General features: G+C 49.4%; 3 protein-coding genes across 5 annotated transcripts; 1 reads left to right on the top strand and 2 right to left on the bottom strand.

The window, feature by feature from the left end:
* Window positions 1-7,361: 7,361 nt before the first annotated feature.
* Window positions 7,362-16,698, bottom strand: MANBAL (mannosidase beta like). Of its 2 annotated transcripts, none has more exons than XM_075438957.1 (4): window positions 16,645-16,698; window positions 14,391-14,439; window positions 12,440-12,634; window positions 7,362-9,858 (listed from the first exon to the last, which is right to left on the bottom strand). In XM_075438957.1, the coding sequence occupies exons 3-4, from the start codon at window positions 12,587-12,589 to the stop codon at window positions 9,751-9,753; spliced, it is 258 nt and encodes an 85-aa protein (XP_075295072.1). In that variant the 5' UTR covers window positions 12,590-12,634; window positions 14,391-14,439; window positions 16,645-16,698; the 3' UTR covers window positions 7,362-9,750. The 2 variants fall into 2 exon arrangements, with proteins under 2 accessions (XP_075295072.1, XP_075295071.1); XM_075438956.1 differs by having other exon boundaries at window positions 16,587-16,679.
* A 6,818-nt stretch (window positions 16,699-23,516) lies between these two features.
* Window positions 23,517-31,529, top strand: GHRH (growth hormone releasing hormone). Its single transcript, XM_075438847.1, has 7 exons — window positions 23,517-23,656; window positions 26,959-27,058; window positions 27,882-28,013; window positions 28,951-29,055; window positions 29,637-29,774; window positions 30,114-30,210; window positions 31,083-31,529. The coding sequence occupies exons 2-6, from the start codon at window positions 26,979-26,981 to the stop codon at window positions 30,175-30,177; spliced, it is 519 nt and encodes a 172-aa protein (XP_075294962.1). The 5' UTR covers window positions 23,517-23,656; window positions 26,959-26,978; the 3' UTR covers window positions 30,178-30,210; window positions 31,083-31,529.
* A 2,866-nt stretch (window positions 31,530-34,395) lies between these two features.
* Window positions 34,396-54,033, bottom strand: RPN2 (ribophorin II). 2 transcript variants are annotated; one of them, XM_075438780.1, is made up of 18 exons: window positions 53,992-54,033; window positions 53,710-53,912; window positions 51,810-51,905; window positions 50,921-51,096; window positions 50,422-50,497; window positions 49,901-50,035; window positions 47,662-47,838; window positions 47,175-47,293; window positions 46,649-46,754; window positions 44,150-44,241; window positions 43,160-43,274; window positions 42,312-42,506; window positions 41,702-41,788; window positions 41,029-41,124; window positions 39,808-39,883; window positions 38,771-38,900; window positions 36,834-36,919; window positions 34,396-34,767 (listed from the first exon to the last, which is right to left on the bottom strand). In XM_075438780.1, exons 1-17 carry the CDS (start codon window positions 54,002-54,004, stop codon window positions 36,868-36,870), a joined length of 1,944 nt encoding a protein of 647 aa, XP_075294895.1. In that variant the 5' UTR covers window positions 54,005-54,033; the 3' UTR covers window positions 34,396-34,767; window positions 36,834-36,867. The 2 variants fall into 2 exon arrangements, with proteins under 2 accessions (XP_075294895.1, XP_075294897.1); XM_075438782.1 differs by lacking the exon at window positions 36,834-36,919.
* Window positions 54,034-62,902: the final 8,869 nt, after the last annotated feature.

Below are 62,902 nucleotides of genomic sequence, written 5' to 3'. Positions count from 1 at the left end.
AGGGGAAGATGAGCCACGTCCCGGGGCTCCCTGGAGACCACCGGGCCCCGTGGGGGCCATCTGCCCCATCCTCGGGTTAGCAGACACCCCCAGCAGCCGGTGCCGACCTCCAAACCAAGGCAGAACAGAGCTGTGGGTGCTCCCGGTGTGCCCGGTCCCGGCTGGCAGCATCACCCCACGCAGGGCCGGATGAGGTGTGGGTCCCCCCGAGTCCCGCCCGGGCGGGTGGGCACATGGGGACAGTTCCAGCCATCCCTCCCCTCGCCCCTCAGCACCTTCCCCTTCCAGCGCAGAAGGGGGTGGAAAGCGCCCGGCTTTCCCCGGCACAGAGCAGTGCCGGGGTGCACGCGTGGGCTCGGGGCTCGGCCGGGCGCCCCGACGCCTGCTCCAAGCCCGTCCGGGCTGCCCGACCAGCTCAGCGGCGCTGGCAGCCCTCCCGCCTCCCCCATTAGCCATCCACTGACGTGTTCCCTGTCACTTTATCCTCCAGGAAGAAACGGGGTGAAGCAGTCTGCTCCTTAACCCCCCGTTTAGCTGGTTTATGAGGCGCGCTCGGCTGCTGGCCGGCTGCGGCGACCCGTGGGCTGTGTTTCCACAGCCAGCACCACCTCCGTCACCCCCTGCCCACCCCTCCGGCCAACCCTCGCAGCCACTCAGCAGGGGCCTCTGAAAACCCCATCAGTCTGAGCAAGACCTGACGCTTCAGAAACAATTCAGGAAGTTAACAAGTGTCAGAGAACTATGTGGCGGAGTTTTTTCTTTCTGTTTCCCACCCCGCTTTGCCTTGTTCTTTTGAGTTATTATAAAAATATTTCCCATGACACTGGCGAAGGCCAGCAAATCCATGAGTCACCAGGAACAAGGAGTCACGCACACACGGATCCATCACCCCCGGCCAGCGCACGGCAGAGGGGCCCTTCCCTGGGAGGAGCTGCCTGCTGATAAGGTCCCTGCAGCCGGGCTCAGCCGGGCAGGGCCGACGCTCTCCCTGCTCCGTCCCAGGGCTGGGAGAGGGTGGCCGGGCTCCCCAGACCCCCGCGGGTCAGCTGATGCTGGGTTGGGGGGTAGCAGCCCTGCTTGCTCCTTGTTGGAGCATCAACCCGCAGCCTGGTTCGTGCCGAGGCTTTCTGGGCTGTTGATTCACAGCCACCCCGTCTGCCCCCCGCCCGGCGCGGGGATGCGCAGGGAGCGATGCCTCGACCCATCGTCCTGCGTGGGATGAGGGAATTCGCCACGCGGTGCGGGGCAGCCCCGGCGTACCGCTCCGCTCGCTCATCCGGTAACACCTGGGACATACCGGAGGGCAGGGAGGGGGGCACGGCGATGCCTGGGGTCCCCCACGCCTTCCCCCCCGCCGTGCCTGCACAGGGGCGCGGGGACGCTCCCGTCTCCCTCCCGATCCCAGGCGCAGCCGCTCCGCAGTCCCGGAGCCGGCGTGGGGAGCTGCTGCCCGAGGGGGAGCGCCCGGGGGAGCGGGGACCCGGCCCCAGCCCGGGGTGAGCTGGTTTGGATGACTCAGCCACCACTGGATCCAGACCCAAACCTAAGATGCAATTATGACTTATAAATATTTGAATTTTGTTTTCCTCTTTAGCAATCACCTCCTCTCCTACCGGCTGTCCCACGAGCGTGGTTCTCCTCTCCGGTGGCGCTGGCCTGTTGCTGGAGCGCGGACAGCAAAGCCATTGCGCCTGCCAACGCCGGACCAAGTCCACGACATCACCTCATCTTCGCAGAAGATGCCAACGTGCAAATTTAAAACGGCAAATAGATACTCTCTAAACCCAGCCTCTTATCTTTTGGGCTCGGATTCAGGAATGTGCCCTCGCAGGGCTCTGACATTAAACATGCAGCGCTGGCGATAACGCGACGGAAGACCAGCCCAGTGCACCTCCGTGCCCGGCCGCGAGGCCCTGAGCCTGACGGCCACCCTCCGGCCGCCCGCCTTCCTCTCCCTCCTGCCCCACTCCAAGCACCCACCTTTAAACAGTCTAATCCATGATTTTTTTGTTACCCAACCAGGGACTTCAGTCTCTCCCCTGAAACTTTTTTCCCCAGGTGGTTCTTTCTCTTCACTTTTAAATAGCACCGACAAAACCCACCCCGGGGAGAGGAAGGGGGTTACAGACACTGAAATCCAGGTACTTTCAAATTAAAAAAAGTGGCACTGAATATTTCTGGTGGCTCAGTCTCGCCATGATATTCTAACAAGAAATCAAGATGTGCTCAGGTATTTCTGTGCTCTCTCACCGACCATTATGCAAGTTTCATCAGGAAAAAGGAGAGTTACTAGAGGCAGAACGCTGTCACGCTCCTGAGTAAGTGAGTACGTGGCTCCTTCCCCACAGGAGTGCCGATCAAGCTGCTCCGCAGGGCTCCCGAAGCCTTCCTGCCAAGTAGGACGGTGCTTTTGGGGTCCAGTAATCGATCTGAGTCCTGACCTCTCCAGTGTAGCTGTGGATTTACAACAAAACAGCTATTCATCTCCAGCCAGATTTATTTTTAAGCATCCCCTTGGCAAGCATGAATAAGTTTTGTCTAATGGATTCGGCTCCTGGGGCTAGCTGCGTTTTTTTTTTCACTGCAAATTCCAAATATATTTGCACAAATTATTACTATTAATAATGTAATGGTTGTGTCTGAGATGCTGGACAGACGCAGAAGCAGCCTCGGCTCTTGCCCTGAGATTTTATGACCACTGAGCTTTACAGCCCTGCAAATAGCGAGTGCGTGATGGAAACGATCGGCACCACCAGCCCCGTCAGGGAAGCTGCAGTTACGAGCTCAGGAGCCGATTTACTAAGGGGGATTGACCAGAAGAACTCCTGCACTACGACCCATTTGGCAATATTTCATGGTAGAAACGCTAATTCTGGCCGTTCTCTCCCGCACCAAGCATCAGGGCTGCAGGAGCCGAGCAGCTGACGCTGGCGTGCCGCAGGTTGTAGGACAAAAAGGGGCAGCTGAGAAGAAGTCACCAGGAGGGCTCAGGACAGGTCAGGACCCATCGTGTCCCTCAGCGGGGTGACAATCTGCCATGCCGAAGGGGCCCTTAACCCCCGCCAGGAAGTGTCGCTGCAAAATTCCCCGGGGAAAGGACGGGGGGAAACCACTGACTCGGTGACGTGCAAATGTTTGATAAGGAGGCACCGAGTTCAGCAGCTGTGGGGGGAAATTATCGGCATGTTCAACAGAGGCACGACATTTCCCGTCCGGTCTCGGACTGATAATATACGACGTTTCGATACAATCTGAATTAGGCATCTTGGAATAGCTCATTCGGGCAAAAATCCGACACTTTCTGCTTCTTGCCTCAGCTCAGCAGAGAAGCCGCATGCAGAATGCTAGCCTTTCCCAGCGGTATCAATTCGGCTTTTTGGCCAGTCTTAGTATCAACAGGAACGAGCGGTTCAGCAAAGCCCACGGAAACTCGTCCAGACGAGGTTTTCAGCCCTCGCTCCGTCCCGCTTTGCCGAGAGGGGAGCAGAGCGATGGCCCGCTAGCGCAGAGCTCCGGTGCCCACGTCCAGGCCGCCCTGCCCTGGGGCTGCGGCGTTCCCGGGCGGAGGAGACGCAGGCAGCAGCCTCCCTGCCTCCCTGCAGCCTGCGCCCAGCCCAGCTGGGGCAGACACAAGGGTGTTTCCCCTTCATCATCCAGCCATGGTCCTTTGAGCGAGGGATGGGCTAAGGAGGCCAAAGTCTGAATCTGAGAAATTTAAACCATATGACGTTTGGATCCGTGCTCAGTCTGAAGTAAGCTAAGTAAGGGGGGAGGTAGGGAGCAGAAAGGGCTGAGGCTTTGCCCCTTCTCTCAAAAGCTGCTCCCGCTGCGATTCCCTTCACCGCGGAGCCCTGACGCTCAGGGACATCAGCTTCAGCTGCCCAGCACCAGGAGCAGCTGTTCCATGGAGACCACAGCCGCCAGGACCCTCTCCTGCGCAGACCCCAGCCAGCACGCGCCGATGTCCCAGAGCTGCCCTCGGCGAGCGGAGGGACGCGGCCCCGCGAGCCCCACGCCAGCAGCCCGGCTCCTGCCCGCGCTGCCGGAGCGGAGGCACAGAGCACAGCAGGAAGCGTCTGGAGCCGGCTCCCTGAGCGGGGGGAGAGGCTTTGCCCCGTGAGCGCTCGCCGGTGCCTGTCGTAGTCCGGACTTTGGCTTTTGGCGAGGTGAATTTGCAAGCTTGGGATGGCGTTTGCAGAAGCAGCAGCCAAAGGGAAGGCTGTAGGAACTAGCTTTGGAGCCAGGGACGCCTCAGCTTGGGCAACATGAGACGTCTCAGGCCAGCGCTGATGCCTCCCATGGCCCCAGTCCATGAACTGGGGCTGGCTGAACTTGACCCTTGCAGGGGTGGCACACCAGAGGCTCAGCCAGCCTCCTGGAAAGAAACAAGGGGACGGCCCAGAGCGCAAGTCTCACAAAGAAGGAATGCTGCATTCAGCGTGTAGGGCGGGCTGCATGGTTCTAGGGACACAGCTCCTTGCCTGGAACTGAGGATAGGAAGCAGTTCGAGTCCTCCAACCCCCTCCACCCACAGCGGCCCACTTTGGGGGCCGAGCTCTTCAAGCGCGACAAGCGACATCAGCCAGGCAACAGACACTTATAGAAAGCCAAGATGTGACCCAAGGCAGGTTTACCTTGTACCTACCAGCCAAAAAGGCTGGACTCGAGCCACAGAGGAGCCCGTCAGCCTCTCTGCTCCAGCCACCCGCTCTGCGTCGCTGCAGTCCGCGGCAGGACCGTGGTTTCCCGGTGCGTGGCTGCTCGCGCCTGCAGCAAAGCAGGGTGCGAGGAGCATCGAAGCCACACCGGGGCCTCCGGGCACTAAAAGCAGCCAGGGAAGCTGGGAGGAGGGAGGTGAGCACTGCGAGAGGCCTGGGATTGCACAAGACAAATCTGCGTGTGCTGGCGAGGAGCAGGATCTGAACGGGTGTGCGAAGCACGCCCAGCACCGTAGCGCTCACTTAGCACAAGAGCTCGGAAGCGTAATATTTGCTCGATTTAACTCCTCGTGGCTCAGGGGTAGGCTGATGTGCATGGCACCCCTTCTCCAGTATACCTGGGGCTCCCAAGGCAGAGAGCTGTCCTTCCCTAGCAGTTACATTTGCTGGTTGAAAAAATCATCAGGGAAAAGAAACTGCTGAAGGGGCTGATTACAAGGGGACACCTTTCTCCATCCTGGATGCCTCTCCACATATTCTTTCCATGTATCAGACCTCGTAACAGCAGGAGATACCCACAGTCTGTCACTGGCAGGTAAAACCTGGCTGCAAGGACAGAAGAACTGCAATGGACGTGAGTCTACCAGAAGCAACAACAGGGGGCGTGGGGATGAAATACGGTGGCAGAAAAGCCACAAAGTGGGGAGAATCAACATGACACAGGAAAACCAGCCATATTTCAAGGGAGAGGCAGGAAGCCGAGTTCATCACCCCGCAATTGCCAGCCCCGAGCAAGAGACATTTAGAGCAGCTACTGCACGCTGGCCTGGGCACGAAAAGCCAGAAAACACCCCCACAAATAACCGCTCAGCAGCCACAAAATGTCAGAGGAGAAGAGCAGGACCTTGGACCTGCAGTAACCGCCAGTGTAAGAAGAAATACAAACACTGATTACCACCCATATCTCTGGCCAGAGAGAAAGGGAATGCTCGCCAGCCGAATCACCCCTTCTGGCTGGACGAGGAAGAGGAGGGTCAGATCCCTTCCCAGGGCCAGAGTTGGCAATCAGCTTAATCACCAAACAAGCAGCCATGCTCTGTACTCCAGCACTCCCCAGTCATCATCCCATTTTCTCACTGCAATCAGTCTTTGATGCCTCACGAGACTCATAAACAAACAACTAAATCAATACAGTCATCTCGATCCCTGCGGGCCACGGGCTGCGACCAACGTAGCTTCTCCCTGGCAGAAGTATCAGTGTGTAAGAGAGGCTCCCGAGAGAGCAGTCCAGCACCCCAGCTCTCAGCTCTCCAAAAATTAACACACACACAGAGAACAGTTCAGCAGTGCCCTGGGAAACCGAGATACGGAGCAGGTCCTCCCCTCCTACAGCTTCCATATTTTCTCCTCGAGCATCATCACATCCAGCCTTCGCCCTCCCAGAAATTCAGGCACCGAAGGAGTATTTTCACATTCTTTGTGACAGGCTGGGAAATGATCTTAGCTTATTGATTTGACAAGGGGGCTGCTCTGCACACATCAGTCCTCTCCAAAGACGGCCTCAGGCTCTTCAGCTCCCATCAGCAGGGAACCTCACCAGAACATCTCTGAAGCAAAGAAAAGTGTGTGTATGAGAATGAAAGTAAATTAGGTCTGAACAAGATTAACAGGGATTTAATTGAACTATGTGAACCGGAACTCCAGTCACAAGCTACTTATTAGCCTGTCTCAAGGGACTGTGCTGCTTGCACTGGAGGAGCACAAGGATGCATTGTGAGCGTGGGACAGCTCAAGGGGCCGGCAACAGCCACAGCTCTCGAGCGTGGCCAGGAGCCAGAGCTGCTCCAGCACTATCAAAAAAGCAGCAAGGAGTTCTCAACTCCCAGCCACGCTTCTCCAGAGATGAGGCTTGGGCTGCTGAGGGAAGGGAACTTCATAACACACCTCAGCAGAGGACACCCAGCTCAGCCCAGCTCCTGGGCGTTGGGCGGCAGAGCAAGGCGCTGTTTGCCGAGGTGGTGCCCACTGGCTGGTATCCTGAGGCAGACCTTTGAAAACCTCCCCTTCAATAAAATTGACTTAATGAGGTCTTCAGCTCCCTTTGGAATGTTAATTACAAAAACCGCCTGGAGAAAAGTGCTTGGGAATTAAAGGAGTCACCCCACTAGCACTGCTCTCCTTTTGGCTTCCTGGTGAGGGAACCAACAGACGCTTGCCAGAGCTTGGCTACCACCCCGGGCTGACCGCAGCCAGGAAGAGCCACCAGACAGCTCTGCGCTCCAGCCACGTAAACCTGAGCCACAATCACGCACCGAGGGGCTACTGAAAATCCCTAGTACCAGTCTACCGAATCCCCGTCTAATCCCGTTTGTATTATTAACAAATGATGTCTTTATTAAAGCTACCTTCATGGGGGCTCTTGAAGCCAAAATCTCTCATGAGAGGCAAATCAATTTAGTGATCGCACCATTTCCTCCTTCCTTCCAGGAAGGTGAAGCTGTACTGGGAGATAGTTTGCTACTTCCAAGTCAAATGCAGATACAGATGCACACATGCCTGACAGCATTAACTAACCAATTTCTCACAGATTAAAGGATCTGAAAGGCTTTCCCTTAATGGGTCATTTTTATGAACAGGTTATTTGTGTCCCTGTGTTCCTATAGTTAGAGTTCAGGCAGCTTTCACAATAAATGCATGGAAAGATACAACACAACTTGTATTTATTACACATTTCAAGAGAAACTAAAATACATAGGATGCTGGTAATCTCTAAAAACATACTATAAGTTCAGCTAACGAGCATTCAAATAGATATAAAGCTGTTTGGAACAGACTGGGAAATTGATCTTAATCCCTCTTCCCCCCAACAAAAACCAACCCCCATATCCATAATTTCTACTTAGCAATGAGTAAGCCAGCCTGCAAATAGCTAGTTGCAGATGTTGATGTAGTAGCCTGCCATTCCAGGTAGCAACCACACAGTGCTCATTGCTAACTGGTTCTTAGCTGTAGAAGCGCTTCTGTATTTCGGGTAACGTGTGTGCTACTCTTTCAATAGTTACAATTCCGTTAAAGCATTAAACCCCGCTTTAGGTAACTTGCGGAAAGCCAGAGCTCTTGGGTAAAGCAACCACCGTCCTCATTTATTAAGATGGAAGAAGTGATCTGCAGTACCTACCCAAGGCACTGGCAACGCAACCTGCAGACCATAGACAGGAACACAGCTCGGTAATGGAAACTCGTAGCACAGTATTGTTCTTTGCTATTTGTCTGGGAAATTTTTGTAATGTTTCTTTGTATTGAGAACTCAACGCAACTTTAGAGCGCTTGTGTCTCCAATGCTTTGTTCTGTCCTCCTAGTATTGCCTTTATGCAGCTCAAAAAAAAAAAAAAAAGAAAAAGAAAAAGCTGAAATGAAAGCAGAGCTCTAAGCTGGATTGTAAGCACTGCAACTCAGCGTCAGCATGCTGGTTAAGAGAAGCAGAGAGCCTGGAGCAGGGAAGCAGCGAGAGGTTCAAATCAGACTGGTACTGGGATCCATCTGTCTCACCCACCAAAAACAACAGTGAGCAGAGAACGTGGCCATTCCCAACACCGACTGTTCCTGTAACCGTGGTGTTCAACTCCTCTTAGAGAACACACAGTACAACACAGCAATGATATCCAGGCTGACAAGGACTGGGAATTGAGGACGGGAGTCTCTGAATGCAAAAAGGATCGCAGACTTGCAGCCCTGCCAGAGAGAACCCTTTCCTTCAAAGCCACTCTGAACCCTGGGTGCGCCTAAAAGAGCCAGTTCTCCTCCCATTGACTCATTCGTGATCAAACAAACCAAGATGTGAGCTGGCAGCAGGAAGCTCGAGCTGCCCTACAGAGACTCTGTGGCTACATCACCACCTATCTCTTTCCAGTCCTGTCTAGCCATATTTAAATCTAATACTAGATTGTCCCTGGGCCTGGAGAGCCAGAGCCTGAAGGAACATAGTGTATGTGTCTCTTGCCATACAGTCATGATACACAGCCAGCCTGCCACCCCTTGGATCTTAAAATACCACATGTCCTCGGGCCGAGATCATATATAACTTCAGGAAGAATTCAACAAGAGGAGATGCAGCAGGCTGTAGCAGGTAGGGCCGGGAGGGAGTCTGCAAACGCGACGCACCCCAGCTGTGCTGAAGTGGAGCACACAGTTAGGACTCAGCTAGCTGACAGCAGGGTTTATCAACAACACCACACAGTGATGTTTGCGACGCGACCAATGCGGCACTCCGAGATTCCTGCCTCAGAGCCACTTTTCTCGAGCACGCAGTACCTGGTCTTCCCAAGTTCCCGTGAACACTCCATTGGCACAGGCATTAAATTCCACACCTTCCAGAATCAAATTGTTCCCCAATGCTTGTAGTCATCGCAGTCCCCACCGCGGCCTCAATTCCCCGAAATGTACCTGCTTGCAACGGTGGGAATAGAAAGGAGAGGTGCATGGGTGGGGAACAAGAAAGAGGCAGCGACGCTGGGGAAATGAAACCTTTCATCTACAGCAGTCTGGAATCTGATGAGTTATTACCTAAAGAATTAAAGAATATGACAAAGACATTATTATTAAGCCATAAAATGCAGCTATGTATTTCAGACTAGATGACAACAGAGATGAATACAAAGCTGTGTAGTGTGGTATCCTTGATCCATTTGATCCCTCTGCCTTCAAAAAATACAACACAAACCGGTATCCAAAGTAGCAAACCCATGCTCCACCCTCCGGAGGGACTTTACTAGTAATCCCAACCAGCATGGAGGAGCTAGGACAACAGGCCTCTCTACCCATCAGAAATGACAGAAATCACTTTAACGGTGACCGACACACTAATCATGTCAAATGCAGTTCTAGACATGTGAAGTCCTCTTTGCTTGTAAGAAATCTACAGCAGAACCCCACGCCTTCCACTCTTACAAGTTCCTTCTCCCTTGTCCCTGAAAGGTAAAGCATGGCAATGCCAGAAAACCATTTAATGTAGTTAGTTGCCTTCAATGTTGTCTCTGAGGAAGCGTGATTACAGGTGATTATATTGTCTTTTGAGGCTCATTGGTCATGCCTTTATCGTTTCTTTTTGGTTTCCTTCTTGGGTTTCTTGCTTATCTGTGGAGCAGTTGCCTTTGGCTTCTTCACTGTCTCTGAACTCTTAGGCTCAAAACTGTCCGAGTCCTACAAGAATCAATTAAGAAACGGTCAGTAACTTTTGTTTATCCTTCACAATTTGCTGACAGCTCACTCTGAGAATCTGAGTATAAGCAAAAGGAAACAAGTGCTGGGTATCTCTGTTGGAACACAGCTATGTCAAACTGAGTTCACATTTAATGAGACTCGAGCAGCACCATCTCTGCTTCTTCCGCATGTGCTTTATGATGAGTGTGAGTTTATGCACAGAAACAGCTTGTTACCAGAGAAGCTGTTAAAAGCTTAAGTGTCTAAAACAGGCTTTGGAGAAGAAAAACAAAATGAGCTTTAAAGGCAAGGAGAAAATCAACACTTAATGAAAACTATTCATATTAGGAAAAGGAGAAGATACCATATAATCACTAGTGTGCATGGAAACATTCAGTAGGTATTTTTGTCAAATGTTAATCATTATCATGTGCGAGACAAAAAATATTCCCCTAAACAGTAGTAAGAATCTAAAGTTCAGAGCCTCTAAAGCAAGCCCAGAATCCAGGGAGGGAATTGCAGGCAAAGCTTTCTTCACCTGGACTAACAAGCAATGCTTAGATACACTGCTTGGTTCCTTCAGGGGAGATGACAGATAAGATTTCAGCCATGGGAAATAAAGTCTAGTTATCTTGTAAAAACACAAGGGAACAGCGCCAGTCTCATCTGAGAAAGCGCACACATGCAGATTGCCTCCTTTCATTAAATGCATTTGGGTATAAATATTGCTTTAGCGTCTTGGTTTCTATCAGTCAGAGCGTGCCAACTGGAAAAGGACACACAAAAACGGCTGAGCAAGACGTGCTAGTTTCAAGCTTCCAAGACAGCGCTCCAGATAATGGAGGGGGAGGCGAGCATCTGACAGTATCCTTTTCATCAAAGAGCTTGGTTCAACCGTCTCTCCAGTTACTGGGCTATTACACAGTTACATTTGTGTGGCTTTCCAAGGAAGGAGGCCTGGCTGGCGCTCCAAAGGCTGCAATCGGCGCATGGGGAGCTGGCAGGCTCTGGAGAAATGGAGCAACAGGCAGTTATTGCTCAGGGATGCAGCGTGCTGCCGCCGTAAAGTGAACACTGCTGCCTTCTAATGTTCAAACCAAGGTAGACTTCAAAGCCTGAAACCTCCAAGACAGAGAAGCTCCTCAGTATCCTACCCAGACTCAAACATCATTCCCAAGATCTGGAGGGGTAGCCTCTAGCGTTTACAGTCTTGTAAATTAGTCATATGGACAGTAAATCAAGAGGACAGTACACATATGGAGAAAATAAAAAGTAGAGCATGCAAACACCAAAGCATGCTTGCAAGCTTAAACAGTAACAGGTCCTTGAGCTTTATTGTTTTAATTGGGTGCCTGGTCTTCAGTTTCCCACTTCAAACTAAAGCTCTCACTCTTTTCAGCTTTCAAGAATCAGGCTACTCAGTATTTCTCAAAAATTTATCAGGGGAAACCATGGACTGTGGCAGATGGGCGCTGGTGGCTGCAGAATAACGGTGCAAGACTTGCAGTGCCACTGCATCGTGACCAGCAGCCGCCTGCTTCATCTCCCTGCTGGAAGCTGCAGCTCCTGCGGCAGGACGAGCAGGAGGGAGCACCCATGCCGGGGCAGCGCCGCTAATCCAGTACATCAGCGCAACCTCACATCACGCTGACAGTTAAAGGTGAAAGAGCTGGGTCATGAACCGTATCCTTCACACTGTACCCCACCCTCAGGCATTCCCTTCCCCAGGCAGGCTGAAAATTTCCATGCTTCCTCTGCACAAGAGGGAGCAAACGTGGCAATAAAGATAGCCTGAAAACAAAGCTTCCCACGCCGAGTTGTTACTGAAAATAACCATAGACAAAATCTGTATCAAACCACCAGACCCACAGCCTGATCACCAACACTGAAATATCTGTCCTCAGCATCACTGGCATGACCAAGCAGGTGGAGCTCTTTTATCAGAAAAGCCAGGCAGACCCGGGTCATCCCACTGTGGCCCAGCCTAGAGGAATCCAAGTCCTGTAGCTCACCTCTGCCTTTCACTTCAACCTGCTCCTGTACTAATGCATCAAAGGACCCTCCACTTGCTGGCACAGGACTAGGTGTCAGTACTGAAAACTGCCTTCCTCCTGTTAGAATATACTACAATTTCACCTGTACCTTGTTTCCAAAAAATCGCACACAAACCAGAGCCAAGGCTAGTTTCCTGAAAGGCAGGTCCTGCAAAGGGGACGCCTTGCCTGGCAGTCAACACAGCAAATCAGCAGCAGGATGGCAACACGGGGTTGGGACTAAAGCCTTCTCGTGTGCAGTCAGGAACAGCACGTACATTTAGCACACCTTGCCAGTGATGCTGGTCACTTTTTTGACAGATATTCAGAGAGACCCTGGCTCAGGTATTCATTCCTGACTTTCTAATCTGGAGGTAAATCACAAAACAAAAGCTGGAAAGTCAGAAGGAAGGAAAGAGAATGAACAATGAAACTGTCATCAATCCCAGGGGCAGACCACTGTGTCTCCATTAGCTACTCAAAGCTCCCTCCCATCCTATTTTCTCTGACTCTGCCCGTCTATATCGATATTAAAGAGCACTACTTACTGTCTTATGGGACTTTGAAACTGGCAGGATTATGGCTAGCACACAGATTAGCTGGAAAATGGCTCCAAAGAAGAGTCCGTAGCGTAGCACATTCTCCAGGAATGTGGGCTCAGGGATCTCAGGTGGGGAGAAATCCAACTCGGCAGCCATCGTGAGTGCACCCTTCTCCTCTAACGCTCTCAAGAAGACTGGTTACTACAAGCAGGGGGAAAAAGAGCAATTATTTGCATCATGCTTTCTGGTATCCACTGCCCATTATCAAAAAATGACAGCCTACCGCATGCAGGTTTTTTGAACACGCCCTTGACCTACATATCCAATAACAAAGAGAATGAAAGCTGCATTTTATTTGGATGCTTGTCTTCTGCCACCTGCCCACAAAAACACTCCTCAAATGCTAGCACTAGTCCATTTGCAGGTGAGGGGAAGACAAGGGAAATATGAACAGTATTCATGAAACAATAAGGGAAAAGCTTAATAAGCAAGAATATACTTCTCCCTGAAGTCGATCATGCATGCAAGATGACTCTTATTCATTTTCACTTACATTGTACATGTGGTCACAGCCTCATTGCTTTAGGTAGTGTACAAAACCAACTACTACTTAAATAAACCACACAGCAGGCAGATCTGCTGAAGACAGAGGAATGAGTTACATGTTTAAAGTTAAGCACGGCTTTAGTGGCCGGTTACACCAAGCCCTATATACCTTGCGACAGTCACACAGGTAGTTTGTGGCACAGTTAAAAATTGATCTCCTGGGTCCCAAGCCAGTTTCTCAGCCACAAGGCTATGCTTTCTTCCTTCCTTTATCTTTTGCTAATGGAGCTGTCACTTCATTCTATGAATGACTAATGGCTTTCTACAATAACGGAGAACTCTCCTCCCACAATTGCCGGAGTATGCCACAGAAAATCCCAAAAGGGAAATGCAATTAGTCTGGGATGCCACCAGAACTCAGTTGTGATTACCATCTTACTCAGTTTTCCTGACCTGTACGATCCTGGTGTGTACTTATTGAATAAGCACTACTTACTGATACTTACAATTCTCTGTACTACTAAAGCCTGATTCACTGTGCTGCATGCATGTTTCAGTTGAATGGTATTAATGTGCCTCCTAGAAATTATCTCCAAAGCAGGCTGTGTATTTCTCAGCCTAGGAGGAGATTTCTGCAATCTGCAGATGTGACCCAGTTCAGCAAGATGGTAAACTTAAGAGTATAATTTGAGTAAAGTTATAGCTGATAAATCTGAGAATCAATCAGCAACTCAATGCCGTTGCACAAGAGGCAAATGTCAGTTGGGGACATACTAAAAGGAGTGGTATATAAATTACAAGAAATAATTACTTCAATTCAGCTGAAGTACAGGATATTATTTTGAATTTTAAAAGACAGGAAAAAATTCCCAGCTGCACGGACTGCCAGCCACTGGAATACAGAGACTGCAGAATCCCTGTTACTGGTGATTCGGAATAGCAGATCAGATAAGCACTCGCCTGGGATGGGGTGCCTTTCAATCAGGAGATAAGAACAGGTGACCTCTCATGGTCCCTTCCACGTCTGTATTTCGGTGAAAGAAAATTTTTCAATTTCTGATTCACATTCAATAAGCGAGGGCTGCACGGGAGCTGTACGTGAAACTGGAATATGCACGGGGCCACTGAGGCTCAGCAAGTCCCAGTGGAGACCCAAAGGCTGCACCAGACACACAACGGTGTCAACAAAGCATGCACAGATGTGGCTCACCCCTAACTGCTTTTAACTCTTAAAATGCCCTCTCCCCCACTCCACTAAGGCAGCAGTTCCCAAGCAAGAAACAGAATCACGGGAAACTTCACCCCCGTGTTGCATTTTATCTCAACTTTGTTTATTGGGATCGCTTTTGAAAATGTTATTCTCGCCCACCCCCTTCCTCAGAGCAGGAAGGGAAGTTGCTTCATTCCTCACCTGGAGTTTCCTCAGGATAAGCTCCCACTGGTAATCCTGATTCATACACCTGAAACACAACACACAAGAATGAATCAGAAAAGGGAACTGATACAATGAAAACAAAAAAAATCCCCACCCTCATCTTCCACAAGTCTCTGCTCCTTTGCCCTTTTCTATTTCACCTCCCTTGAGGGTATTAGTAATTTTCTAACAAATCCCAGGTGACATGAGCAGCATCAAGAGCTCTCACACAGGCTGCTAGCAGCTGCCACCACCATTTTAAGCACTACCCCATGAAATATGCTCAGAGAAAACCTGACATCATGCTCCAGCTACTCATGGCAGAGCGTCCTTGCTTGCACAGTAGCCACAGCAGGCAACCCCCATTCGCACCATCAGTTTTCCTCCTGTCAGTGGAGCTGAACCGATATTAGCAAAATCCTTCCCTGTTTAAAAAAAAACTCCTATGATTAACAAAAAGCTGAAACCTGCACAGAGACTAAACCTGACACAAATGAACAGGCCAAAGTTGAACGTGGAGGAGCCAGGGCACGGTGCCTTCTGCACTGAAGGCAAGACTTGCAAAGTGAGTTTTCTCCCCCAGAGCACTACCTCCTCACACTCTGCCTCGCAGCTAATCCAGCAGGGCCCTGGATGATAATGGAGTCTTCCTCCCTGTTCCTGAGCAGCTAACAGTTTCACCACCTCTTCCTTGGCTACATCTCTTCTTCTCCACACGTATCAACCACCTTTTTCCTCAGACTGCCTCACCTATTAACACAGCTACACTTACAGTAATTGTTCTTAAATTGCATTTAAAGATCAGTACTGCTCTTTCAGATCCTGAGAGGAAGCTTCGCCCCCCACACCTCCAGCTCACTCATTTGGTCTAACAGCAGCTATCACCTCTCCCCACAAGCCTGGCTGTCTCACTGGAATGTAAGAGCAGAAACAGGTCACAAACAGTTGCGCTGCGCTACAGGAATTGACTTTGACTATCCATCTGTTTAAAAACATTCAGTCTTGCCTCTGTCAGGGTTTTACAGCTAGCTATCCTGCCACACAAGGTCTTGGTCCTGCAGCAAAGCCAGCGCCGTGCCACAGCAGCAGTGAGGGGCCGCACAGAGCTGCAGGCTCCAGCGTTTGCTCAGCGACACCTCTGGAAGCCGACGCAGGGGTCTCCCTGGCGCAGGATCAGGCCCTACACTAAACAGCCGTGTGCTTGCAGGGCCAGGGCCAGACAGCAGCCAGCTGACAGAACTACGACAGGCTCACACCCGTCTTTGTGCTGTCCTGCGTTTCCCAGCTGGCATCTTCAAGACCTAGCACTATGTAAATAATGAGCACAGGACAAAGCATAGTGAATAATCATAGAGAATAATCATAGAATCATAGGTTCGAAAAGACCTCTAAGATCATCAAGTCCAGCCGTCACCCGAATACCACCACGCCTGCTAAACCATGTCCTGAAGTGCCACACCTACATGTTTTCTGAACACCTCCAGGGATGGGGGCTCCTCCCCCACCATGGGCAGCCTGCTCCAACGCCTGACCATTCCTTAAGAATTTTTTCCTAATATCCAAACTACACCTCCCCTGATGCAGCTTGAGTCCATTTCCTCTCGTCCTGTCGCTAGTTAGTTCGGAGAAGAGACCAACACCCGCCTCACTGCACCCTCCTCTCAGGTAGCTGCGGAGAGCTGTAAGGTCCCCCCTCAGCCTCCTCTTCTCCAGACTGAACAGCCCCAGTTTCCTCAGCCGCTGCTCAGCAGACTTGTTCTCCAGACCCTCCATGTTCTTCTCATCACGAGGGGCCCAGACCTGAACACAGCAATCCAGGTGCGGCCTCACCAGCGCCCAGCACAAAGCCAGAGGAGCACCTGCAGCAACATGGCCTGGCTTCCCCGTGGGGCGGAAACACTGCGCACCGGTGCACAACACGAAAGCTGCCGTCGAAGGACGAGGCAAAAACACCCGGCGCTGAATTTCTGACACGGCCTCGCAGGCGTTGGGATGGAGCCCGGCCGATTCGCCCGGGCTTCAGGGGGGTCCGCGGGCGCTGGGCACGGCTCCAACCCAGCCCCCGAGAGGCCGTTGCGGCCGCGCCCGGGGCTGAGGGGCAGCGGCGGCGGGGACACCCGGCGCTGCTCCTCTCCCGCCCTCCCCAGAGCACAGCCCGCCGCCCCTCCCCGCCGCCCCCCTCCCGGCGGAGACCTCCACAGCCGGTCCCCGCGCCGCTCCAGGCCCCGCCGGCAGCCCCCGGCCCGCTCACCGCCCCGCCAGGCCTCGCCGCTCCGGAAGCGATTCCCGCCCGGCAGGAAGTGGCCCTCCGCCCCGCCCCTAGCAACCGCCCGGGGCGCCGCGTTGCTAAGGGCGGCCTGCGGGCGGCGCTGGGGCCTGCGGGCGGCGCTGGGGCCTGCGGGGCCGGGCGGGCTCCTCCGAAAGGCTCCTGGGGCCGCTCGGCTCCGCGCTGCCGTGGGCCCCGTCCCGGCTGCGGGCGCCGACCCCCCGGTGGGACCCCGGCAGCGAAGCACCCCGGGCCTTTGCGCCTCAGGGTTCGTGTACTCGCCCCTCCACCAGCGCCAGCGTTTTAATCCCTGCCATCAACAGCCTGGTCGTTCGGTCCTGGCGGGCTTCTCTTTATCCGCGAGGTTTTGATCCGCTCCCTGGAAGTGCTCTGGCAGCAACAATTAAGACACGTGTTTTTGGCTTTGCTCTCGCCAGGGAATTTTTTTGTGTGTTAATTTTTAATGTCCCAATTCAGTATCCAGCTCTGAAATGGCAATGTATTGATAAGATGACCTACAAAAGGAAAAATGCCTGGTGCTCGGTTTTGCTTTCTTGTGGTAGTCAAAGAATCTGATTTGTTTCGCCCTTTTCCTAACCCCAAGATAGCAGCAGTGCCAGGTTAGTCTTGCTGCAGAGCTTTATTATCAGAGAGCCTGGATACCTCGGGGAAAACCCAATCGGTTACTTATCTACCAAGGGAGCAAGGTATGGCATTTGTAATAAAAGGATTTTCTAGGCTGTTACCAAGCATTTGAATTAAGTGGGTATTAATGAAGACAATTTTAAAGGTTTGGAGCAACTGAATTAAAAACGTTTCATCTGTTTTAGTGCAGAAGACTTTACAGACAACTGTAGAATGCATACGGCTATGAGCTGCAGAGGCCGGACACACTTGTACAAGAAATTCTTCTAGCATAAAAATCCTAAGTAAAAAATTGCTCTTAAGTAATTACCAGAGCTTTCATTGGCACTGGTGAGAGGCTGTACTGGCTCAGGGATAAACCCAGGGCTCAGGAAAGGCAGTCAGTTCTGCCCTTTAGCTCTCGAACACCGACGATTTAGGACACAAAAACACTGAGGAGGGAGAAATAATTCTTGTGAATGTCAGGAGAGATCCTATGAGTGTGGATTAAATGGCCAGATTAAATTCTTCCCAGTACAACCAGTACACCTAGTTTGGTGGTGCTGCTGTTCACATACACCTTCCCACAGGCTCTGATCCTCGCAGTTTGAAGTTTGCAGGCGAAAGGGAAAATACAGACTTAGATTGCAACCAATACTGCACGTTTTCTTTCTGTCTCCTCCTCTCCCCTCACAGAAATGGCACTACTTAGAATAAGTAGAAAGAGGCCGGTGACATTTGCAGCTTTTACTCCGCTCCCACCCGCTCCCTCTCCACCACCAAATGCCCGGCACCGCTGCCCAGGGGACACTCGGCCTTCGCACCGCAAGCAGGTGGTGCCACCCGCCCGCCTCGGCCGTGTGCCCTTCGCCAGCGCCACACCCACCCATTCGTTTCAGCTGGCTGTGAAATGATGAAACAGAAAGCTATTTATAAAAAAAGGGAACGTTTTTCCAAAGCCTATGAGATGTGAATGGGTTTCAAAGCTAAAACGGATTCAACAAGTAGAAACAGCAACTTTGTCAGCAGCCAATTCTAAGTGGAGACGGAGCTCAGGCGGGAAGTCTGTCTCCACATCCAAACCGTCCTTAGCTTTTTTTAGTTTTTTCTACATTTCTTCCTTGGTTTGCAGTGCAGTATTTCCTGCATGTCTTTGTAGTGAGACCTATTTATCACCATTCATTGGATGTGTACCATATCCTTGTGCACCAAGGTCTGCTCATCCTCAGGTTTCATATTATTATTCAGCCAGGAATAAATTAGTAGGAACTGCTTTCATTTTTCAGCCCTTACTGGAAACGTGGCCTTCCTCACTCCCTCTCCATGAACTACATTTTACTTTCTCAATACCAGTAACACATCTCACTCAAATTCTGTTTTCATCAGAAGCTTTCAAAGCACCTTCCCAAGGTGAGCAGTAATAGCAGCATTTGGATTCTGATGGGAAACCAAATCACAGAAAATATGTAGACAAGCACCTGGCCTGCCCTGATGGGAAGGGGTGTCCTTGGGGTAGTCACCAGAGCCCTCGGCACAGAGGGTGGGTGTTCACAGACCCTTTCCTTCTCCATCCCAGAGTATGAAAGTCTCCGTGCTTCCAAAAATCAGGAGTAGGGTCCTCAGGTGGAATCAACAGCTGAAGGACGACCTTTGTGAGCCTGTTCACCGCGAGTCAGTGGCAGGGTTAGGATAGAAGCCCTGCTCGTTGATTGGGGCTGTAACACGCTGCGTGACTTTCTAGCCAAGGCTCCTTTCCGAACTGAAATGAGAGTGGAAGACCAAAGACAAACTCCTTAATTACTGCGATTCACTGCTGGCATCCGAGCTCTGTCTGCTGCAGTTGGAAGAGGAAGGAGATGGCATTTAGTCAGAAATTCAGGAACCAGTAACTCCCTCGCCTAGAGCAGAGAGTAACATGTTGACATCTGGCTGAAACTCTTGGCAGTTCACTTGGGCAATGCTGAAACGCTCCAGCAGCTCTGCTAGGAAATAAACAGAGCCAGACAGGTACGGGCTCTATAAATGGATCTCACCCGCAGAGCTCATCAGGCCTCCTGACAGATACACATCTCGCGGGCTGGTGCCATTTGTTCTATTGTAGTCTCAGTGATACGTTGATGTTTGAAGATTTAGCAGGCTTTTACAGCAGGCTTTTAGCACTATGAGACAGTCCTTTCTGATAGCATTTCTTGCACATTTTGAATTACTGATTTATTTTGTCTATCTTTAATCTGCCCTTGCTTCAGACTCAGTGTCTTGAGATTATTTTGATAAATGTTTGTATTCAGCTTCCTATGAATCTGAATTCCTCCAGAGAAAATTGTCCCCAGGAAATCTGTTAATGTTCAAAGATTTGAGTCTGGAGGACCTGAAGATCCAAATCCCAACATTTTATGCTTCTATGGTGGAGAAACCAAGTCTAGTATAATTTTCTAATGGCAAGTCTCACCACACCTGCTGGGTTTAAGTTTTGGGTCCTCTGTTTCTTCCTTAGAAGGAACTGGCAACACGGGCCAAATGTTATCTTTCTCATCTCATTCCACAGAAATTACTGCATTTTTGCAAAGAACTTAGGAGTGAGTTACTGTGTACGCACCAGTAATGGACAATGTAATTAAATGATTGCTGGTCAACTTATAATGTGCCTTAGTTCTGCTACTTGGGATAAGAAATTTGAACAAAAATGCATCCCATCCTACCCCTAAGTTGTGTGGGGCTCTTGATGGAGACTGGAGAAGCCAGGGACCAACAGCCACCGTCTGTGCCATTTTGCAGAAGTGCAGAGAAGCTTTTGATAGCTGAGAATACAGGATGGCTTTTTGTGCCATTTGACGAGTTACTTCTTGCTGTCATTAGTTTCAGCCTCACAAGGTGAGCAGGACCATTTCACATGCTGCTCAGCTTATCTGAAGCTATACGTTGTGTGCCTGGAACAGACAGAGGCGATTTTTTAAAGCATGGCATGGAGACTAGAGGAGGTAAAGCAAAGAGGAAATCAATATCTGGGAAATTGCTGCAGGATCCTAACACCGTGTCCTTTGTCAGCGAAGGTTTGGCACTGAAATAAAACCAGCTGGCCTGTGCTTCATCCAAGGAGCCTGGGGAGGTTAGGTCTGCACGGATGCGACTCCGAAATCCGGCAGTTCCAGCTGCAGATGGTACCTGTGGCAGCTCATACCCCGCCATACGCTCTGTGGGGCTGGCACGGGTGTAGCCTTGGGTTTAGAGGGCAAACAGACAGTTACCCACTGCACGCTGCTAACCTGAAGGGAAGATATGTGGGAGGTACACACCTCTGTTTTGGGAGCCAGTGGATGCTGACAACGCTAGCTGTGGTAGGGAGGAGGGGTGGGCAGAAAGCAGGAAGGTTCTAGGGACAAACCAAGAGATTACAAAGAAAAAGCTATTCATTTTGTGAAGCAAGTTTGTCATCTGTTGTGCCAAATTACTATTGATACTACCCCTAAAATGAAGTTCCTCTGAGGAATGCTGTCACACAACTAGCACATGTAGACTCTGAACACCACTGATACGCACAGAGCAGCTCTCGGGCTGTGAGGAGGGCAGCTCTGCAGCCAGAGCCACCCTCCTGCGCGTGCAGTCAGTACCAGCTCTACCTGTGTGACCACCCTACTAAAAATATGACCATGACAACAAGGACCATAGCTGCCAGCTCAGATATACACTCCAACACGGACGGATGCAAAACTGGCTCCAAACAACACTGGATCCTATCACAGTCTGTAGCACCTTCATCCAGAGACGTCAGGAGCCAGAGCGCCGGCTGTGGGACTCAAGCCAAGGCTGCACCACCGGCAGCAGTGGGGATCACAGCAATTTCGGCTGCAGCAGAAGTAGCCTCGCTAGCCAGAGGGAGAGCTCAGGGAGTCCGGCGGAGGAGCTCCACAAATGACCCTTCTGGGTCCTGGGAAGATACAAAGGTTTTGACTAAAGCTAGGACAGGAAATCCCAGGGACAGAAAAGCTGCTCTATTTATGCTATTTCAGAACTTCTAAGCTGGATACACCCGACAGTGCCTGGAGGGTTTTTAGACATTTCTGCTGCCTCCCGCAATTAATCTGAAGTCATAAAGAGAGCTTGTTGTTGTGTGAGTCTTGCTGGGTCCAGCTGTGCATGACAGGAACCCAACTCAGGCAGTGCAAGGAAACCCCTAGGACGATGGGGCTTTATGCAGCCTTCTTTGAAAGCAGCTCACTCGAGCTACGAAGGCGGATCGCAGCCCTCCTAATCCAAGCTGGGCAGCACGCAGCCATAAACAAGTCAATCATAGACTGATTCTCCTTGATCTGAGAGATATTGCCTGGTGTCTTACAGCAGCTTTGTGTAAGGCAATGGTCCAGGTGGGCAGAGAATTAGCTCAAAACCACGCTATGGGATAATACCTTGAAATAGCGTTGGCTCTCAACTGGTTTAACAGCATGGTCTGATTCATCTCTTCAGCCAGTGTAGCACCAAGACAGTGGAAGAAAAATAATTCATGCTGAAAAATTTGTGCAACTGGCCTCACACATGAGAGCACATGAACAGATTGTTTCAAAAAAGCAAACAAAAATCCCTTTCCAGTTTGCAGAGACAGCGCGCAGCTGTGTGCACCAGTACAGGGATTTTGGAAAACCCGCTCTGTGCCACCCAGAAATCCCTTTCTCCAGTGTTCACGAGTAGATGATACAAATGATATACCTGCCTGATTTGCATGGCAGATCCTCTCTCCACGAACAGGCTGGTGCCATTTCTTTTTACAACTGGCAGAAGGCAGTAGTTCTTGCTTCTCTTCACGCTGTTGTTCTGTTTCCCTGTTCCACTAGAAGGGCCCTGGTCAGCCGCTCAGTTCAGGGTCACCTCGAGCTCCTGCTTTGGTCCGTTCAATCCTTTTTCATGATTTCTCTGCGAAGTGGCCTGGTCCTGATTTGATATCAAAGGGAACGTGAGCCATTGGAGCCCTCCGAGCGGGGAGAACCCAGAGGTGTTGGTGCACGTCTGTCTAAGTACAAAGCAACTTATTTAACTCCACAGAGTCATTTGGCGTGCTGAGCTCTCTCAAGCCTTTCCAACTGTTGAGTTACTGCTTACTGAGAGCCCATGGTTCGGAAGGAGGATATTGCTTCACGAAGAAGTGACCCATAATCACAGTGCTGATTTCTCATCTCAGCAAGTAGCAAAGGGGCAACAGCAGAGTTAGACCAGTGCTGAATGCTTTTGACCCCCTGCACATGCAGGCACCCATGTGTGCACCAGATGCACCGTCCTTCCTTGCAATCTATCTCTGCCACTGACAGCTGCGACGAGCGCTCTGTGCAAGGTGAAGGTATTCAGCAGCAGGCAGATATGAGTCATCTCACCTGCTGAAACTTCTTCCCAGCATCGAGTCACGCAAGCCCCAAGACACAAAGGTCTGGGTCCCCATCAATTCTGGACACTATAAAGTCAATACGCAAAATCTCGCAGGTGGAGCTCATGCTGGCACCTCATTTTTAACTGCTCTGAACTGTCCTGGTCTTCTTGGCACCAAGGCTATGTGCTCTTTAATGGGGCTTTCATAAACCTTGTTCCAGGAATGAAAACAGCTGCCAGCGCATGCAGCACCCCAGAGAAGACCCTTGCCTTTTTCCAGAGCACGCGAACGGAGCAGGGCTCTCTAGCTGCTTTGTGTGCTCGATGCGAAGCTGTGATGTTTGTGAGGGACTGAAGCATGAACTGCCCCGCTAACGCTAGCAGATGTGAGTAACAAAGGAGGAAAAGGCTGATAATCAAAGAAACACAAAATAGCAAAAAGATAAAACCTCCTGAGCAGGCAGTGTGCGAAAGTCTTAATGGTTAACTCACTCTCACTGTGGAGTAGAAGAAAAAAATGCAATTGCAAAGGGAAAGAGAAGTTAACCTTACAAAGCAAATTTGTCATTCGCTCTGCCAGATTATCGTTGTTATTATTTGCTCTTCACTCTTTGAACGATAAAGAGAAAGCATGCAAACGACCCTCGACTACAGGCATAACCCTCTCCCCGCAACCTCCCTGCCTGCGTCCTTGCACGCACAAAAAGAGAGGATGCTAAAAGCAGCCTTTGAAATTCAGGAGGATAATTGATTCTCTGACGCGTAGAAGCCCACGGGACTCCTGAGGGAGCACAGGTATAAAAAGAGGAGACGCACCTCCCCGGCAGCCAGAGACAGCCGGGGAGACCCGCGTGTCCTCCCTGCTCCGCACGCCTCCGGCCCCTGCCCGGGCACCGCGCGGGGATAACGGACCCCGCAGGGCTCACCAAGGCAGCTCCAGAGAAGAAGTTGTATTCGCAGCAGGGGAAGCAAACACCTGGGCAGGAGCCGATCTAGGAAGCGCTGGCTTTCCGAGGGAACGGTAAGTGTGAGTCTCTGTATGTGCATTTAACGAGGTAATGTCTATTTGGAGATTGGAGACAATTAAATTACACTGAAATGCAATCAAAGCTGGCATCAGTAATTAGCTTTGCCAGGTACAATATCCTTTGTACCGTACAGGATTTTTTTGTACCAAGTTCTAGAATGAAAGAATAATTGAACTATCGGATAAATGCCAACCAACAGCATTACAATACAGATGAGCCTTATAAAAACATGTTAGACGTTTACCAGCTGTAGCAATTTTCCTCTTTTGCTATATTAATGTAAATTCCTTTTACCCTGGAAAATGAACACGCTTTTACTCACCCATCAATAACACTGTGTTTGAGCCAAACCAAAGCGTGAGGAGAAATGCAACGGCGTATTATGGATAACGCGAAGCCAGCTACAGCGAAGCAGAGTAAGGCAATTAAAAGGATTTCTGCTTTTCAAATGTAGTATTTCATAGTATAAAAGTCTGAACTTCACAAAACCGCAGGCACGGTAGAAGCTTCGTTTCATCTACATTGTGGTAGTTTTAAGATTGCTCAGTTTAAGGTTTCAGAAACAGTAAGAGCCAGTTGCCCCGTTTCTCCAGCGTCATTGTCACAATGCTGCTGTTAGCGTGGCACAGGATGGAATGAAGCTATTATGCTTTATCTGCTGGAACGGCGCTAAAAGCTCTTCATCTTCAGGGGAATTTATTTATTAATCATTTTTTCACATGCTGCCAGAACGGAAAGTAAGATGTCCCTCACCTCAGGAGAATTTCGAAGGTGACAAGGTTTTGCAGAGCTGTCAAGCTGCCTGTACGCAGGGTGACACTTCAATTCCCTGGCTTCTCCTCTGAAATAGAAGACGCTTCTGGGAAGGGGTGTAGGACTTTTGTTTCAGGCTCCTTCCCAAGAAAAAGAGGGAGACAGAAATACCCAAGAATCAGACTGTAGTGAAGGAAGAGAAGTCAAAGCAAGACAGGGGAAGAAAGGCAAAATCAGAAAATACAAAAAAAATATATTGCAAAGAAATTAACAGCAGAGAAGAGAAAAAAAAATCTCAAAGGGACAAAAAGTGATTCTGGAGGAAAACCAGGCATTCAAAGAAGAGAAACCAGATACAGAAAGCGGTAATCAGGGCTGTATCCTAGGAAGAATAGGGAAGCAGACAGCATTGGACTAGGTTTTATTTTAATTTACATGGATCTTTCACTTCTCAGCTCACATAGCAGTTTTCCTGGTACTGATTAAATCTCCTGGTTGGCACTTTCTACAGATGCTGGTGCCACAGTCTGCTGGTACCAGCTACCAGATGCTTTATATCACTTTTATCTAGAAAGAGATCTGATTTGGGATTTGTCTTGGAGATATTTAGGGGAGAGAGGCACAAAAGAGGCACGCTTTTTCAAGTTCAAATGAAAAAGAAGGAAAAACAAAAAGAGTAGGAAATTTGCCCTAAAACCAGGAGCCCTGCAAGTCTCTCTCACAGATACTTTTTTGCTTCTTCTGAGCATTCCTGGCCTATCTGAGGGGCCAGAGCAGTGCCGTAAGAGACCCAGTATCAGAGGTAGGGGATGTCACCCATGAGTTCACAAGAAGCTCTGCTGGAGCCAGGAGCAACGGCGCTGCTCCCAGGGAAACAGATGGGGAAGCTGCTGGTCCTCCAGCTGCGAGCACGAGCAGCTGGAAATGCAGACTGGGCTGCGAAGGAGTTTGTGATAGAAACCTCATTTCTTAGCACACCACCTTGCCCATGCACACCTCTGTCCACGCACTTCTGGCAATGCCACTCATTCTGTTAGTAACTTCTGCGGTATCAAGACTGGACCCACTTGCCTGAGCACCAGTCCTTAATTAGCCTTGCTCCTTTCGGAAGAGTGGGCAGCTATTTCCGAGCAGTAAAACAGAGCTCACTGCTGATGTTTCCCATCAGAACAGGCCCCCTCCTGCCACCACCGTCAGTAAAACCCATGGCTTCGAACGTCCGCTTGCAAAGTTAGCAGCCCAGCCGACCCCTTCCATTTGAAAACTGCTCTTTTTGCAACAAAGTATTGTTATACATTCGAAGGGCTTTTTATAAAAAAGAAGAAACTTAAATCCCTTGCCAAGTGTTTTTTTCTCATCTGGAGATCAAACATCTTTCTGCTCTTTTCTTGTGTAAAATAAGACAGGGAACAGGGAAACTTGATATTTTAAAGATTTCTACCCACATTCTTAAAGAATCTTTTTTGAGCAAAAGATCAATTGCTTTCAATCAAAACTCAGGAATAGCACTCACTGAAATACCTTCCTACTGTCCCTCGCTTCCGATGACAAAGGCATCGCATTCAGCTCCCGAGGGTGTGCATCCTCAGAGGACTCTGTCCTGAGTCACTGGCAGCGCTGCGCCAGCCCCAGGACCGAAGCACCGCAGCCGTCTGCCGGAGGGCAGGCACGCACGGCTCAAGTCCATCTCGCCTTCCACCAAAGCCAGTGCTCAGAGCTGCGTGGGCACCTCCTGATGCAGCAGCAGTTCAAGCTCTGCCGAAGGGACGTGTCTCAGTCCAGTCCCCCTCACCCCAAGCACGACGACTGAAGGAACAGTCCGCGTTTCGTTTGGCTAACCAAGCTCAGCACTGCTGCCTTTGATAAAGGAGTTTGCCAGTGTTACCTCTGGGCCAATACTACCCCTCTGCCCAGGTGTTTTATGTGGATTTCCCTGGTTTTTCCCCATTTCTGGACAGCCGGCAAGGCAGCCCAGTTGGCTGTTACACATGGAGCTGTGCCATACAGCCACGTGGGCAGACACGCGTCCCAGGGAGAGCGGCGGGCAGGAGAGGTCCCAGGGGTTGGTCGCAGGTGGTCCTGTGCAGGCAGCGAAGTTGCCTTTGGCAGCCCCTGCTAACTGCTGCCTCCAGCATCCAGGTGCTCTTACACTGGTATTTACAGCCCAGGCAGTGGTCTCCAGGGCCCACCCCAGCCAAAGCACTCTCCCTCAACCACAGCGGGGGGACAGGTCAATAAGGGGGTCCCACAGCAAGAAACCCTGCTGATGAGGCCTGCGTCCTGACCCAAGGGCCACAACAGCTCCCTGAGGGGTCACACACAGCCACTGCCTCCAGGAACTACACTCCCTGGGCAAGACGTTGCCATGCCAAGACACCTCTGTGTTGGGAAGCACCATAACCACAAGCACGGAGGCATATTCCCAGTCCCTTTGTGCTGATGACCAAGCAGGGGGACTGAGAACACAAAAGGTGACACTTGGCCTCCCCTCCTGGCCCTGAGCACTTCACTGCCACTGACTCAAGATTGCTCTGTGTTTCAGGTGACCCCAAAGGGTGGAAGATGCTGGATAAGGCCACCCTGCTCCTGTTCCTGCATTTAGTCGCATGCTCCATCTCCTCTCCTCTCGACCCAGCTCTCAGGTAGGCTGCTGAGTGTTTTATCCATGCTGTCACTCCCTGCCTCATCTCTGACCTTGTGCAAAATAAGCACGTGCCAAATTAAGGTTGCCAGCACTTCTGAAAGCCAGATGAATTGTATGTGCGTTGGTAAGCCTGCTTCTTTACCCTGGCTTAATTTGTGGGGTACACTGCCAGCCTAGGGGTGGTTTCCAAAGAATGCAGGCACCCGACATAGAATATTTCAGCCCAAGCAGTTGGTTTTGGAATTGAATGCTGGGTCCTATAAAGGGAAATCTGGCAATCTCCAGGGCAGCCAGCACCTCCAGCTCCATCACTGATTAAAATCTGTGCCTGCAGGCCACCTGTATTGAAATCAGAACTGCAGATATTCTTAACGGCTGCCTGTTAATATTTCACATGTTTCCTTGCCAACTGTTTTAAGTTGTAATATTATTTCCTACCTCTACAAATTGATGGAGGCACAAAATTGAGCACTGGGGTCTATAATTTGGATTAGTAATGTCCCATAGAAAATGCTTTAGCCTTGTGCCAAAGCCACGGCATAACGATACCAGAATTGATGGAATTTTGCTTGAGGATGGTGGGAGCTCAGTGAGGGGGAAGCGTGTCTGAGGCAGCTCTATCAACCATCTTTTCACTGCTGAAATAGCTTCAGGGCAGTTCCTAGCTGGGGAGAGTGACAGACAACACTTGTGCTACTGATGAGTCGGGGATGGCAAAAAGAGAAAGGAAAACCTGCAGAACAGGGAGTAGTGGTCAGTAGGACTGATCCCCAACTGGCGACTGAGCATGTCTCACAGTATGCCTCGGGTTTGTTGTGCAGGTACAGTCCAGGGCCAGTTGCTGGCAAGGCTGTGAACTTCCAGCTACAGCACAGCAGCCCACTGCAGAGCCATAACCCCTTGGTGGAGGAACAGGACGAGGAGGGTTTGTTAACAGATCCCACTGAGAAAAGGTTTGTACCTCACCTCTCAGCCCCACTGGTTACGGTCTTCCTGCAGCCCAGGAGCAGACCAGCAGGTCACCTGGTTCCACCAGCACCACAAAGTCCAGGCTCCAGGGGGAGAACCCAGCCAGGCCCTGCAACCAGAGCAGAAGGCTGGGACTGTGCCAGATTTCACCATCGCCCATGTCCAGAGCCACGTGCCGCTGTCCCCCAGCAGCAGGGACGTACTGACAGGGACAGGGCTGCAGACCCAGCCCTCCTGCAGGGAACATAATTTTCCACTGAGCTCTGGGAATCCATCTGTATGGTTGTCAGAGCCTCTCCTTCCCACCACTGCCAGGAGGAGGAGGATGGTTATTTCTGTCTGAAGCACAGAGGACTCATCCTTACAACAGTGGGACCAGCCAAGTGGCTTGTGCTTCCCTTACCTGTGGATTTTTGGGAGCCTGGGTCCAACCCCAGGCTAGAGCCTCGTGGGAGGCTCCTGCCACCCCATCCCAGACACAGCACTCCCAGGAGGTGATGGTGCTGCTGCAGAGCACAGGAACATCCCAGCCCCAGCTCTGCCCTCTCCCAGCCTGTGCTTCTTCTTTCTTCCACTGGTTCTCCGACCTCACCTTTGGCTTGCAGACACTTCTTCCTTACTTGTTGTAGTGCAGATACTGATTAACAGACATTTTATTTTGCCTGCTGCCTCCCTGTCAGGACTGAGCGCCCTCAAATCCTTTCACCCTCCAACACTAACGCAGCCCAATACCAAAAGGTGTTTGTTACGGTTACCTGCCCCCAATCTCAGCAGTGCTACATCTGGTGCCCATTGACATCTGAAACACCAATATCTCACAGAATCACAGAATAGTAGGGGTTGGAAGGGACCTCTGTGGGTCATCTAGAAGGTTCATTGCTAGCTCAGAGCGCACACCTTGTGCTTGTCTTTCACCCCTAGGATGCAGCGCCATGCTGACGCCATATTCACCGACAACTACCGGAAATTCCTGGGGCAGATTTCCGCCCGCAAATTCCTACAGACCATCATTGGCAAGCGGCTTGGGTAAGCCACAGCGCTTTGCTGTCCTAGGGCTAACGTTTTGCTTATTACACTGGGCAGTTTATTTCATGCACGTAGCAGAAATAGCTGCCTTCCACTGCAACAGAAGCAATCTCTCCTGCTGTTCCACATCTCAGATCCCCCTAATCACAGCTATCATTAAGCAGCCTAATTAATCCTTTCCTTCAAGGCTGTGTCACATCAGCTGAAAGCTCTGCTGTAATAATAACAAGCAATATTATTTGCAAATAATACTTGCAATGATCATTCACTGGTAGGAAACAGTTATTCTTGGTATGGGTTGAACACAGAAAACGGCCTCATCACTACTGCTTGGGTAGCTGTGGGTAGATAGATCAGTCGCTGCCACTAAAGAACAACTAGTCAGGAGAGGGATCAGAGCTGGCCCACATCTAACACAGAAGCAAATACAGCTGACCAATTTCTTACTGAAATGACGCAGAATGGCCCCAGGCTCAGACCCAGCACATTCCCTTGCTGTGCTGCTCAGCCTGAGCCAAACTTTGAGTGAGGGACTAAAAAGCGTCTCTGAGACAAAGATGTTTCTCATCCTCACATAACAGAAGCAGTGAGAGCAGCCCAGGAGAAGGGGTGCACGAATTTCTGACAAGGCGCCAGTCTGACAGCATCCTGATGGACAGCCGCTACCACCAACAGATGGAACTCAGGGACTTCCTGGGAGCCATTCTGCAGAATCAAAGGTAGGTGGGAATCAGTTCATTATCTGCTCACCGCAGGAGAAAGACAAGGTCCTTATTGCTGTCTGGCTTCCAGATGTGAAGCTACTGGATTAAGTATCATCTTTCAGATATACTCAGAGAAAGAATAAAGCTTCTAACTGACCCCATAACCCAGCTCTGCCCTTGTGCGGGCAAGTAAGAGTGCTCATCAGGAACGGCCTGTCCTGAGCCAGCCTGCACCACGCATGCTAGCACATCATTGTGCTGTCTTCTCACCCTCATAATTCAGTAAAATAGCAGCGGAAAAAAGAATTTCACTCTCAATCCCAATTATGCCATCACTGCCCTTTTCTTTCACAGGCCTCAGGACATCAACAGCAGCCAGCTAGGTGGCTTTCCCAGCACCCTGGCTAAGCTCATGTAAATATTTCTCCCTTTTTCAACTCCCCATGCTCTGGTGAGTACCATTCCCTGCTCAATTCTGTACGTAACACACTGCTTCTGCACTGCTCAAGCAGTCTGAAGGCTCTCCTTCAGCAAAGACAACTCCCACTGCTGCCCCTGAAAAAGGGAAATTGCTGCAATTTGAGGGGGAAAAGCTACCAATCAGTTTTGTCAAGTACCTAAAGTCCTGTTAGTCTGAACAGACAGATGATGAGTGTTTTGTGAAGCTGCATAAGGATGTCTGGGAACAGCCTTGCAGCAACCAGAAGCAGTCTTGTAAAGCTACCTGAGACTGTGTGCCCAAGTGTCTAGACTAGGCTGAAGTCAGACAAAAGTCTTCCACCAGGAGCAGAACCTGCCTCTAGATCCCTGGGACATTTCAGGTTTTCCCTGCACCAAACAGGAGAGGAACGCTTACTGTCTTCTGTACCCCTCGTTCCTGAAAGTAGTCACTGGGAACTTGCATTATCTCTAAATCCTGCCAGCCCTGTGGGACTGGGAGCCAGCTGACAGTCCACCCTTGAGAATACCTTCACTCAGACAAACGTCAGTTGTCCTGTTTGAAGCAAATATCATCTTACTCCTCTGTCCCACAGAAATTAAGCCTGTCCAACCCTAGCCAGCGCAATATAAAGGCGTGTGGAGACCTGTGTGCATACTGAACAGAAGGGGGGCTGGGGAGGGGAGAAAAGATCAGAACTTTATCTAAATTGTGCCTGTGGATTCAGCTGGGAGAGCATGGCATTTCAGCATCTCTTGCCATGCTTGACGTGGTTATCTTTCCACAAATAACGTCAGCAGAAAAAGCCTCCAAAGAATGAAAAAATTTGTGTGTGTGCTCACAAAGTTTTCTCACAATTCTCTTTTCCTCCTGCTTCTGTCCAGACTAATTCAGAGCTCGTGGATCTAACTGTACAGTAAGCCCTTCACAGCCATGAAGACGTTCCCAGATGTGACCAGCTGGAAGCTGATGCATACCCTCCTCGGATCTGTTCAAAGGAATGCAGTTCTGATGCACTACTAATTTACCCCGGCCTTTACAATTTAACCCCCCTCTCTAAACACTGGTCTGTGTACAGAATCAGAAAAACAGTACCTCAGTGGTTTAACCTCAGGCTGCTTTACACACAAAGACTAAAACAACCAGTACACTTGTAATTCTGGGGACATACTGTCTACTAATTAAGGCTTTTAAATCTCAAAGCATAGCAAAATTTCTGCCAAGTCATCATTCTGTTTGAGGGCCTGATTAACAAACATGAGGCCACCAAAAGGCACCTTTAGGCATCTTAGTAAACCGATTACAGCCTCCTCTAAATAGATGCTGATGGCACCACCACACATGCAGCTAGGATCAGGGTGAGGCAAGACATGAATCCACACGTCTATCACGCATTAGAAACGCCGCTGTGGGCTGCTGCTACTGCCTAGCTCCCTGATACAGAGCCCTGGCAGCGAAACACAACTGTGAAGAGCTCAGCTATGGTTACCGCTGAGCCTTGAGGTGTACAAGCTGAAGGCACAGCTCTGTTCTGCAGGAGCTAAAGGAGATCCCTGTGCATCAGATTGGGCTGTCACTATGTTTAAATTCAACGTGCCATCCAGTGGCTCTGCAGTCTGCCATGGCTAGGGTTACAACTGTAAATATTTTCGAAGTGTTACTAGCCCAGTGCTCTCACACAGCTACTTCCTTCCCTGTCACCCCAGTTCTCCAATTGTTTGTGTAATAATTATGTCTCCAGAAACGTAAATAACATCAGGATGGGGTCTGCTTTCCCATCATGAACAGGAAATAAAAGTTGTTCTAAATAAACCTGTCCAACAGCAGGTCAAGATGGCTCTTTGTCTGTCGAGACATTAGTTTCCTGATTCTGGGCCCAGAGTGGACAAGCAGTCAGGTGCACGGAGGATGACCTGGAGCTGCGCTAATGAAGGCACCAGGTCCAGTGCCAGTATAACTCAAGACCAGGTTGGAAATGCAGTGGCATGCAAGCACACAGTAAGGCCTCGAAATCATCCCTCCTTGCACCTGAACAATTGCTGGATAGTCTGCAGTAGATATCATCTCATTTTTCCTCAGGGGACCATGTTTTAAGACAGCATTTCCATCCATGCTGGAGCCTGAGTTTATACTTGCACCTAATCCCTATAGATTACATTCTCTCTGTTCCCACTTTACAATCCTAGCACTATGAAATTACTAACTGCCTAGCAGGATGGGAAGCAACGAGGGGATGCTGAGGGTGATGAGTGAAGCTGTGACAGTAGCACATGCACTAATGGGTAATCCGTTACCCTTCGGCAGGCAGGCAGCTGTCACAGTGAGACCGCAGCCACCCTTCTGCTTCACAGTACAGCTGGTCAGAGATCCCACAAAAGAAAAAACAACCTGAGGAGGCCTGGGTCAAAATGTGTTTGTAAATCTGTTCTGTAACAACTAACACACTCGAAGTCATTAGGACTTACCTGGTCCACGGAAAAGAATTGTACAAAAGAAGCAGCTTCCTAGAGCAGTAAGTAAACACGCTGACAAAAAAAAAAAATCCTGTTAAGTGGCATAAAAGCTATATGCAAACACTAGATTGGATACTTTAAATAAAATCAAAAGACCTATTAGAAACACTTTGGAAAGACCTAAGTCTTTATGATTAAACAGCGGGGTGAGTGCAGCTATTTGGAATAAAAGGGACTACTTTCAATGTTCAGTTTGCATCACAATGAAGAAACAAATGCTCAAAATGGGACATCAAATACAAAAAGAAATAAAGCAAACCAGAAATGTCTGAGGACTAAAAGGCAAAAGAATAAAAGCATTTCCTAACGCATAGCCAAGGAGGCAGAAAAATCAACAGCAACACACACAGCTTAGACAAGATACATCACACTAGTAGTACTCCATGATTTTCTTTTTGCATCTGTGCTCTCCTTGGATAACATGCCAGAGCTCTACAGGCACAGGGAAAGTACCATCCTAGCACGAGGCATCAGTAGAAAAAATTGGTTATAAAACAAAGCTGGTAAGTGAGCAGTAACAAAATATGAGGCTCAAAAAGAACTCACCAGGGTGAAAACGAACTCCAGGGTAAAATACTACAAATACTAGCTTAACTATTTCTTGCTTAAAACTGCTTTAGTCCCAGAGGACTTTAGTGCAGCATGAGATCGGGTTTTTGAAGGAATGCAGAGGAGGTTAAAGGAGTTCATTAAAACTCTGTGGCGTCCAGTATAATGTTCACAATGAACAACTGGCTAGGAACTATTACAAAGAACATACACAGTGAGCTAAGTGTGAACAACTGCAGTGGGGAAGAGGCAAGATGGCTTTTATAAAGTGGAGTCATGTCTCACACATATGAGGTTCTTTGGAGGATTCGGCTCCACACCCTTTATCCACATGCCTGCTGGTTGATATCATTTTCTGGCATCTCCAAAAGACATTTGAAAAAGTTCCTTTGCCAAAAGGCCTTTAAAGAAACTAGTCTGACATGGGACAAACAGGAGCCAACACAGAGATGCAAGGCAGGGAGCAACTGTTAAATCCCCCATGTGGAAACTGCTCATCAGGAGGAGATTTTGGCCTTTCGTTATTACTATCATCGTGTCTTTCAGTAAAGCCCAAGTCTGCTGCCTCAACACTACTTAGTGGTCTTGAAGGTAGTAATTAATTGAGAAGTTAGAGCTCAAATAACTCAAACATGGCCAAATGGCAAGCAGCAGACTCCTGGCTTTTGGTTTCATAGAAGAACAGAGACAATAAGCTCAATCAAAGTATTTGGAGTGAAAAGGGTACTTTCAGAGGCTGGAAAGAAAGCGAACCCACCAAACGAACCCACCAAATCTGTCAGGGCCAGACAGAGCCAGCACTGCAGCTGGGTCCCGGCGAGGGCCAGGCCCTGAGGACTCCTCCTGCCTGAGCCCTGAGGGCCCACAGCAACTCAGCACAGCCCAGCCCAGCGCCATCCTGAGTCAGAGAGAATAGCCATTAGCAGAGAAATGCAGATGACAGCGTCACCCAAGGGACAAGCAGGAGTGGGAAGTCCCCCCCAGTGAACATGTCCCTCTGGGAACGGACATGAAAGAACAGGAAGCTTCACACAGCAATGATTCATACACAAAATTACCCACCAGAAAAAGCTCTTTTCATACTCATGTGCGCCCCACTTCCAATCAGAGCCTCTGAGACAGCCAAAAAACAAAATTCAGAACCGTTCTTTCCTCTTTATTCACAAATCATTTAGGATGAGGAGGGGGCATCTGGGGAAAGGCAAAACTGTATTTTCTTTTTCCTCTTTTTCTAAAGGAAATTCAAATGTCCTGGGAGAAAAAGGGGGGAGGATCCAGGGGAGAAAGGATTTTCTGGATTCATATGAAAAGCACTTAAGTAGCATGAATACAACGATGAAAATCAGATTTTTCAAAAAGTACAACTGGCACCCTTTTGACTTAATATATAAAAAAAATCTGCTTCTGCCTTCCTTCTTCTGGTCTTTCAGTTATTTATTCACTTCTGTTCTGAAGGCATTTGCTTTGTTTTTCCCCATTTCTTCCATTCTTCTGGTACTAGTGCATCCTGGAAAGAAAAATCCAAAAAATTAACTCTTCCAGGCAGCAAAGCACTTCCTTGCACAGCAGAAGTGTCCCCAGACCCCTCATTCTCTCTCAAAGGAAGCCTGTCAGTTCAGTTGCTCAAAGCAAACTTATTGGAGTGATAAAACCAGTATGGCAATGAATTCAAGGAGGATGGAAATGATCAGACAAAATGAAGGTTAATTTCTGGTGCAAAAGGGATGAATGAGCCTTGTAAAATACAGAACTGAACAAAAAAGCAGGGCTGAATGGAAAGCCTGCAGGTACCTTAACCGCTCTCCTACTTTAAACAGGACCAACACTTAATCAGTTGGTCCAAGTAAACACAAAGAAAAGATCTTCCTGTCCCCAAGAAGATGCATAAGTCTAATGCGGGCTCAGCAGACCCATCTTTCTGAGGTCCTTTTCCCTTGAAGATGCCAGACACAGGCACAGCTATGCATGCTGAGCACTTGACAGTCCAGCCCTAGAAGTCGGTAACAATACAGTCTTAACTGACACATCTGGGGCATCAGAAAAACCCAGCACTAAGGAAAAATGCTTGCGGCTGCCCCTGGCAGCAAAACATAACTTACAGTTTGTGTATAACAAGTTAGTTGCAACATCTTCCAGGCTTACAGCCCACAGGGAATTAAAGAGTTAAAATAGCAGGCTGAGAAACAGGAAACACACAAGCTGTGGTGAACACACTCCGGACGCATTTGGTAACAGCACTAAAAAGCTGGAAACCCCTGGCCCAAAGCTACGGTAAAAAGCATCCAGGGACCAGAACAGCACCAGCAAACACGGCTGGGATGCAGCCAGCATTCAGCTACTAGAACAAGTGACAGCCATCTCCCGTTCCTCGTCATAGCTTGTTCTGTGCTCAAATACCTCCAAACACTTCAGGGAGAGAAGAGACAGTAACAGGGTGTTTTTCTGTGGGACACGACGCTAAATTCTCCATAGGTAATTCTCACAAAACCATGCTCTGTACTATCTCATCTGCAGACAGGACCTTACACCACAGTGCACATCGTTTCTGTGACACAGCCACCCACACTGGTTTTGTTTTGCACCACAAACACTGAGCTCTGTTCCATGCACCGTGTGCCTGGAGCACTGGGTATGAACACGAGAGAAAGCAGGTGCTCATGAAATGTACCTGTGCAGCGCACACTGCAGCAATTTTGGTCCCATCACAAGACTTATCCCAGATGCTCTCTCCCTTCCCCAGAATAAAACAGTGCACTGAGTGAGAAATGAAGCCACATACACACATTCAGAACTGGGCAGCATGCAGAGCGGCTGGCAGTCCTGCCTCCTGCACCACTATGGATACAGCAAACTGGGACTTTACCTGCTCAGAATGAAAGGAAACGAAGGGCTTTGCACTGGTAAATGATACTGGAGACCCACCAGATGATTGCATTGCATGGAGGGGACTGGCTGCTGCTGCTGCTGACTGAGCCATTGTGACCTGTTCAGTCCAACAGGAAGGTGAACCCTGGACTGGGTCATGTTCTCAGCTGAATGAGGTGGTGCTGACCTGGCTCTGCTGCACACAGAGCTCTCACCACCCCAAGTGAGGTCGCAATTCAGCAGGCAGAGTGCCCGGCAGCTGAATAACCAGAATACTGCAGATGGGCACAGGGAGTACCAACAGCAGACAGGAACAGCCCAGATCTCAGCCATTTTCATCACGCTCTCCTCCAGCCGACATTATTAATAATTTATTTACAGGAACAATACTGCTTAAACTAGGTTTATTTTGTCACCTGATAGCTGCTTGGTGCTCCAGACAGTATACTCACATGTGCACACATTACCATACAGACTTCAGATGATTAAGGAAATCACACAAAGGCAATTTGGTTTCAAAGGACACATACCGCTAATATGCAAAGCCAGCTGTAGCCAAGGACACCCAAGGACTTATTTAAAGCCCAGTAAAGGATGTTGGAAGGAAGCAGCTTCAGCTCAGATATTTTTCTGTACAAGGAGCGAATGATGAAGTGAAACGAAACAGGCAGCATGCCCAGGAAAGGCAAATTCCAAAAAGGCCCTTACTTCTAGAAGAGCTGGTCACTAGCAAAACCCCCTTTTACCGCAGCGTCCTATACTTTGCCAACCTACTGCTCTGCTCTGCAGCGATCCTGCCAAAAGGAGAGAGGAAGAACGGTTCAGAGAAGATAGGAAGGAGGAACGCAGCCCTGCTCCAGGAACCAGAGCCAGTGACAGAAACGCAAAAAGCAAAACCAGGCCTTCTGGTAACTTCTGTAAAAAGATGGTTTATACAGTCCCCTTCCCACACCCGCCAGCGGTCTCCAGAGTGGAACAGCAGCTTTGCCTCAAAGTGCAATCTAGTTAATTATCACTGCACTTCAACATCTGAGACAGGCTAGCAGCGCGTTAACAAAAAGATGTCTTTTTGAACTTTAAAGTCATGTACAAAGGGTTTAACTTTAGCCTAAGGCAGAAGTTTTACTTTCAAATTTGCTATTGTAGTTGCAGCTTCATGTCATTTACAGTGAAAAAGCATATAGACACCCCCTGCAGTGTTTTGAAGTAGGAACCAACCACCTGCATTTATGTGCTAACAGAAGCCCTGGTTGAGCGAAGACACTTAGAAGTAAGCTTCATTGTATTCTTTTCCCCAAATCTGTATCCTAGGCAATCTGTAATTAATAATGATTTTATCATTACTCTAAGTTAAAAAGGAAACATTATTAAATGACAAAATAGCCCCATTGGCAACTAAATCCCAGAAGGAACTGTTATGCTAATAAGAGAAAGTGCCACAGTGGAGAGGGCTGGACATCCAAGGGAGTAAGGCTGAGAAAGCCAGGGGGATGGTATGGCAAGGGTTAATCACAGTAATAATCCTCCTGGCAAGTAGAGATGTTTTAAAGACAACAAATCAACGCAGAGCCCCTGAAAATTATAGTCTTGGTTTTTTTGGTTTTTTTTTTTTTTACAGCTCTTGCCCTGGTTTTAATATAGCGTAATCAAAAAAATTGAGAACCCAGCAATACCTATGCAAATAGGTATGCAAGGATAAACAACTCCCAGTGGTTCAAAAATGGGAAAGTAAGAAAAGCACAGGTTTGATGGCAAAGCGGGTCAATAATTTCATCTTCAAAGCCAAACTCTACACGAGTACAAAAGGGCTAAAACTTAAGTCTCACATGGAAACCCCGTGTGGCAGAAGGGAAGGAGAGGGAACAATTCGACCTCTAATTAAAACACTGTATTGGAAGCCTGGGTCAAACTGCCTGCAGGCTGTCTAAGCCATGGCTCATTCACGAGACACTGTGTGGCAGAAGGCACAAACATGAAGAATCAGCCCTATGCCAGTGCAGAAATCAATGCTGTATCCCTAATTCACCAGAATTTTCCCTGGTTTCGCTTGGATGTGTTGCCCTTTGTCTGTTGCTGCACACCTTTGATACACATCTGCTTTCCTTTTCTCTATAATCCCCTTTAGGTAGGGGAAGACAGCAGTAAGACAGCTCCGCCTTACCTTCCTCCTCTTAAAACTTTTCTTACAAGCACAGCCACAGAAGAGCTGGGCCTCTCCTGCATTTCTAGCGGCTTTCATTATTTAACAATGTTGTAAGAGCTTGATACATCATGTAGTAAAACAAATTTGTCAGTGAATCCATCTTACCAAATGTGGGTTTCCCCATGTCAAAGTGCACATACTTCCACCCTTTGCTTTCTCCCTGCGCCTGACTGCTTCAGCCAGTGGCCACGTGGCCCATTCTCTCTGAAGGGGCAGGCAGCTGCACCTCAGTGCGAGCAGCTCGTGGCCCAGTCAGTTCAAGCCCTTACCCTGACAACAGGCAGGAAAGTGGGACAGAGCAGCCTGTCCCCACACACAAGATCTAAGCACCAAAAGCAGCGTTCATTACTGTATCAGTTACTGACACACTATAGCATCAACGTGATCTCCTCCCCACTGATTTCAAAAGCAGCTCCCGCCAACGCACCCGTCCCTGGCTTACCGTTTTACTGCTTTCTGAGCCAGCATCCTGTTGCCTGCCAGGAATGTGACGCCACCCAAAATGGCCAAGTACTTCAGAGTCTGGAACATGTTGAGCTGAGTCCAGTAGACATACATGAGTCCCAACATCGCTGTGAAAAAACAGACAGAGCCCACGGCTGAACTTGCATTTCAAAGACCAACCATTTGTTATCCTCAGAACAACTGTGACGTTGCACTGCCAGGCCTAAGCACTGGGCTTCGATGTCATCTCTGAAGCTCTCTGAAATGGCAGATCTAAGGACTATACATTATTGCCAGGGGAGAAGGCGTGTGGGTCTCCATGCTGGAGAAAAATGTGGCACTGATGACTTGCATCCAACCCTCTTGTGGCAGAATTATGGACGTATTATAGACATTAAGGGCTATTAAAAGGAGGAGGATATTCTGGATTTCAATAGAGGATATTAACCTTTACACATTTGTAGGAGCTTATGGCTTTATAAAGCTTCCAAGGAAACTGGCTTGGATTAAGTAACACTGTCATTTGGGAAACAGTAGATCCAATGTTCTCCCAATCTGCTATGTTTTTGAAATTCTGTCAAGACAGTGAATAACTGTGCAATCAAGGGCATAATAAAATTGATGAAAAAAATTGGTCCAGCCAAAGAACAAGAGCAGCTTTCACAGGAAGAGCTTCAAAGAAAATCTGTGGCCAGCAGTCCCACAGATTTCAATCCCCACGGAAACTCCCTGCTTACAAAGGATAAACACGCAATAAAGCAAGTGTGACCTTTGGAAAGAAGTTCTATTAAGTACAGATAAATGGTGTGTGAGAGGAGCCCAGATAATGACCGCTGTTATAAGCTGATGGCCAAAACAGGTTTATCACCATATTAACAATCGTGAAAAGCAGGAAGGCAGATGAAAACAAGAGAACAAATGTTATGCTATTATGTCATTACAGTTAATAGACCACAAGCCCATTAACAACCAGGGCTCTCATCTGTAACTCCTAGGTGAGAAGGTCAAGCAAAGCACAAAGCCTCTGACACTTACCAGCGTGTCCCATGTGAAAAACAATAGTGCTGGGAGCAAAGCTGAAGTTGGAGATGTTGGCACCTATCTTTATCCACTAGAAAGGAAAAGAAACAAATCCCGAGTTACAACAGCCTTGTAAACACAGCTTTTACTTTAAACTTCAGCATCTCTCAAGCCTGTTTGCCTTAAGTTCTTCAATGAATACAGCGTATTCTCTACAGAAGCACTTGTTTGCTACTACAAGAGGGCAGACTAGTAATTTTGCAGATGACAGCACTGTTGGGCTCCTTTACTGAAAGCTTCTCCTGCTGATTCTGACTGACCAAAGGCAGTTTTCTTTCTTAAAATGATGAGGGCATTGCTCCAAATCTACATTTTCCACAAACATCACTATTTCTATCCAGCTAAATTAATTGTAATTAAAAAGACAAAAAAAAGGTAAGGTTCTAGTTTTGGATTTGGCAAAAGAACAGCTACAGATATGTTTGCTCATAAAAACAAATTAAGTTTTTAGAGTACAAAAGAGAAAGGCATGAAGAATGGGAAACAGGAGCAGTAGCAATGAGATTTTTCATTAAAGGGTCATCAACACTTGTATTGTGAACTCCAGAGACCAGTGGACACGTGGACTATCTGAACGCCAGCTTTCAGTGAGACTACCTAATGCGAAATTACTGCCAAGCAAATAAGGGATCAGCTACATTCTCCAAGTAGAGAGTAACTGAACTTGACTAGATTTTATGTTGCATTAAGTTCAAAACACTTCTCTGATGATACAGTGAGTAGCAGTAGATGTTTCAACTAAAGACACACAAATACTAATTACGTCCATAAATGGGAAACAATCTAATAGGATTAAGAAAGACAGACTTTGTGATGGGTATATTAAGCACTAGGCAGAATCACTTTCCCTGTGGAAGTCTAACATTAGTTATAACCTGATCTGCTCACTGTTATTCAACACACCTACCAGAAGCACACTGGGGAAACTCACCCCACCTACTTCCACTTGGCAGCAGTGTTTTTCTGTTTTGACTATAAACTCAAAAAAAACAGTTTAGGAAGGAGACAATACCAGACCAATGCTCTGCACTGACATTTGCTATCTAGGACTCCAGCACTGCTGTGCTAGTCATGATTAACCAAGAGTTTTAATATGAGGTTTAGCTGGCCAACTCCTAAGTGACCTTGGACTGGATGGGGAAAAGATTTTGTTCTTCTGTGGCCCAGTTCACTCACCAGAATGAGCAGTAGAAGCAGGGGGGAGAGAATCAATGCTGTGAAAGTGTTAGATACCACAGTGGGAGGCCTCTTCTCAGGTTCCCTGAAGAGGTGCTGCAAACAAACAAAACCAACTCGTAAGTAGGTGTACTCCAACAGAGCTGCTTCTCAGCCCCGCAGAGGGCCAGCTGCAGCCCCAGCGCTGTTCCCAGATGTTCCTTTGAATGACAAGCATTCCTCTAAAGGCAAGGACTGACTCTCTAAAGTAGTATCTGTTCCAGTCTCTGCACATTTGATCTCTTGCACAGTTAACTTCTCCTTGTGCTCACAGTAGCACTTGTTAGCTTGTTATCGGCACAGATGGCTGGAATGAAGCAAGAGAAATCTCCAGAAGCAGAGAGCTTCCTGTGGTGTTTACCTAATCAATTTTTCATGTTTGAATCTTCTCAGTGACACAAGCTGCCCTTTCACAGGCAGGACACACAGCTTATTTATTCATACTCCAGAGGACTGCAACAAATTTCTTTCCATTAAGCCGTAACTCTGGTCTTCCTTTAATTGCATTACTTACACAGTATTTTTTTTTTTTTTAATGAGAGATGACTTTTCAACAATAAACTATGATTAGAACAACTAATACTAGGAGGACTAGTCCCCCATCTCCACACATAATTTTTGGTTTTGACCATACCCGGATTTCAGGTTTGGGAACAAAGAGGTTCTTGGACTGGACTGTGGATGGTGCATCCTCTTCTGGGAATTTGATCACAACATCAGCCTGAAATGAAGCCATGCAGATTCATGAAGTTTGATCCTGTACTAAAAGTTTTATAAAAGCTATTCCATTACTGTGGCCTATTGCCTTATTTGTCAGTCTATGATTGACATGATTTTTAAAGGAAACTAAGAAAAAGCCAACAGATTTTTTTAAGAGGCAATTTCTCCTAAACAGAAGCAGTAATGCCATTCACCCATCACTAAGAGTTGGACTTACTTATTTCCAGCACAGCAAACACAGAAAGGCTAAACACTGAAGTCCTTGCTGTGAAATCACAATCAAACCCATGAACATTCTGAAGTTTCTGTTCCACTGCATGATGAAATGAACATTCATTTCAGTCTTGCTTTGATGCTTACTTAAAAATTTAAAATGAACAGCAAACCTCAGAGGCCATAAATGGCCAAAATAATTCTGGCTGACTACAAAGAAGACAGACGTTTGAGCTTTCTTCTTCCAAGCCTGTACCATGCCCTCCCGTTAGACTGCCAGTAATCTGAAAACCACACTTCCAGCTACATACCACATTCCACAGGATGGGATTTTCCAGAGTGGCATCTCCAATTATCAAGTAAAGAGTGTAGGTGCCAGAGGCAGAGTCAAATTCAGTCTTTCTTTCAGAGGTATCCAGTTCAAACTTGTATACATTCTTGCTATCTGGTTCTGCAACAAACACTACCTCCTGGCCAGTCTTCTGGTTGTGAAGTCGGACAAAAGTCTGCAGGGAAAGATTGTAACATTTCTGGAATAGCTCATAGTGTGTTTACAAGTGCCAGAAAAATCAGAGATTTACCCCCAAATCAAAAAGCACAACATTAACAAATGTTGGAGTATAAACTGGGAGCCCGAATATCTAGATCCCTGCAAATCAGCAAAGTTCAATGTCTCTGAGTAATTACATTAACACAGGACCAGCTTGAGGTACGGGGCAATATACTGAATGTTACTCAACAGGCTACATGCAACAGCACACAACAGGGATATATGCATACATGGTTTTAGTTTGTTTTTTTGACTTTTTTCTATTTTATAGAGAAAAAAAAAATTTAAAAGTCTATATTCAAGTCCTTCAGCGAACAATCTATATTAAAAAAATCAGAAGTGTACCTTCTACAGTGCAGACTACCTGCACTCCTTATTTTGAGGTAAATAAAGCAGTAGCAGAGCCAGAAGAGGCTTCATTTAACACACAGCCAAAACAAACGGACTGAATCCACCTCCCATCTACCAAGATCAGTGTTCTTTCACAGTCCATGTCAGAAACATCAGGCTTCTCAAAACCTATCACATCTTTTCAAGAGCAACTGTCACCTCAGATGCTTGAAGATGGAACATCTCAGTGACACAGTAACGACAAAAATCTGTCCTAACCTGGTGAGGGATGAGTTCAGCTCCACTGTTTACGTCTATTAGCTGGAAGGATAAAGCAAAATTCTGATGGCTGTCAGCAGTGAATGAGCCCTTGGCTTTGGCTGGGTAAGCTACCCTAGGAGGAAAAAAACCAAACAGAACTGAGGTGATCTTCCAAGAGAAGGTCTGGCATTCAAAGAAACTGCGGCATGCAAGACTGTCTAGAAGTACTGCAGTCCACTCAGCATAGATGAGCTGTTTTATCAAAAAGTCAGGTGAAGTAACATGTCTTTTTCTTCCACCATAAATTCAACAAAAAGTAATCAATGGAATTTTTTAGCCGGATTTTTGAGAGCTACACACCTTGCCCATTTTCTAGTAAAACAGTTGTTTGTTGTAAGGTTCAAAGGAACACCAGAAGACGGTTTTGCTAATACTACACCTCACATTCCATTTAGCCAAGACTATGCTACAACCAAAGGTGTGATGGCAGCAGAACAGAAAAAACAGACACTCGAACTTCAGCAGGGGAAGGGCCCTTCGTAAGACTGTGCAACTAAGGTTAAATTCCATTCATTACATTCTAACTGATGTCAGTTAAGAAACCAATTACATCAAGTTCAAGTACACCTAGCAATGGCACAGCCACACCCCCCAAATACAGCGTACACGTCGCTTTACAGCATCTCTACCGAGCCCAACAATACCAGAAACATTAACACAATTCTTTTAACTTGCTTTCGCAGTGGAGAGGAGCCAACAATGAACAAGAAGACTCGGGCTGTCTGGTTTCTGTCACTACATATTTCAGTATTAAGGAAAACCACCTATAAAGATACTCAGTATTCTCCCAATGTACTCGCAGGTTTAAGAGAAGCAGCATGGGTATAATTCTGTAGTTATTCCAATACAAGATTCCTCTGGTTTAGCTGAAGTAGGTTAATCTCAGAAAAGTGCCAGTCTAGAGCCAGAGCTGCCTCTTAAAGTATCACATACACAGCACCATCTTACCTGGTTGTTTTTGGCGCGATGCTCTGATCTTTATCCACAGTAGAAAGATCTACATTAGTAATCCCAACTTCCGTGGAAACTTTCACTTTCAGCTGCAACCAAACACAACAGAAAATTACTCAGAGCACTCTATATATGCTAATTATGGTCAAGTTCACTAGAGAAGCTTTAGCTCTTCTGTCCCCTTCCCAAAGATGTCTTGCACCAAGCCAAAGTCAGAACCTAACCTGAACAGAAGGATCCACAGCGATTTACCTTCTAGCAAAGCTCCCGCATCAGTCACTAACCAAAACCCTTCCCCAACCCTTCCTCCCTGCACAGGCAGCCAGCTCTGAAGACACCAGCTTCTCAGTCATGCGGAGCTAGCTGCCCTTTGGAGAACTATTTTTAATGAAACAGTCCAACTATCCAGATCCAACCAGTTTTCCTTTTAAACTAGCAGAAACTAGCCATTAAAGATTACATCATATATGATACAACTTAAAACTCCACGTGCATATGTACTTCTGCACACTCGACAGCAACCTGAGATGAGAGAGGTCTCCAGACAGCAACCAGCTATGCCTTTGTTGGCTCCTAAAGCCTAACAGGTTTCTGCTGATTTTATTGCCAGCAGACAAACACCAAAGCATTCCTGCAGACCTGCGCTTTGTTCAGCAAGCCTTCCTTCGGAGTCACAGCATTTATCACTTCGCGCAGGGCAGCCAATAAGGCCCTGCCATTTATCACTCTCCTTTGTGCTAAGCGCAGTATAAACCCCGAGCAGAACAACGACTTCCTGCCCTCTCCCCGGTCCCAAACCGCAGACCATCTAGGCAGGCAACCCCAGTGGGTCTGACTGATTTCAATCCTTCTCTCAAACATAAGCAGTTACTGCAATCTGTAGTTTTTAATTAGCCCATTTGTTCTCACAGCTTACAAATGCTGCCCTGGAGAATTAAAGGTTCACTGCCAAGATATTTTTCATCATATACTACGATTTGTTATTACAGGTTTGCTCATGTGAACCAGCCCCACACCCTCACACTGAAATATAATTCACAGGGAACCTGTGGGAAAAAGTACGTAAAAGCATAAACCAAACTATTCAGGTCAGACTTCAAACGCAACAATCTTGGCAGTTCCTTTACAACAGAAAGTGCAATTTAAAATAGAGGTTACCCCTGAAAACGGATCCATTAACATGCAGGCTATTCAGGCTAACTTTAGTAAAGCCTTAGTTTGTTCCAAAATGGGAGCAAAGAAATATGGACTAATGAAATATTAATTTTAAAAAAGTTACGCAAAAGCAACTCAGAGCCGCTGCACACATCCCCTCCAATCGAACAGTACACAAACATCTCTCAAATATTTTAATGCCAGGAAATGTAGTCTCTGCCGGAGTAATAACCCACTGGTTTAGCTCATTACTGTCAAAACGATGGTGCATTAAGGACAATTAATGCTAATAACAGTAAGGAAAAAAAGCAGTTCCCCCAGCAGTCCTCCCCCGTAACAATGTGTCTTATTAGAAGCCGTTCACACAAAGCTGCCCCAGCGTTAATGCATTCCTACCCGTACCTCTGTGTGCCAGCAGCTTAAGCAGGACCAATCAATCCCCTTTTGACACTCCTAAGTGCCATTACTACTACAATGACAACATCAATTTGATAGACAGAGTAAAGGTCAGCAGTTGTAAATAAGTGTCTTCCTCCACTCCAAGGTGACTCTGCCGGAAGACTTCAAAAGCTAATCTTTTCCTTAAACAGGCAATCGAGGGCAAAAACTAACCCTGGGCATAGACATCACTGGAGAAGAGCGTTCTCAGCCGCTGACACTGGGGTGATTACAAGAATAGTCACAGAGGTCACACTCTTCTCACTGTAACAAACTTGAGGGAAGTAAAACTCCCGAGTGTTTATACAGAACTCTCCTTCAGAAAGCTGTGGTATAACAGCTTTTGCCACCAAAAAGGGGGTGTATGTATGTATGCATAAAATTAAGACTTCATTTGCATTGGCTTGGGTCATTGTTTCTCCACTACAAAAGCATCAGCATATACAGTTACGCGATGTGCCAAAAGACCCCCTCGACTCTTTTCTAGGGCTCTAGAGCTTATACAAGCAAATGCTCAGCTTCCACACATCAGGCAGTCACCAGACAACTGCTAGCCAAGGCTTGAGATTTACAGACTTGAATACTCTGAAGAACTAACATTCTTAGTAATTGTTTTTGCACAGCTACTTTGGGCTGCTATATAAACACTTCCACTGTTAGCCTCTGTTCATACGTTGTCAGATCAGCATCTAAGTGATAAGTCAGTTTTGAAATTTACACAGATCTCTTTTGATCATATATTAATCTGGTTACTGGTCATAATCCCGAGTCAAAATCCAATGCATTACAGAAAAGCATGTGATAAAAATGCCATACAACTGGCAACATTCTTAATGAGTATAAATAAAAAGCTATTTCAGCGAATAGGCACAGAATTAAAATGCCATCAAAAAGCATACCCACCTCAACTTTGTTAGCAATAAATCGCTTATCTCCATCAACACTGATAAAGAAATCATAATATCCACTTGCAGGTTTCACATCCATGAAGTTCAGCTCAAAGACGTCTCTATAACAAAAAAAGCAAGGTGTCAAGTATCCTCTAGGACACTAACAGCAACCTGCAAATAGGTAACATCTTGCTCCCAAGAAGTCTCCAAATATGCTAGATTAAGCAGGCAAATGGACAAACTCAGCACAAAATTAACACTGCTAAGTGCAGCAGGAAAAGAATTCTTCAAAGTTGCCCCGAAGCCAGAAGAACATTGCAATTTGCCCCTCCCAATCAAAAGAAAAAGCAACTGAAATTCACCATCACTACCAAACGTGCTCAGTCACCCGTTACCAACAAAACGCAGCTACAGCGTTTTGAGTCTTCCACCACACAAATACTTCTCTGGTGGAAGAACACACACGGAAAATAAGTCCAACACTGTTTAAATAACACCTGTTTGCCTGACAAACTGTAAAAATAAGATTACTTTCTTACCCTGACAGAGTAAATGCTGTCTGTTGAAGGACAGTGGCTTTGCTAGACGCAGACTTGGCGTACTCGAGCTTTACAGAAGCTTGAGTCAGTGGCTGGGACATAACATCGGTCACTTGTAGCTACAAGAGAAAAACAAGCATTTCTGTGAAACCCTCTGCCCCAGAAGGAACGCAGGAGCACAGACGACTCGCTATCCCTCTGCATTATACATCCAGAATTCTCCCCTGCCCAGCATCCCAGATTCACTTAGTTCTTCCTAATGTAACTGGGCCACACAGTGCCTTCTCGAGGCAGCGTCTGGTTAAGCCCTGGGTAAGCAGAGGTTCCTAAGAATCACTTCATAACGGCACAAAAACCCCAGATCTACTGGACCCTGAGTCCAGGAGCAAAAACTGAACGACATCACCGTACACATTGAGTCAGCCCAGATCTACAGTGCTAAAGACTGAGCCAAGCAATGAGTTAAGACCCGAGGCCAGGGACTCACCCGGAGGATGGGCTGATGGTGAGACACAGCTGCAGGCCCATCGGGGACAACAATGACAGGCAAGTGGTAGCGGTTCTGGGATAGAGAACCTGCGGCACAAGCAACGCTGAAGGCTTCCGAGAGGGTCTCAAAGTTTTTCTTGCTAAAAATTGCATTCATCAGCTGGATAATTTGATCCTGAAAGAGGCAAAGCAGATCACATATAAGCACCAGCAGCTTACCACAACACTGCAAACTGGCTCAGTAGAATGTTATTAATAAAAACATCTTTCATAAAGACTGTTTAATTTCCCATTTGCTTTAAAAATAACTCAAATTATAAGGTAACCCAAAATTAGCTACCTTTTGAATGTCACATTAGCATTCTTATTCTTGGCTGGAAGGTTCCAATCACAAACGCTGTAATTGTGCTAAGAATTTGCAAGAACAGAATTTGGATCCATCTCTTCAAACTACATGTTTCAGGATGCAAGACGTCATCAGCTCAACTATCCAGACTGCGTGCAGCTGCAAAAAGACAACTTGGCTCCAGGAGCCGTACAATTGTCGTCTTACAGTGAAGGAGGACTAGGCTAGATGTCCTGGCCACCTGCCAAGCTGGGAAGGCCACAGAGCAGTGACGAAAATCATCCTAATGGCTCTGGAAGGAGTCAGTCTAGGCCCATGCAGGCTTATTCCCTGAGGCTCAGCAGTGTCCTCAAGCTAAGAGGATTAGCTTTAAAGCAGTACCACCAGGAGCACAGAGCCAGCTCTGGCTCTGGGATGTGCCAAAGCTAATTTGTTCTCTCCAAAGCAGGAGTGGGACTGCGTCCCCCAGCTGGTTTTGCAGCCTGACTTTGCAAGGTTAGTGCATCTGCGCCACACTCTGCATGGTATGCCACATTATTCAGATTCTTCCATCACTCCCTGCTAGCCTGGAAAACAGAGGGACTGCATACAGGTAGCTTGATCCAAGCAAAAGATTGTGGGCTACATTGTAATCAGAAACAAGAATAATCAAAGACAATACCAAATGAAGCAACAGGCATACAACTTAGTAACCTACAAAGAACACTTTCAAATGCAATCCACTGCATCTCAAATTTTCACCCTCCTACTTGTATTAATGAGCACCAACGTATATCACAACTAGAGAAAGCATCTGGACAGATGCTACAAAGCTCTTGCATAGTGCAAATCCTGAAGTGTTTTCCATTTATATGGAGGGCATGGCATAGCTCCAGATCCTAATCAGGAACTGACACTTTCATTTAAATTGTGGGGAGGAAAAAAAGGGAGCTATTTTCTCAAATACTGCATGTTAATTTTTAAAAAGAGTTTTGTGGCATTCTGAGGGCACTCACACCACTCACAAGAGATAAAGCTTTAAGTCCCAACAATAGCACTTCTGACAGCACAATTCTGAAACAACACTGAACAATTTTCCTTAATTGGTCTTTTTTTTTAAATGTCATTTGGACACTGACAGTTGGAATTGTGTGTAGCAGAATCACCACCTCAGAAATGACATCAAAACTACTTTGCATGAGTCTGTTTGGCAGCAGCATGGAAGAGAGCCAGGAATGAACTCAGATGCCTTACACTGGCTTCTCTCTCAACCCTGCCACTTTGGCTTGTGCTGTAGGGAGCTGCCATTCTCAATCAGAAGTACATCCAACTCAGCAATCTTTTTCCACAACAAGTTAGCTAAGTGCATAGCTTGCAGTAATGATTTCTATCTTAATCAAGCTCAAAAGGAGTTGCCAACTGTCTTTCACTTTAGACAAGTTTTTGCATCTGGATTCCTGTAAGCATATGGTACTAATGTTGTCTCCCTTCTGGGCACCCCAAATTAGGGTGCCTGCACTTCCTCACAGGTAAATAACATTTGCAAAACACTTTGAAATGCTGGAAAGTGCTAGACAAGTGCCAAATACCAGAACAAACTCTGAAACAAGAGGGTATTTTTCAACAGCTTGTCTCAATAAACAAAGAAAAATGAGGCCTCACTTGCAATTTCCTTCTGTACATTTGAAAAAGAAAAAAAAAAATTCAGCCTGTGATCTTAAAGGTCTAATTTTCTCCTACATTCTACTACCTAGCATTCCCTCCTAGATGTCCCTTTTTACTGAGTGTGCTCATTATTTTCCCCAACAGAAACTGTACCCAGTTTTACTGGCCTCTGGCCCAGTACAACAGGGACTAGGCAGATCCTTTTTGCGAGCGACAGTGTGTGAGGGAGGAAAAGGCAGGTACAGACCTCCTTCATGGCTGGTTCCGTACCCACATGGTCTGACAGCTTATAGGCAGCAGCAACGAACAGTGCAGTAGTCTCAATTCCTTCTTCAAACTGCAGATAAACTCCACCCAAGTCATCCAGGCGAGCAACGAGATCCTTACAGAAAGAGATACTGAAATTTAAACTGCATTCTAGCAGATCCATAGAGATTAACTCCACTGTTAGGCCTGTAATCAAGAGCGTCTGTATGGGATCGCTGGGGCATTTTGTAAAAGTCATTTAGAAACTGCAAGAAAAAGAAACCTTCAGACTTCAGTCAATTTAATTGTATTTAAAAGTCATGACTTTCTGTGTTTCAGTCCACTGTGAAACAGTTAAAAGTTCAGAAGCTGCTCAAAAGCAAGCTGCTCAAAAGGAAGCCAACTCACACTGTGCAGGCAAGGAATTAACCAGGCTGGTTTTTCATTTTGCATTTCACATCTTTCAGTACTACAGAGGTCTAACAAATTCCCCAACAATTAGAGAGCATAGCGTGTTCCTACCTCTATCTCCTCAACAATGCCACTCAGATCTGCCTGCTGGGACAAGTACGATGCCGTCTCCAAAGCCTGGATGGTTCTTAAACAAGAACAAACAAAACCAAACAATTGTATGATTTTTTCCTTCCTTAAAAGCCAAACAGGGCTGAGGAAGAACATTTGAGTCTACTGCAACCATAAATGACACAGAACCACGGCTGGCTATCAAGCCAAAAATCTGTTGTGAATCTTATTGAGAGGAAGCTTTTCTTTGGGATATGTCCTCTTTACTGACCATTACTCTTGAACTAAATTGAATACATAAGCTCATTTGCAAAATCACACAGAAAATAGCCCAAATCCATATTTTTCATTCCCCCAGAGGTACAATAACATTGGACAAATACATCAAAATACACAGCATCAACTCTACTACATCTATGTTACAAAAACTAAGTGTTAAAATACCCTTTACTCCAAAATCCAACTGCAACAATGAATCATTCCCACCCGAAAGACTTACGCCAGCACATTTTCTTCTTTGCTCAGACGAGCAGTAAGAGCACTAAGTGCTTCCTGAGATGCTAAAGGCAGGCCAAAGCCACTCAGGGCCCCAACAGCGTGGAAGATCTGGGTGATTGAGGAATCCTCACTGACAGCTGCAAGCAGCAGCTCCCTGGTCTCATTTGAAATGGTAACCTGAGGAAGAACACAGGGAACATGGCGATTCGCACCTGAGAAAACAAGGCCTTCTAGTCACCTGACGGAACACACATGACTGGTGAACAACTACAAGCTTTTGGGAAAAAGCCCTTTATCATTCATTACCTTCTAGCTTAATTAATTAAATCCCTAAATTTCGCTGTCAACTATCAATTAGTCAGGATAATCCACAACTCAGATTCATCCTGGTAACCTGCTACTGCTTTTCATCTGGCATCACATCCTTGTGCAGCAGCCGGTGGTACTGATAAACTAGGGCTTGGATACCACCCCCCTAGCACCGCCCCCCCCCCCCCCCAATTCAGCAAGGGTGGGCTGCATTTGTATAACTGCAGTGTTTCACCACAGGGTTTACATCCAAACAGTTTATCATTTGCCCAACAACTTTTTAATTGACACAGCTGCTGTGAATTCTATTAAAATGTGCAGGCTCCTTTTTTCTTAGCCACCAATGTCTAATGAAGAAACATCCCCTCAGAATTACTGTAGACCAAATACTTGCTTTATATCTTTATACCTTGCCTTGTATAGAGCAGTCCCATACAATTATTTACCTAAGACACAACAGAGTACAACCTACTAACAGAAAGTAAAAATAGAAGTTATGCATAAAATAAACCCAAGAAAAAGACCAAAGTAAATATTTCCTTAGTAACATCTGTCTTCAGAGCTCAGGGCTCCAAACTCACCTGACAGCCGGACAGGACCCGGATGGACTGTGCAGCGTAGAAGAGGGAATCAACACTGCTGGAGTCCACATGAGATTTGATGAAATTGCATGCAGCCTGTGAAGAAAGAGGAGCTAACTTACAGCAACAGTCTTGACTTCAGCCACCGAGATTTAAATGATACAATTTCACGTACACTGCCGCACATTTTCATACTGAATAAAGGCAAACAAAATTCCTAGGAATACTTGTGATGCAGCAGAGCCTAGAACCCCCCAGAACCTACTCTGCTAAGAGCTGCACAGAAATAAAGGTGTTTCATGCTAAAAGAGGTAAGTGATTTTCAGATAAACTCCACTGCAACCAGAATTCAAATTTATACTGAGTGTAATTATAAAGCCTATCACAGCAGAAGTCCTATGGGTATATTTAGTAGGGAGTACTTCCCAGGATAGAGAACAGAAATTCTGTGGGCGAGCTTCCTTCCCAGATGTGTATCACACACACTCATTAATGGACGCAGAATACAGAACTTAAAAGCATAAAAAAAGTTGGGTAAGCAGCTACAGTATGAAGGTAAGCAATGAGACTGCTCATTGATCTGTAGACAGCTTATTATTAATGGACAGCTAGATAGATGGATCATTAAGATTCCATTTTAACCAAAAAATAATCAAGAACGTAACTGCTCATTTTCAAAGACTACCAATTTATGTATGTGAACAACAGGCCTTTATAAGTAGGACAGATTTTAACGCTACAGTCACCGAGGAATACTGTACATTCAAGTCTTATGCCTAGGTATTATTTTTAGTACCGCTGCCTTTTAAATAGTCTCACCCCGTGACAAAGTAAACTGGCCAGAAAAAAAGTCTCATCATAAACCTCAAGGAACAAATCAATAATTACCGTTTACCTGCAGAAGCAAAGGCTGTATTATCACTGCCAAAACCAGGAACCATTCAAAAACCCAGCCACTCTGACAGAAAAGAGAGCAGCAGTGCACAGCCTGGCCCACAGATGACCCCTAACCAGCCACTGCAGGGTGCACAGCGTGGTGAACCATCTTGAGGGCAGATTTAGAGTGGATACAAGGAAGAAATTTTTTACTATGAGGATGGTGAAATCCTGGCACAGGTTGCCCAGAGAGGTACTGGAGGCCCCATCGCTGGAAACATTCACGGCCAGGTTGGCCGGGGCTCTGAGCATCCTGCTCTAGTTGATGACACCCCTGCTCACTGCAGGGGAGTTGGACTAGATGGCCTTTAAAGGTTCCTTCCAACCCAAACCATTCTGTGATTCTACAATCTTCAGGAGCCTCAGTTAAGAGTTTGTGCTGCAAATACACAACACTCAAAAAAAAAAGTCCAAATGGTTTAGAACCACTGAACTAGCTGAATTTACGAGGAAAAACCAAACTTCTGGTTGCAGGTCAGGTGCACAGAGAAGCACGCAGGTGTGCCTACGGAGGCGGGTTGTTAGCAGGACTGCCTGCAACGTCTGAATGAGAAACCTTAAAGACATGCAAGGGCAGTAAGCATCACGTTGATACCGCAAGCCTTTGTTTCTAGTGTGCTCGCAAGGGAACATATTTTATGTGTGCAAAAGGAGTGAGATAAAGCGAGCTGGCTGAAATTGGCGTTGGAACTGGAACGAAACAAGGAGGGCTCTGTTAACAGGACAGCGAAGCAGACCCACCACGTGCAGGACTCTTTCCCCAGAGCAGTGCAGCCACAGGAACACAGGGGGTGGAGGGGCGAGCCCCGAGCCCACGGCTGCGAAGGCAGTGAGCGCAGCAGAGCCGCTTTACGCTCCCCTCACGGCCCCGCCAAAGCAGCTCGCTGGACAAACCCCGCGCCCCGGCTCTGGCTGCTGTGCGAGGCCTGGGGCAGCGGCAGCCGGCGGGCCCTCAGCCGCTCACCTTTTCGTCCGCCAGCCGCACCCCCAGGCTGCCGAGGCCCGCGATGGAGTAGAAGGCGGCCTGCAGGTCGGCGAAGGGCCGCTCCAGCGCCGCCCGCAGCCGGGCCAGGTCGCGGGCGGTGAGGCGGTGGCTGGGGGCCAGGGCCCGGGCACCAGCGAGGAGGAGGAGGAGGCCGAGGGCCGCCGCCGGGCGCAGCCGCAGGCCTGCGGAGAGACAAGAGAGTTACCAGAGGCCCGGCCCTTCCCTTCCCTTCCCCTCCCCGCCGCGCCGCCAGCCCCTCACCCGGCGCCACCATGATGCCGCCCGCCGCCTGCGCCACGGCGCCGCTTCCGCCCCGCGCCCCGCCCCGGACCGCACCACCGAGCCCGCGCCACGGGGGAGGGTCGGCGGATTTTGCCAGAGGGCTCGGCCCCACGGGCGCCCGCCGCAGACACAGGGGAGCTGCGGAAATGACCGGAGTTTCGGGATCGGGCGAGGGGCGGGAAGATCCCGGGCGGCGGCAAGGGCGGCCCGTGAAGTGACAGCGGCGTCTCCCCGGGGCGGCAGGAGTGGTACCGGCCTTCCGAAGGCGGGCGGGGGCGGTCCTTGGCGAGGATGTGGGCTGCGCTGATTGGCCGAGCCTCCCGCCGCGCTCAGCGCGCCAGGGGGCCTTAAAGGGGAAGCGGCCAGTGTCTATGCCATGTGATGCCGTGCCGTGCCGTGCCATGGCATTTTGTATCACGCCGTATGCTGCCATGCCACGCTGTGCCGCGCCATGGCATGGTGTGTCACGCTGTGTCACGTCGTGCCATGCCGTGCCGTGCGACATCCTGACACACTCCGTCATGTTATGCCCTGCTATGCGGTGCCCTGTGCCCCGTGCCGTGCCAGCGCACGCCTCTGGGCGCTCCCCATGCCTCCCAGCGTCCCCGCTGTCCCGCCAGCTCCCCGCGTTGCAGCATCTTTCCCGCAGCCGTGGTGGGAAGGCGCTCGCACCGCCCCGGGGAAGGGCAGTGGTCTGCTGGGGCGTCAGCAAACCCCCCAAGGCCCCGCGGCCCAGCAGAACAGCCACGGAGCACCGCGGGGCTGCCGACCCTCCCGGGATGCAGCGTTACCCCTGGCACCCCCGAGGGACGGGCAGCGGGCGTCAGCCTCTCCCGTCACCCCCGGCAGTAACCTCCGGCTCTTCGTTGCTCTGACCGCCCCAGCCAGGCTCCGGCGAAGCCACCGGCTCCTCGGCTGCTGCTGGCCGAAAAGCTTTCTGTTCCCAGCGAAGCAGGGGCAGGAAGGGCCGTGTCCCCCCGCCTGCTTCCCCGGGGGGCGGCCGACCTCGCAGCCTGGGGTGGGCGTCTCTGGGGAGCTCCATCGGGGAGACCCCGGCACGGTGCCCTTGTCCCTGGCGCGGGGGTCGTGGTGAGGGGGGAGCTCCCCGGGGCAGCAGCGAGGCTTCGGGAGGGGCGTTTGCAAGTGAAGAAGTAAATCTGCGCAACGCTGCTCGCTCAGATTCCTCGAGGGAGGCGTGACAGGTTCGAGGGGTCGTTTTAGCAATCCCTGCTTTAGGGGAGCCATATTTTCCATCCCTTCAGCCCCCCTGCCCTTGTTTTTCTCTAATTACCAAATAAAAAAGAGACAAACAGCAGGTATAACATTAAGCCCCAGCTCTGCTGCGCGAAAGACGAACCTCTCAGCTAGCCAAGCCGGATTCCCCCGGGTCTGTAACTAGCACTGGCTATTTGTCCTGTGTTGATTATTTTGGGTGACTCCTGGGAATGGCCACGGCCGCGCTATTGGGGACCCAAGTTCTGGTGGCGAAGCCACACACACATCAATGCGCAAATGGCTTCTTCCCCGCGAGCCCCTGGGATGGGCAGGTGGGTCTTCGGGGTCCCTGCCCCACGCCCGGCTGTCCCACGGGGGACACAGCAAGACACGTGTGACAGATGCTCGTCCGGCTGCTCACTGCCTTCCTGGAAGGCCCCAAAATTTGAGGAAAAGGGCTTCCTCCTGCAGAGGGCACTGGGAACTTGGGCTTTTTCTTTCTGGGGAAGATCCCATGGAGTGGGAGCAGCTCCCTCTCACATCCCCATCCTGCCGCCCCTCTGCCTCTGCTCTGCCCAGGTTTTGGGGCATTGGGTATAAACTAGACAAGGCTCTTGGCCTCGCTGGGGGAAAGCAAGGAGCCGTGGAGCTGCTCAGTATGGAAAGCCACCGCCAAGAAGGCAGCCTGCTCCCCGCCCTGCCTAGCCACCCTTGCTCCTTCCTCTCCGCCGGAGCTGTGACGCGATGTCGCCTCCTCTTCGGGTGACATCGAGGTGTGGTTGGGACGGCTTCGCTGCTGGTTTATAAAGCCCAGCTGAGACGTGCTGCCCATCAGCTCTGTTTGTACAGCGCTGAACCATAAATCTCACCTAAATCCCCAATTATTGAGCCTGAAGAGGTTTGGCCGCCTCGACATGGGAGATGCTCACAGCACAGACGGGTACCAATATGAGGGTACAGGCACCCATCCATCACGGTTGGGCATGAAGGGATGAGGATATGGGCATCCATCCATCGCGGGTGGGTGTAATGGGGTGAGGATACAGGCACCCAGCTGTGCTGTGAGCGTCACCACTGCTGAGGATGCCTCCTTGCTCTGAGTTACTCCTCTCCCGTTTTGCTTTGGGAGATGTAGCTCCTCCGAAGCGCGTTGCAAAATCCTGTCACTGTAGGTTTCCTGGGGGAAGGAAAAAATATTCTGCATCAGAGCGTCTGATTTTGATATTCTGTCCCAGAAAGGGCTTTTGTTTTGCCAAGTTGGGTTCGTATCACCTTATATTTTGCAGTAACCAAATGACACATTTTGGCCAGCTGTGATGGCATTTCCCATCCCATCACCCTTTCTGGAGAGAAACTGGGGTGAGGTGAATATTTTTTTAGCCAAGGCTGGGGTGAAGCCAAGCTAAAATGATCTCAAAAAGCAAGATGACATTTCTCTTCCATTCAGGCTATCAGATGAGTCTCTGACCTTGCTCTAGCCCTGCAGTAGTCCATATCAGAAGATGACCACGCAGTCCCCAGGGATGCTGGGGACCCCTCCAAGAGGCTGCAGGGTGGCTGAGCCCATCATTGCCCTGGGGGTGAAACACCCCCTCCACACCAGCCCAGCCTTAAGAGGAGGCTGGAGACCCGCGGCCAAGCTCTGCTGCTGTGACAGATGGAAACGGGAAGGGTTTTTTCTTTATGAGATGAGAGAGAAAAAACTAAAAGCCACTTGTGCAATTAAGTACCTTAAATGTGGATTTTATCTTGATGTAATGGGATGGTTATTGCATATAAAAGAAGTGCCAGATGGTTGTTAAAACCACATTTACTAAGCTCTAATAACTATACCTTTGACCTGTAGCCCATCAAGAGCTGCAATCCCTCATTATAAAATAGCTCCGGAGCCCTCGGCCCAGGCGGAGCCCCTGACTGGTCCTTGCTGGGACCTTTGCATGGCAGTGGCACTCGCTGTTCAGAGCAGGACTTGGCCTCATGGTGTGGCTCTCCAGGCACAGGATGCTTTGCCCATCTCTATTGGAACTCCAGTTGGTTGGTGGTGGTGACAAGGAGAGGGATGAGTAGGTGTGAAATAAATCTGCCATCTTGGGGAGAGGGGCCAGGACCCCTCCATGGGGTGCAGGGCAGTGGAGAGTCTCGCACGCCCCAGGGCACAGCTCTCCTCTGCTGCTCTACATGGTGCCAAGGGGCTTGGAGGAGGGAGGATGGAGGATGAAGGGTGGGAGGTGAAGGACGGAGGAAGGAGTGTGGATGATGGAGGATGGAGGGTGGAGGATGGAAGATAGAAGATGGAAGGTAGAGGATGGAGGACGGAGGGTGGAGGAAGGCCCTGGGAGCAGCGGGAAGCTGGGTACGGCTCCTTCTCCTCCCGCCGTGGGAGCCTTGCCTAAACACTTGCAGGTGCAGGCGAGGAAGGAATAGGGTGAAATCCACCCTCGTCCCCTGCTGCACGCGAGGCACAGGATCCGGGTGGCTTAGTCTCGGCAGCGGCCCCGAGGAGGGCCGTGCACAGCACCAGCCTCCACAGCACCTCTGGGCTGGATCTGGAGCCCGGGCATTCAAGGGGACCCTGGGACAAGCAGGGGAGCGAGCCCCCAACCCCGTGGGCTGTGCTGTGGCATCCCTCCCCCGGCTCTGCCGGCAGCGCAGCCGGCCTTCCTTCTTTGGTAAAGACTCCCAACAATTCCCTTTTTAGGCTTGATACCACCAGTCCCGGGAAGGAACGGGAGCCCGTTCCCCAGCCCTGCCGGGATGGCTCTGGGCAGAGGGGCTGCGCGCAGGGCTGCAGCCTTGTGCCAGCTGCCTGCAAACGGCTTTCCAAGACAGCCCTTCGCCAGGGCTCTGCGGCAGCTCCCGCCTCGCTGGAGAGGCACCGCTGGTCCCTGCGCTGCGGGAGCTCGGCTGCTCAACCTGCTTTCCCAGGAACACACCTCGCCCTGGCCAGCACGAAGGTATTACTGCGCTGGCTGGGGTCTCCTTCCCTGATGAATCCCAGCTGGGAGACTTTTTTTTTTTTTTGGGTCTTATTAAATTGTTGAAAAGTATTTTTCTGCAATGTCGTTTGTCCTCCCCTCCCCATCCTGCTCTGTGCCCCACTGCCCCCCGGCAGGAGGGGATGAAGGGCTGCCAGGCTGCCTGGACCTCAACCCGGCCCTTCCCCCTGGTTGTCACACCCGTGGGGTCCCCAAGCACCCTGTCTCCGGGAGCCCTCCCAGGGACTCTCCCAGTTAGCCCAGTCTCTACAAGGTCTGGCAGCTGGCAGGGGCTGGCAGTGCCTCCAGCATCCCCAGGGCACGACCCAGACACAAGCCCTTGCAGCATCATCTCCTGTTAGCAAAGTGATTTACTGACCCCCCACCCATGCCGCCCAGCAACGCAACCCACATCCCAGCGCTGCCCGGCCCCGGGCAGGAGGATGGGGGGGGGAGCTGGGAGCGGGATGGGAACTCACTGAAAGGCCCCAGAGGACGGGTTGTGTTTGCACCGTTCCCATCATACATGTTGAAACTCGCCTGTTTCTGCAGTATGGTGTCAGGTCTGGGCTCCTTGGCCAGATTCCTTCTGCCATGGGGAGGGAGAGGGAGCGGAGTCCGTGGGGAAAGGGAGGGACTCGGCTGAGACACCCAGCGGGGTCGTACACCTCCCCGTCCACCACATGAGATGAGGCAGACAGGTGAAATGCCGCTGCTCGGCTGGCTGCTTCTCCCAGCCTCTGTTGGCTCCAGCATGCCAACACCAGGCGTTTTCCTGGCAGCTTTTCCCCCAGCTGCAGACGCCGCTGGCATGGGGGGCTCCTGTAAAAATCCCCCTTACTGGGGGTCTGGACTCATCTGGAGGCAGTGGGTGGGCAGAGGTGGTTGGGAGGGGGCAGCGGGGGACCCTGCCTGCCTGGGAGATGCCCCTGCCCACCCCCCCACCCCCCCCCCGGCTTCCCCCTGCGTTTGCCCAGCCTTAGCCCGTGCCCAGCCCCACTGGCAGCGCAGCGGCTGCTCGGACTGGGACGTTTTACCCCTCAACATCGCCTGGGCTTTGGGCTGTGCTGGAGGGAGGGAGCAGCCCCAAGGAGCTGGCAGAGCCCCCTCCTCACCTCCGACTCTCCAGACAGTTGCAGCCTTGGGGGGGCTGTGCAAGCCCCAGCTCCCATTGGGAACAGCTTGGGGACCCAAATACAGCCGGGCTTTGCCTTGGAGGTTTGGGGGCCCCCAGGCTTTTGTGGGGGATGGAGGAGTGCACGTAGATGTGGAGGGCTCCTCAGCATACACCAGCATGGCATCTCCCTTGGGTTATATTGGAGCCTTACCTTTCAGAGCCCCCCAGGGAGTGCTGGAGGGAGCAGGTGGCCCCTAACCGTGAGGGGTGCCACAGGGCCCCCCTTCCTCCTTGGTCCAGGATGCTGCATCTGCAAATTGCTCCCGGTTATACAGGGCTCGTCTCTCCGGGTGGCTCCGGAGGCATGCCTGTGCACGGGGCTGGGGGTCGGGATGGCCCTGCCCCACCTGGTCTCCAGGAAGGGGGAAACTCACCTCTGTACCCTCTGCCTGCATGGGGCTGGATCCACACAGAGGCAGCTGCTGAAGGCTTGACAGCTGGTTTAGGCAGAAAGCAGGGGGAAAGGGAACAGCAAGTCCTGTCTCTGCAAGCCCACAGTAGAAAAGCTGCTGGGAGCTGCTCACCCCAAATGCAGCACCTCCAGCCTGGCCATCCCTCGGCCCCAGGGAAGCCCCCAGCAGCTGCCCAGGGCTGTATCCCACCTCCAGGCCTGAAGGTGTTTCCCATATGTGTGGTACAATGAGTACTGGGGATGGTGCAGGCAGCACACGGCCATGCCCCCAGCACAGGAGAGATTTTCTCACCTTCCCCTGAGTTCCCTGGGACCAGCGGCTGAGCAGGCTCACAGGCACTGCTGGAAAGTCATCCCAGAAAACTGCTCCCCATGGGATGAGAATCCTGAGGCTATGGAGCCAGAAAGCCCACGAAGAAATAATGCAGGGGTTTGTGCTGGACCTTCTGAAGCTCTGGGAGTGCTGACTGCCAAGATGTGGCATCCCAGCTGAGCCCGACACCCAGCCTGTGCTAGGGCCATGGGTAGCACTGCCAAGCAGCTCTGGGCTTCCCTCCATCCTCCAAGCTGCCAGAGCCAAGGAACATTAATAGACATTCCCTGCTCCTACAACACTTTTCACCCCCAGAGTGAGAGTTTCTGGCACACCCCTAAATGACTCCACAAGTCTTTTTGGAAACCCCTGCTCAGCAAGCAGAGGAGGTGGACCAGTAGCCTTGGACAACTGTGATGATTTAGCCTGGGGTCCGTGTCTGAAGCCAACACTGATGCTGTATCACTAGTGGGTGAGGTTTGTCAGCTTTGGGGACAGCAGAGCATTACCAGGGTGTGTCTCAAACCATTAGCATTGAGAAGCCTAGAGGACACCACAGCACCAGTAAATCTGGGATATTTGAGCTCGAGGTCCTGTCTCTGTTGCAGAAAAAAATAACATCCATTGCATTGCCTCCTGCAGCGGGTGGGCAGGTCCTCACCAGTATCCTCTTGGTGGCCCCAGAGCAGGGACACAGGCAAGTCACTGGCAAAGCTTTGGTGGTCACATAGAGATAGCAGCTGGGCCAGGGAACAGCCAGGCTGCTGTGCTCCCCAGGGCTGAGCGACCAAAGAAAACCCTTTTCTTGGCTTTGGCAGTGTACGAGTGTGGGTGGAGAGTGGTGACGGGCACGGCGGAGGACCTGCTATGAAACTCCTGCATGTGGTAGAAATCCCAGCTTGGCTGATAATATTTCCCTTCTGCTCCAGCTTTCCTCAAGTCTCCAAATAAGAAAAAAATCCCCAGGGAGCACTCAGAGAAATTACTAAAAATAATTAAAATAAAACAAAATAAATAAATGCAGAGAGATTGAAAAAGTAAACCCCGACTGCACGAGCCCTGGTCTCCTGCGTTGCCTGTGCCGATGATGCTGGCAAGGCTGTCGCCAGCTGGGACACGGAGCTCCCAGCATTTCTGAAATGCCAAGCCCATTTGGGAACAGTTGCCTGGAGGTTTCCTCCTTTCCCAGCTGGATGGGGATGGCAGGGATTTACCTACACCCCTGGCAGCAGCAGCCGCAGCTCTTCCCGAGCCCCAGCCGTCTGCAGGCAGTGGAGCAACGCTATATTTTTGCAGCAGACCTGTGCAGAGACAGCCTTGAATTTTCCAAAAAGACCTCAGGATTGGGATCCTGCTGAAGATGATGAGTGTTATGAGGCTGGAGCAGCAGCAGCATAAATCAGCCTGGCTCCCAGTTGCACCAGCCCAGTTTGGCCCAGCTGGGATGGAGCTGGCTGATGGGTTCATCTGCTGCCTCCTGCCCGTCAAACCAGCTCGTGACTCTATTAGCAACTGCAGGCATAAGGTTTGGTTTCTTTTGATCCTCAGTGTTTGGTTTGCTCTCCTACTTCACAAATATTCAACTACCAGATGCTCGAAAAAAATGCCTGTGAATCCCCCCAGCCCCTGCATGTCAGTGGGAGCAGCGCCCGCAGCCCCTGACCCCATCCCACTGGGATGCAGCCCCGTGGCTGATGCACGGGAGAGAGCCCACGGCCAAGGCCAACAGCTCATAGACAGGCCCTGCGCCGAAACATGCTGCCCCCACGTGCGGGTACCAAATGTAGGATGCAAAGCAGCTCGAGAGGGTGCAGACTGGGAACTGATGCCTGAAACCACAGGGGTGGCTCTGGAGGGACATCCTTGGAGAGCAATGGGGATGCAGCTGCTCCCTGGGAATCTGAGTTTCGGGTGCAGTTTCTTCCCCAGACATTCTGGGATGTGATGCACTGTCTGCTCCCTCCCCATCTGCTGTCCGAGGGTGAAACTCGAGGGGTTCCCGGAGCCCAGGGGGTGATGGGGTTCAAGGGAGGCTTTTAGCAGTGGAGCCTAGTGCTTCCCTGCTCCCTTTCCCTGACACATAGAGGCAGAGTTACCGATCCCACATGGCCACTCAACACATCACTGGACAGGGATGCTCACCTGCACCGCCAGCACACGCCAAATCTGCAAAGCTCCAGGCTGCTGGATGCCTCCTCACTGACAGCACAGCCAGGGATGGGGTGGGGACAGTGCTGAGAGAGAGTGGAAGAAGTTAAAACTCCAAACCCCTGCATGATAGAGTTCCCTTTTCGGCAGGGCAGTGCCCCAGCAGGGTCAGGACTGAGGACTGGTGGGAGCTCTGGGATGCAGGGCCAGGGAGCACAGCAGCTCTGCAGACCCCGGGTGCCTGCACAATCCTGCACAGCCCAGCTCCTGCTTAGCTTTCCCATTTCTTGCCAAAATCACTCTGGAGCGTGTCAGCATGCTGTCATGTAAGGAATCTCATTTTGGAGAGGCTTTTTCTCTCCCTTTCCCCCTTTAGATACAAACCAGACACAGCTACACTTTATTGGGTGTGAGGGCAGGGCTACCCGCATCCAGCCTTCCTCTGCTCCCTCCCCAAAACGACGCTGGAGTGAATTGGGAGGGCTCGGGCTGATTTAGGACACTTTTTTGCTGTGCATACATGGGCCAAGCACACACAGGTATTTGTGCACAGCATCCTCCCCTCAGAGTTGCAGAATCCCCACATGGAAAAAGGAGGAAAATTGCTCTGTAAGGTGGCTGTGAGGCTGGCCAGGTGCTGCCTGCTGAGC

Source organism: Opisthocomus hoazin, chromosome 18 (genome assembly GCF_030867145.1).
Source record: "Opisthocomus hoazin isolate bOpiHoa1 chromosome 18, bOpiHoa1.hap1, whole genome shotgun sequence".
Taxonomy (NCBI): Eukaryota; Metazoa; Chordata; class Aves; order Opisthocomiformes; family Opisthocomidae; genus Opisthocomus; species Opisthocomus hoazin.
The sequence above is the reverse complement of the archived record's forward strand: the minus strand, read 5'-3'. Positions and strand labels throughout refer to the sequence as shown.

Excerpts from the sequence above, each read along its gene's own strand:
- MANBAL (XM_075438957.1), bottom strand. The coding sequence starts at position 12,589 with ATGGCTGCCGAGTTGGATTTCTCCCCACCTGAGATCCCTGAGCCCACA. Across the intron at positions 9,859-12,439 it reads TTTCAAAGTCCCATAAGACA|GACTCGGACAGTTTTGAGCC; the intron begins GTAAGTAGTGCT and ends TGATTCTTGTAG.
- GHRH (XM_075438847.1), top strand. The coding sequence starts at position 26,979 with ATGCTGGATAAGGCCACCCTGCTCCTGTTCCTGCATTTAGTCGCATGC. Across the intron at positions 29,056-29,636 it reads ATCATTGGCAAGCGGCTTGG|AAGCAGTGAGAGCAGCCCAG; the intron begins GTAAGCCACAGC and ends CTCACATAACAG. Across the intron at positions 29,775-30,113 it reads GCCATTCTGCAGAATCAAAG|GCCTCAGGACATCAACAGCA; the intron begins GTAGGTGGGAAT and ends TTTCTTTCACAG.
- RPN2 (XM_075438780.1), bottom strand. Across the intron at positions 47,839-49,900 it reads CGGAACCAGCCATGAAGGAG|GATCAAATTATCCAGCTGAT; the intron begins GTCTGTACCTGC and ends TGCCTCTTTCAG. Across the intron at positions 36,920-38,770 it reads GCTCAGAAAGCAGTAAAACG|GATCGCTGCAGAGCAGAGCA; the intron begins GTAAGCCAGGGA and ends TCCTTTTGGCAG.